Source organism: Chionomys nivalis, chromosome 4, assembly GCF_950005125.1.
Source record: "Chionomys nivalis chromosome 4, mChiNiv1.1, whole genome shotgun sequence".
Lineage (NCBI taxonomy): Eukaryota > Metazoa > Chordata > Mammalia > Rodentia > Cricetidae > Chionomys > Chionomys nivalis.
Window position 1 is genome coordinate 38,449,987 of NC_080089.1, and position 60,948 is coordinate 38,510,934.

The following is a 60,948-nucleotide window of genomic DNA, read 5'->3' on the forward strand; positions in this document are numbered from 1 at the left end:
AGGGAACCTGAAATGAACCTATCCTATAATCATACTGATGAATATCTTGCATATCGCCATAGAACCTTCATCTAGCGATGGATGGAGATAGAGCCAGAGACCCACACTGGAGCACCGGACTGAGCTCCCAAGGTTATAATGAGGAGCAGAAGGAGAGAGAACATGAACAAGGAAGTCAGGACCATGAGGGGTGCACCCAACCACTGAGACAGTGGGGCCGATCTATTGGGAGCTCACCAAGGTCAGCTGGACTGCTACTGAAAAAACATAGGATAAAACCGGACTCTCGGAATGTGGCGGACAATGGGAGCTGACGAGAGGCCAAAGAGAATGGCACAGGAACTTTCAACTGGCGATAGATCGAGAGAGAGACAGAGACCCAAATTTGAGCAATGGTCTGAGCTCTTAAGGTCCAAATGAGGAGCAGAAGGAGGGAGAACATGACCAAGGAAATCAGGACCACGAGGCGTGCACCCACCCACTGTGACATTGGAACTGATCTATTGGGAGCTCTTCAAGGCCAGCTGGACTGGGACTGAATAAGCATGGGTTGAAACTGGACTCCCTGAACATGGCGGACAATGAAGGCTGATGAGAAGCCAAGGACAATGGCACTAGGTTTCGATCCTAATACATGAACTGGCTTTGTGGGAGCTTAGCCTGTTTTGATGCTCACCTTCCTGGGCCTTGATGGAAGTGGGAGGACCTTGGTCTTCCTGTAGGGCAGGGAATTTGGACTGCTCTTCAGTATCGAGAGGGAGGGGGAATGGACTGGGGGGAGGAGAAGAGGAGTGGGGATTGGGGAGGGGAGTTGGGGGAGGGGGCAATGTGTGGGAGGAGGGGAGGGAAATGGGAAACAGGGAGCAGTTGGAAATTTTAATTAAAAAAGAATAAAAAAAAATTCAAAGAAAACACAATAAAAAAAATTACTAACCCCTAATCATATAAGCCATTGCTATGCATGCTTATTTTAAATTAATTAAAATAAAAGATATTTTTCAAGAGAATAAAATTCATGCCTCAGTGTGGAGCCAAGTGAGACCCTATTGACCAGGATTAGAATGTTGTAAGGGAAAACAGTTCTGGGCAATGACTTAACAGGAACAATTTGAGCTGTTTAAAACCAAGCAGTCCAGTGGTTAGGGGAGGGGAGAGGGAGATTGGGTTACAAAGAGTTTCCCAGGAAGCAGAATCAGGTGCAGATGTGGTTTAGTATATATGCTCACTGGCATATACGCATGCAGTAACTAGTCAGCTCAGGTCATATCAAGTTACTGTCCAGTGAGTCCTAATGGCATATAGCCCGCATTATATGAGGGTGTACAAGGGGAAGCATGTCTACGTAGTGTGTCTGAGTTCAAAAGACAACAAGCAGGCATCATCCTTGGCTTTGGCACCAAATTAAAGGATCTCTAGTTAGTTGTGACTCCATTATGAGTCATCTAGTGTTCCAGAGATTCAGTTAGGTCTGCTCAACAGCTTCATGAGATGTTGATGTTTCTGAGCTTTCCTGTCTTTTCATGATACCATCTGAACAGAGCCTGCCCCCATAGGTGAGTGCCTGCTATTCTCATTTCTATTGCCGATCTCTGTTGACTCTAATGTTTTGAGAGTTCTCAGAGGAAACTTGTGGGGGCAACTCCAACTTAAAGCAAGGAGTTTTCATTCCACAATGAAAACCATAAAATATTCAAATTATAAGCTTATATTATCATTGAAATAAATAATTAGGTATAGTATACTATAAACTAACATGAGTGTATGTGTATTTGTATAACTAAGAAAGCTTGACCATATATGAAGAAAAAGAGATGATAGTTTTACCCCTTTTCAACCAGGGTTGTTTTGACTGCTTGGAACAGAAAAAAATCAAATTTACAACATGTAGTATAATTCCTATATTATTGATTTGTCTTCTTGCTATAGATGGAAAAGGTCTGAGAAATATTTTCCAGAGATAAGCAGTATGTTTTTCATCATTTTGATTGGGCTAAAGTGGGTGGAAGGTAATTACTCAGGCTATTATATTTTTATTCTTTCTTACTGAGGAGGTATTGTCTTTTCAGGGATTTATACCTAATGACCATGCTGTAGTGTGGAGGCCCAAAAATGTGTGCCTATTTCTACCTTGTCTGATGGTCAGAGAGTTTGGAGGTTGTTCAAAATTTTTGACAAGTATAGCTATCCTGACTCAGGATGTGATTACTGGGTTCTTCTGACATTAATATGGCTCATACAAGTAGGTCCATTCCATCCTGATAGACCGCCAGGATATGCATTTGTACTTCTACTTTTTCTTTTGTAATATGAGGTTATCTGGGGAATGGTTGCCTAAACAACAGAGTGGCTTCACTGCCTAAACAACAGAATACTAATGATTTGATGCCTTAAAGTGTTAAAGCAATTAAATCTTCAAGTTGTCCTATGTATCTTGTTAAAGAAGTTTTTTGTTGCCTCCCCCTTTTATATTGGAGAATAAAAGCATATGGAAAATTAAACACAGGCCATTAAGTATTCACTGCAATACCCTCCTGGTACTTTCCTATGTTTTCTGTTTTATTATTTTTACACATCTTAATATTCTTTACTTATATTTCTAAATCCCCATACCCCTACCCTGGCAAGAGGTGTTTTTGTCAAGGTTGGTCCCTGACACTATTGGTTGCAAGTTTGTTCACATGCCAGTTTTGCTTTCTGTAGAGTCTAACTTAAACAAAGCACATGTATCAATTCCAAACAAGCATAGTTTTCTATCAAATTTAGGGAGGGGCATAGAAGTGTGAATGGAGAGTGCTGAGGCATCCCTGTAGCCCATCCTGATCAAAAATGACCTCTTATCCTCTGCTTGAACATTCAATGCTGTGGTGTTATCTTGCCTTTGGATGTAAGTTCTTTTTTATTAGCGCCTGGAAGAAGCACTCTCCTGAATGTGTTGCCTTCTTAGACTAAAGAATCTTTAAATTCAATGCTTACTTTGCTTTCCCAAAAGTCATAAAAACCATAAGAAGCATCTCACTACCATACTAAACTTAGGCTTCCATATCTCTCCGGTCAACCTGGACTTCTGGGTTCCTGCTTTAATAAAGTTAAAGCTCAGAGTCAGTCTAAAGAGACAAAAGCTTTCAGCTTCCCTCAGAGCTGCCAAGATGAGCTGAGAGGTTCATTTGCTTAAGTAGATAGACATGACTCACTTGCTGCAAGCCATCTTCCAGTTTATCCAAGAACAGTGAACAGTAATGAAGATGAACCCTGCAAAGCAAAGGTGTAATGAATTTTATCTTCATGCAAAGATATTCCTCCCTAAATGATAAACACTTAAATGACACAGCCCAGTGTATTGCCTGTTATGATTCATACCTGTCAAAGATGTATGTGTTGCATCTCACTGAAACATACTCCTCAACCATTTTTTACCTACAGCACACCAACAAATAAAAACAACACCTTTATTATTCAAATTCTTTTGTGTGAGAGATCCACTCATGGGCTCAGAAAAATCTACTGTATGTTTTATGCTTTGTTTCATTCTGGGCCACAGCATTAATGCAGGCCTATTCTAATGATTGCTTAGCTGCTTGATTTTCCCAATTGACCTCACAGTTATCAATCACTAGGACTTCTTCAACCTTTCTCTTTCTAGTTAAGCATGAAGTTACTCATCAAATGGCATCTCTCTGAGTTTATTCTTTTAAAGAAGCAAGACCCCATCTTTTATTCCTTTTTATTTTATTTTATTTAATTTAATATTTCTCATTCATTTCACATCCTGATGGCAGTTTCCCTTCCCTTCTCTCCTTCCATCCCCTACCCCTACTTTTTAGTTCCCCCTCCCCATCTACTCCCTCTTCATCTCCAGAAAAAGGCAGGCCTCCCATGTGCTTGAACAAAGCATGACACATCAAATTGTGGCAGGACCAGGCTCCTTCCCTTGCATCATAGATTGTTATGACTGTCTGAGCAGCTAAGACTAGACACTGGAGGAATGGAGGAGCAGATCCTGAGAACATTGAGGATGGCTTGCCATGGAGTAAACAAATAATATGAAATCTCTTTAGTCTCTTGTTTATTTGAAAGCAGCATTAAAAGAGAGTGTTAAGGAGCTTAAGATTAGTGACCCTGCAAAAGCTGCTCTGCTTTCCAGGAACTCTTATCAAAGTAGCTTCAAGGTCTTCAAACAAAGATAGAGTTGCTGGATTAGTCTGGTAGGTTCTGTGACTATTCTCTCACCCTGACAGAAGCAAGCAGAAGATAACTGTCTCTCTATGCTCCTTTGTCTTCTGTCACCTTCTTATCTGTCTTTTTCTCTTTTCTTTGCCATTGTTAGAATGAGGAACACAGCTGCTTTATTCCCACTGCATATAATCAAGTTGCCAATGAATTCAGTCATAAAACTAGTAGCTTCTTAGACTGAATAGCATATGTCTCATTAGCAGTTCATTTTATCTGAAAGCAAAATAAAAAATGCTAGAAGGTAAACCAAAGTCAACCCCTAAGTCCAAGTAGGTACAAGCTGAAAAGTATATGTGATACTTTTCTTGAATTTAACCATAAGATCTGCTTAACCATTCCTTTAAGCCCTGTTTTAATGCAATATGATTTGGTTCAATGTAACATGATTACTGACAAATAAAATCACTTCTCACAACCTTTAGTAGCCCTTTTAGTGAATAAATTGATTAAATATATAATGCTATTCAAAAGTAGGATGGAAAGAAAAGTGGACAAGTGGCAGCCTCACATTGTTCTGTCTACAGAAGGAGTGCTCCACTATCACCTGCAATGTTCACTTGAGAATACAGGTAGGTCTGAGTCAGGTACCTGGTCCTGGAGGGTTAATTCACCACTTCTCTCTAGATGCCAATTCTTTGCATCTTAGTCTCTAATAGTGTAAATTTAAGATAGTAATATCCATGTTCTTAAACACAAAATAATTTGAAGTAGTCTCTAAAACTATTCCATTAAAGCTGAAGAATACCTAAGTACTCACTACTGATGTTTCTTTACAATTGTTCAGGTATAAAGCACCATGGGTGTAGGACAGTCCACAGCGATGATTTTACCTCCTTATTCCGGAGGCTGTAGATCAATGGATTTAGCATAGGGGTGACCAGGTTGTTTAGGATCTGAACGGTTGCATCCAGCCAAGGGCTTGGTGTTGGCCTTAGATATATAAAAATCACTGGCATGTAAAAGAGCAAGATGGCAGTGAGGTGAGCACTGCAGGTAGAGAAGGCTCTGTGTCGGCCCTCAGTGGAGCGGATCTGTAGGATGGAGTAGACTATACAGCTGTAGGAGGTGAGGATGAAGAAGAAGCAAGTAAGGGGCATGAGACCCACACTAATGAATCCCACCATCTCCAGGGCTGATGTGTCTGCACAAGCCAATTTCATCACCACAGGGATATCACAGAAATAATAGTCCACCTCTTTGGGGCCACAATAGGGTAGCTGGAAGGTGAGAGTAGTTAGAAATGTTGAATGAATACAGCCAAAAATTGATGTTCCCATAGCCAGAAAGGCACATACTCTATTGCTCATAATGATTGAGTAGCGTAGAGGGTAGCATATGGCAACAAAGCGGTCATAGGCCATCACAGTGTATAAGAAACACTCAGTGCCACCCAGGAAATGGTAGAAGAAGAGCTGGGACACACAGCCTGCATAGGAGATGGCTCGGTTGTTTCCTGAAAGGTAAAATAGCATCTTAGGAGAACTCACAGAAGGGAAAAATATGTCACACACAGAGAGCTGGCAGAGGAAGAAGTACATGGGAGTGTGAAGCCGAGTGGAGGAGGCAATTGCAAGGAGTATGAGCAGATTCCCCACCAGGGTGAAGATGTAGAAAGACAAAAACAGGACAAAGAGTATGGTCTCCAGACCCTCTGTGTGCGGGATGCCAAGAAGGATAAACTGACTCACTACTGAAAGGTTCTTCATAGCTTTGAAAATGTTTGACCTTGCAAAGATTAAAAGTCAGCAGTCTGGTCATTGATATCCATTAAGAAACTGTTTCTTATGAGAGCTTTGAGTATGCTTCAAGAGCAGCAAATAGTTTTCTATTGATGTGCAAAAACAAGATTTCTATAAAAGTACCAGTTACTATAGATTCATATTTGAAAGTTGATCTACCGAGCCTTTAGAAGAGATGCTTCATGAATATCAATGATTGTCTTCTATTCCAAGAGCTGAAGTTACAAGACCTGGTCAAATATTCTCAAATTAGACACTGCTTTATGTAAGTCTATATTCTGAGAACATGTCTGTTGAATCTTGATGGTGTGTGTAAGTAACCTGCTGTCACTATTCATTATCCTCTGCAAAGCAATAAGAAAAAGATGTTTGAGAAATCATGACATTTAATAGGAATCCTGACTTTGATTCTTCTTAGCTGTAGTAATTGAGACCATTTATACATTGTGTTTTGTAGTCATTTACAAAGTATAAGACATACATAGTCTAATAGCAATATGTCAACATCAATGTGTTCTTATATGATGATAAAATTTCTAAATTGTCTGAAAGTTCCCAGCAAAACTATTACTAAACTCTTAGGTAAGGTCATCCTTAACTTTATGAAGCTATACCTTCTGGGAATGTTAAGAAAGAAGGGAGGGGATGAAAAAAAACCCTCTTTACAAATGTTGATTGTAGATGTCTCCCATGTACACAGCAGAGGGACTGTCTCTAAGGAAAGCTCTCTCTTGTGTTAAAGGTCAGCATGAGCCCCAGTAATAACAAGAAATGTGACATACCTGAGGATGAGATGTGGACTGTAGATACCCCCAAATCCCACCACTAGGGTACTTGTTTTCAAATATTCATTGTCAATCTCCTCCAAAGAGATGAGAGGTACAAAATTCAAAAGGAAGGGGATTTTAAACACACCATTGAAAAATCCCCAAGCTTCTTGTAATTCATTTTCATGCATTGGTCATTAAATAAGAATTAAATATCCAAACGTGGCTTACAACTAAGAACTAAGATGAGCCTATGACAGCGTCTCTACACTGGTCGTAGATGTAAAGTATAAAACTGATAACAGAACATGTAAATAGCTATTCCTTCCTGACCCAAAGATAAGAGAGATAAAGGGAAAACTAACAGCAATAAATATAGTTATTCTTTCCAATCACATATACTTCCTGAGTTCTGGACCACACAAAATAACTCAAAGCTGACTACAAACTCAAACAAGAGAATATTAATGTTAAATATTTCTCTCAGGAAACATGAAAGGACGAGTACTGCTTTCCTGACCAAAGCCCATACCACTGTGGGAAGAAGGCAATTTTGTATCTCCTACAATAAAAACCGTAAATAAAAAAGGTCCTGAGCACCCAGTTCTTACTCTCCTGATCTGCTTGCCATGTCTTTTTGTTATGTTTCTTCTTACTTTAATTCTCCTTTAATGGAAGTGAAGCTTTTTATTAACCCTTCTTTGATTCTCTCTCTCTCTCTCTCTCCTCTCTCTCTTCTTCCCTCCCTCCCTCCCTCCCTCCCTCATTCTTTCCCTCCCTCCCTCCCTCCTTCCCTCTCTCCCTCCCTTTCTCCCTCCCTCACTTTCTCTATCCATTCCTTTTTCTCCCTTACTCTCTCTTCCACAAGAAATGGTCTTAAAGTTCTCCTCAGTATCCCTTCCTGTTTTCTTTTGTCAATGAGAGGAAAAACTTGTCAGGGTGACTGTTCTGGATGGGATACAATTTAGTTTTTAAGTGTCTTCCATTAGTACTGGTTTTCTATAATTATTTTCAAACTTTGTTTTTTACTAACTTAGGTCTTTTTTTTTTTCAAGAAAAACAAAGGAATGCCAAACAAGATCCTATATAAATAATAATTAAATGATATTGACAAATTCAAATATAAAAACCTAGTAGCTCTATTTAGTATGCATAAATTATAAATAAAAAGAGAATCCCAAGGCACCCATATTACTAACTTATTAAATCACTTGCTTTGTACAGCTATTACGAATAAGACACAATACCTATCAACTCACTGGCAATTCATGTGGTTTAAAAACTCAAATAATCTTGTAAAATTTTTTTTCAATTCTATTGTTGCACTGTAATGCACTGGATTCTTGATGCAGATGTACACACAATGCTTTGACTACCTTTAGAGAAAGAAGGTAAATATGTAGGACAGAATATCCACTGGCTTTTCTAATTGTTTCATGTTAGATATGAAAAGGAATTCAGTTTTTATCTGTATTTCCAAGGCAGGATCTCACTACATAGCCCTGGTTGGCTTGACTCATGTAGTTAAGTTTCGTCTCAGACTCACAGAGATCCTTTTGTCTCTTGAATGCTGACATTAAAGGCAAACATTGTCATGCCCAAACCCTTATCCATTTTAAAATGACAATTATTGAACTGCTATCCAAAAAAGGATAATTTAATACAGTGCACGGGATATTTTTCTCTCTTATTTATATTTCTTCCACCCACAGGTCAAACTTGGTAGCCAGTGTCGTCACTGTTGGCAATACACTTTTTTATTACCTCTCTTATTTTTAAATCATAATATAATAGCATCATTTCCCCTTCCCCCTTCCCCCTCCAAAACCATCTTATTACCCCCTCTTCGCTCCAATTCAAATTTATAGAATTTTTTACATGGTTTTTTGATGCCTATATGTATACACATACAAAATACAAACTATGCATTCTATATCATGTTACATGTATGTGTTTTCAGAGCTGTTTAGTATTAGATAGCCTTTCCTAAGGAAGGTGTATTCTTTCCTAAGGAAGACTATTCCTGCCTCTCTCTACTCATTCCTTAATTTTGCTATATAAAATGAGTATGTGTACTTACAGCACCTACTCCTTAAATTACATCACTGCAGATTTGAAAACTAGAATGCTGAGAGAAGGTCCACAGACCTAAGAGAACTTCTGTCCTTTATCTGTTCTGAATGGAATTGAGGCAACTCAAGTATTAACCAAAGAAAGGGTTAAAACAAGATACATGTAAAAGGTAAGGTATTATGTTGAAATGGAAAAGACAATGCTCTGTGTTAAGTAAAGACAAGGGAAAGACTGAGAGGAGAGTCAAAAGCACAGTAAACAACTTAGGAGACTGAGAGCCTTTCCACTCACTACTCCATTAGTAATGAAAGTAACAATGGTCATTGCATACACAGGCACATACCACGTAGTAGATACTTACTGTTTTCCAAGGACTGGTGAGTCATTCATAAAACCTGATTATTTTAAAAACTATTTATCCATAAATATTTCTATTGTAAACCAGATCTGCAGATGAAAAGCTGACCTTCAAATACATCAAAAATAGCCCTCTTATTGTTTTATTCCACATCTGTGCTTGTAATCTTTAGTAATATCTGTTTCTTTTTGCCTCTGTTTCCTGAGGAAGCCTTTTCAATCACTTGGAAGTGAAGCACTTCCTATAAGGCTCTTATGATCACCTTATACAAAAGTGAAGGAAGACTTTATGTCTCATTCTTCCCCAGTCATTTTCAGCTTTTTTTGTGCCTCTGTGTGTGTATATGTGCATGCGTGTGCACATGTGTTGTGTGTTTGCATGTACATGCACATACTATGTTGCTGTGTTCTAGTCAAAGGACAATTTATTGGAGTTATCTTTCTCTCTCTCCACTTTATTGTTTTCAGGGATTGAATTCAGGTGATCAGGTAGGCACCTTTACTGGCCTCATTTTCTATCTTAATTTTATATTTTAATTGAAATATCATTTCATCTTAGAAATCACATAATATACATTTTCTTCCTTTCAAACACTATATCTTGATATAAGCTCCAACACAGGAACTTTTCATCTATTTCTCATAAAAATTCTAGACAGGCTAAGAGCAGAGCCACTAAAGAGTATCACTAAAGATAGGAGCCAGGCTAACAAGGGTCAACACATTCCACTGAGTAAAATTTAGACCGTAAGGAGAGACACAGTAACATTCTGAGAAGAGGCTTGGGGCACTTATTTTTCACAAATGCTATTCATATCTAAAAAGCTCCAATTTCACTGACCCCTCCAAATACTTTCTTGGCTAAGGAAAGACCTTCAAAGTTTCTGGTCTTTGTTTATGCTCAAATACCATGATGTTCTGTGACCCTATCGGCTCAATGGATTTTCCTGTTGATTTAAGGGAAATGCATTCCCTAAGGATCAGGAAGTCCTGTGTATTACCTGTTAGTGTGAAAAGCAAAGACTGATATTGAGACCTTGGCAAAAGTTCAAGTACTTGTTCTGTATACCTGGAAACATGATGCTATTTTACTAAGTGCAATGACTAGAACTTACATTTCCTATTTATGATCAGAACAGTGAACTCCAGCCAAGGAGCTTCCATGCCCACTTATGAATCAGGTCTCCTGAGGCTTATGCAATCAATATTAGAATACTCTCTCCCTAGATTGCTGGCTTAAAGTGTTCTTGTTTTCTTAAAAAAAAAAAAAAAAAAAAAAAAAAAAACTCTTAAGTCTTATGTTGTGTTCAGGGATAGCTCTGAGGGAGCAATTAGTTTGTCAACTCTATTCATCATCCATACATGAAATTATGGTGATGATATCTTTGTAAACAGATGTTCCAAAATGGGAAACATGGTCTTCCAATATTATTTGCACTGTAGAAAACATGTCAATTCCCATATTATTAGTTCATCTGAAATGCTGTCCCTCTACTTGGCTGCCTTTTGTTAATACTCAACTACATCATTTATATTAGCATCTTAAAAAGTTATCCATAACATTCCAAAAGTTTAAGAGTAAAGGTAATGACTTTAGATTTTAGAAAGGATTTTACATTGAAATTGTCTTCTATGGCAAAAGTTTGTTCCAAAATGGAAATAGAGATTAGGATACAATCAAAATGTTAATGTATGTCACAAAAAAAATGTTTGTAGAAGCTAAAACTTTACAAAAGTATATTTATAAAAATCTTCTTAAACAGAAAATTTTTTTTCCTTTTATCAGAACAATTGCTTATAGTCTCTCCTGAGTTTCTAGTTGGGAAACTTAGTCTTGACAGAGTCAAGGATAATTTACCAATTTGTCCTTGTTGGGCTTCAGCTAAGTGTTATACATCAGCTAAATTTTAAACCACACTTTATTATTTAGTTCTGGTGTAACTGACCTTCTGGGTGTTTGACAATCACATTTGATTATTGAAAAGCCAAAATCAATGAGAATCTACTGTGACAAGTCAATGTTTTAGGAGTTGCCCCTATACCAGCTAGATTTCGGGAAAAGATGAGACATCTTTGAAAGTAGCCTGAAACTGTGAGAAGTCACCATCTCAAAAACATCTCTTGATCAGAGAGGCCATATAGACCCCAGAAATAGGACTTTACTCTGCGCAAATTTCTCAAAGGTCTAGGGGGTGAATATAGAGGCAAGTATCTTTAGTGCTTCCAAGGGAAGCAGCGTTGTTCACAAGACCCTGACTCATCCCAATTGATGGCCTAATTTGTAGAAGTAGTGTGAGTAAAAATAGGCAGCCACAACTGACCTTAGGAACAAAGCGGATGCAGTTAAGATAGGGACAACAACCTGGCCTCAATGAATGAATGGAGAGCCAACAGTACAATGATGTCCAGTAATACTTACCAATAACAACCTGAAAACCCGAAAACTAGACTAGACTTGAGAAAGGGAGTATAAATGACACAATGAATCAGAGCTTACAGACCTTCTTACAAAACTCTTTGTATAGGCTACTGATAAGCACACAAGACAATCACAGTCACACCAAATGTAACATAAAGATAAATTCCATTATTTAAGCTGTCAGAGGTTATAAACTTAGTTTATATTTTATGTTCTTTTGTCCTTTGGGGGATACTCTTACTACTTAAATGGTTATAACCTCATACTATCTCACTTTAATATATTCCTGTTGACAGAGGTTTCTGTCATGCCCAATCCCGCAGCTGTTTAGTCCCAAAGAAAACACAAAGGCCTACATTAATTAAAAAACTGGTTGGCCTATTACCCATGCTTTCTTATGAACTAAATCTTTCATCTTAAATTAACCCATAATTCTTGCCTGTGTTATCCATGTGGTTTGGTACCTTATATCAGTGAAGCATTCTCATCTTGCTTCCTCCACATCTGAGTGATGACTGTAAACTGAGCCTTTCCTCTTCCTAGAATTCCTGTTCTGGTTGCTCTGCCTATATATCCTACCTGGCTACTGGCCAACAGCATTTTATTAAACCAATATAAGTGACAAATCTTTACAGAGTACAAGACCATTGTTTCTCAGCATATTCCATCATTGAATTTTACCTCAAAATCATTCACTTTTATGTTACTATACTATTTTTCTTCTATAACAGTTTAATACAGCACATAATGAATTTGATCATTTTCATTTTTCTCCCAGCAGTCCCGTTCTCTCTTGCTGAAACTCTTCTTCTCACCAGTCCTCTTCTTCCTACTTTTATATTACTTTTTTGTGTGACCCACTAAATTTAACTACGGCTGCTTGCATCAGTATATGTGGAAGGTGATTCTTTGTGTTCATGCAACAATAGACAATAATGACTGTAGAACTGAAGAAAACCATGCCGTCTTTCCTATTACCCATTAACTACACATAGTCCCTTAGGTAAGTGTGAGATCTCATGAAATTCCCCATATTCATGATTTAATGTTGAAAAATACAATCTTATACAAATATTCAGTTCTAATGAGCTCATGAGTGTCAGGTTATATCAAGAAGATATATTTTACAGCATTCCTTCTCATCTTCTGAGTGTTATATATTTTCTGTTTCTTCTTCTGAAGTGTTCACTGAGCTTTATTGAGGATGATCTAGAGGGCCTGTATATGGCCCAACTCCCATTTTTATCCTGAGACATTTAGCTACATGAAATCTTTGCATTACCTACCATTCATAGCCAAAAGAACACCTGATTTTTGACAAAGAATCTAAAATTATACAATGGAAGAATGAAATCATCAACAACTAGTGTTGGAATAACAGGATGTCAACATGTAGAAGAATGAAAATAGATCCATATCTATCCTCATGCACAAAACTCAAGTTCAAATGGATTAAAGACCTCAATATAAATCCAACCACACTGAACCTGATAGAAGAGAAAGTAGGAAGTAGCCTTCAATGCATAGACACAGGAGACCACTTCCTAAATATAACCCCAGTAGCACAGACACTGAGAGCAACAATAAATAAATGGGACCTCTTGAAACTGAGAACCTTCTGTAAAGCAAAGAACAGAGTCAGTAAGAAAAAAGGCAATCTACTGAATGAGAAAAGATTTTCACCAACCTCACATCAGACAGAGGACTGAACTCCAAAAAATATTTGAAAACTCAAGAAATTACTCATTAAAATATCAAATAATCCAATTTAAAAAATGGGGTACAGATCTAAACATAGAATTTTCAACAGAAGAATCTCAAATGGCTGAAAGACACTTAAGGAAAGGTTCAATATCTTTAGCCATCAAGGAAATGCAAATTAAAATGACTCTGAGATTCCATCTTACATCTGTCAGAATGTTTAAAATCAAAATCACCAATGATAGCTTATGCTGGAGAAGATAAAGAATAAGGGGAATACCCCTTATGGCAAATCAGTACAACAGTTTCTCAGAAAATTGGGAATTAAAGGACCTCAAGACCCAGCATATACCGAAAGGATGCTCAATCATACTACAAGGACATTTGTTCAACTATGTTCATAGGAGTATTTTTTATAATATCCAAAACATGGAAACAATCTACATGCCCCTCATCTGAAGAATGGATAAAGAAAATGTGATACATTTACACAATGGAGGACTACTTAGTGGTAAAAATACACTGACATCTTGCCGGGTGGTGGTGGTGCACGCCTTTAATCCCAGCACTCGGGAGGCAGAGGCAGGCAGATCTCTGTGAGTTCGAGGCCAGCCTGGTCTAGAAGAGCGTTCCAGAAGAGTGTTCCAGGACAGGAACCAAAAGCTACAGAAAAACCCTGTCTCAAAAAAAAAAAAAAAACTGACATCTTGATATTTGCATGCAAATGGATGGAACTAGGAAAAAAAATTCTGAGTGAGGCAACCCAGACCCAGAAAGATGAGCACAGTATGTACTTACTCACATGTGGATACCAGCTGTAAAGCAAAAGATAATGAGCCTAGAGACCACAACCCCAGAGAAGCTAAGTAACAAGGAGAACCCTTAGAGAAACATATATAGAGCCCCCCTGGGAAGGGGAAATAAACAAGTCCTCTTGAGAAAATTGGGAGCGTGTGAGTGGAGGGAGAAGGGAGTACAGAAGGGACAGAAGACAGGAGAAGGGGACGGGGAGAAGATCTTGAAGAAATGGGATAGTGGTGATGAGGGAAGAGCAAAGACAGAGAGCAAAGAAAGAGATATCTTTGTGAGGGAGCCATATGAGGTTAGCAAGAAACTTAGCACTACAGAAATTCACAGGAATCCACAAGAATGACCCCAGATAAGACCCTAAGCAATGGTGGAGAGGGTACCCACACTGGCCTTGCCCTGCAGTCAGACAAATATATTAAATGTCATCATAGAACCTTTATTCAGCAACTGATGGAAGCAGAGGCAAAGATCCACAGAAGAGCACTGGGCTAAGCTCCCAAACTCCAGTCAGAGTGGGAGAAGTGTGATTATAAGCAAAGAGTCAAGACCATTATAAGGATACTCACTGAAACAGCTTACCTGAGCTAATGGGAGCCCACAAACTCCAGCCTGACAGTGAAGGAACCAGCGTAGGACCAAACTAGGCCCTGTGAATATGGGTGATAGTTGCATGGCTGGGGCAGACTGCGGGGCCACTGGCAATGGGAGCAGAATTTATCCCTACTGCTTTTACTGACGTTTTGGAACCCATTCTCTTTAGAGATATAGTAGGCAGGGCCTTGGTCCTTCCTCAGAGCAATGTGCTAGACTTTGTTGACTTCCCATGGAAAGCCTTACCCTCTCTGGGGAGTAGATGGGAGTTGTCAGGGGGAAGGTATAAGAGGAGGGGAGGGAGTGGGAATTGGCATTGGTATGTAAAAGGAGAAAAGATAGGTTTTTTTAAAAAAAAATAATAATATAAAGATTTTTTTAAAAAAAGAACAAGATGAACAGTCCTTGGAGTCTCCTGTCCTCCAAGACTCCTTGTCCAAGAGCAGTCTAGGCCCCCGAGCCTGAGACACACACAGAAAAAGGAAGAAAAGAAAACAGCTAAGGGTACTAAGAACAATGGACATGAGAGCATAGTTATATTATAAATCATTTTATATCAGGGTTACTATTCTTTATCCCTTGATATAAAAATGCTAGGAGTAGGAAGGAGACACTGGAAGCTCTTTGACATAATGGTTTTCTGGGGACATCTGGATCAGGAACTACACCCTAACATTCATCACAGCCTCTCCAGTCCTTTCTATCAGATATTGTAAACACCTAAGTTGATGATGTTTTTCTGTCTATCTGATACTTTGGATTTGATTTTTTTTACTTATCAGTCTCACTTAAGGGGAGGCTGTGTTGTACCTAGGAATGTAGGTCCAGAACTCTAGTAGGCCTCATCAACTAGGCTCACCTAGTCACTTCTGAGGGACATTGTAAGTTCCAGATTTGATGATATTTTTGCTGTCTACCCACTGTCTGCTGACTGTTCCTTTACTTTCACCTCTTGAAGACCTACTAAATTCATTCACTTGCAATCTACAGCACAGCTATCATAAATAACTGCTAAGGAAAGAATGGGAATCTCCTTCTATCACTTCCACCTTACTTGGGAGACAGTTTCTGTAACACAAAAAATAAAAACCCAGAGAAAAATATTGAGGTTCAAACTGGAGATCAGAAAAGCAAAGCAGTCAAGCCAATAGAGAGGTCTCACCTCCACAAATACTCAGACCAAAGGAGCAATCCACCAAACCTCTGACTGCACTGCTCTCCCAACGTAACTGAGACTGAACCCCTGAGATTCTGCCCTCCCATCTTCTATTCCTTTCTAATGCTGGGATTAAAAGTGTGCCCCACCACCTTCTGGTCTATATGGCTGACTAGTGTGGCTTGCTTTGCACTCTGATCTTTATGCAAACTTTATTTTAATAAACACAAATACATCTATAGAACACTCCACCCAAATAGGAAAGAATACACCTTCTTCTCTGCAGCTCATGGAACCTTCTCGAAAATTGACCACATACTTGGAAACAAAGGAAACCTCCACAGATACAAAAAAATATCAGTGTCCACCTGTGTCTTATCAGATCACCACGGATTAAAGTTAGAAGCCACCAACAATGCTACCCCCAGAAAGCTGACAAACTCATGGAAACTGAACAGTCAACTACTGAACCACACCTGGGTCAAGGAAGAAATTAAGAAAGAAATTAAAGTCTTCCTTGAATTTAATGAAAACAAAGAGACAACATACTCAAACCTATGGGACACGATGAAAGCAGTGCTAAGAGGAAAGTTCATAGCACTAAGTGCCCACTTAAAGAAAACGGAGAAAGCATACATTGGGGACTTAACAGCACACCTGAAAGCCCTAGAAAAAAAAAGAAGCAGACGCGCCCAGGAGGAGTAGAAGACTGGAAATAATCAAACTGAGGGCAGAAATCAACAAAATAGAAACACAGAAAACAGTCCAAAGAATCAATGAAACAAAAAGTTGGTTCTTGGAAAAAATCAACAAGATTGACAAACCCCTATCCAAACTAATTAAACGACAGAGAGAGAACACGCAAATAAATAAGATCAGAAATGAAAAGGGGGACATAACCACAGACACAGAAGAAATTCAGAGAATCGTTAGATCTTACTACAAAAGCCTGTATGCCACAAAACTGGAAAATGCAAAAGAAATGGACACTTTTTTAGATAAGTACCATATACCAAAGCTAAACCAAGACCAGGTGAACGATCTAAATAGACCTGTTAGTCGCGAAGAATTAGAAACAGTTATCAAAAATCTCCCTTCCAAAAAAAGCCCAGGACCAGATGGTTTCAATGCAGAATTCTACCAGAACTTCCAAGAAGAGCTAATACCTATACTTCTTAATGTATTTCACAATATAGAAACAGAAGAGTCATTGCCAAATTCCTTTTATGAAGCTACAGTTACCCTGATACCAAAACCACACAAAGACCCAACCAAGAAAGAGAATTACAGGCCTATCTCACTCATGAACATCGACGCAAAAATTCTCAATAAAATACTGGCAAACCGAATCCAAGAACACATTAGAAAAGTTATCCATTATGGTCAAGTAGGCTTCATTCCAGAGATGCAGGGCTGGTTCAACATACGCAAATCTATCAATGTAATCAACCATATAAATAAACTGAAAGAAAAAAACCATATGATCATTTCATTAGATGCTGAAAAAGCATTCGACAAAATTCAACACTCCTTTATGAAAAAGGTCTTGGAGAGATTAGGGATACAAGGGTCATACCTAAATATAATAAAAGCTATTTACAGCAAGCCGACAGCTAACATTAAATTAAATGGAGAAAAACTCAAAGCCATCCCACTAAAATCAGGAACACGACAAGGATGTCCACTCTCTCCATACCTCTTCAATATAGTACTTGAAGTTCTAGCAATAGCAATAAGACAACATAAGGGGATCAAGGGGATCCATATTGGAAAGGAAGAAGGTAAGCTTTCATTATTTGCAGATGATATGATAGTATACATAAGCGACCCCAAAAACTCTACCAAAGAACTCCTACAGCTGATAAACACCTTTGGTAATGTGGCAGGATACAAAATCAACTCCAAAAAATCAGTTGCCTTCCTATACACTAAGGATAAGGAAGCAGAGAGGGAAATCAGAGAAGCATCACCTTTCACGATAGCCACAAATAGCATAAAATACCTTGGGGTAACTCTGACCAAGGAAGTGAAAGATCTATTTGGCAAGAACTTTAAGTCTTTGAAGAAAGAAATTGAAGAGGACACCAGAAAATGGAAGGACCTCCCTTGCTCTTGGATTGGGAGGATCAACATAGTAAAAATGGCAATTCTACCAAAAGCAATCTATAGATTCAACGCAATCCCCATCAAAATCCCATCAAAATTCTTCACATATCTGGAGAAGACAATAATCAACTTTATATGGAAAAACAAAAAACCCAGGATAGCCAAAACAATCTTATACAATAAAGGATCGTCTGGAGGCATTACCATCCCTGACTTCAAACTCTATTACAGAGCTACAGTACTGAAAACGGCTTGGTACTGGCATAAAAACAGAGAAGTCGACCAATGGAATAGAATAGAAGACCCTGACTTTAGCCCACAAACCTATGAACACCTGATTTTCGATAAAGGAGCTAAAAGTATACAATGGAAAAAAGAGAGCATCTTCAACAAATTGTGCTGGCAAAACTGGAAGTCAATCTGTAGAAGAATGAAAATAGATCCATATCTATCACCATGCACAAAACTCAAGTCCAAATGGATTAAAGACCTCAATATCAGTCCAAACACACTGAACCTGATAGAAGAGAAAGTGGGAAGTACTCTACAACACATGGGCACAGGAGAACACTTCCTACGTATAACCCCAGCAGGACAAACACTAAGGACATCATTGAATAAATGGGACCTCCTGAGACTGAGAAGCTTCTGTAAAGCAAAGGACACTGTCACTAAGACAGAAAGGCACCCCACTGACTGGGAGAAGATCTTCACCAACCCCGCAACTGACAAAGGTCTGATATCCAAAATATACAAAGAACTCAAGAAATTAGACCGTAAAAGGTTAATCAATCCAATTATAAAATGGGGCACTGAGCTGAACAGAGACTTTTCAACAGAAGAAGTTCAAATGGCCAAAAGACACTTAAGATCGTGCTCAACTTCCTTAGCAATCAGGGAAATGCAAATCAAGACAACATTAAGATACCATCTTACACCGGTCAGAATGGCTAAAATCAAAAACACCAATGATAGCCTCTGCTGGAGAGGTTGTGGAGAAAGGGGCACTCTCATCCATTGCTGGTGGGAATGCAAACTTGTGCAACCACTTTGGAAAGCAGTGTGGCGGTTTCTCAGGAAAGTCGGGTTCAACCTACCTCTCGACCCAGCAATACCACTATTGGGAATATACCCAAGAGATGCCCAAACATACAACAAAAGTATATGCTCAACTGTGTTCATAGCAGCATTGTTTGTAATAGCCAGAACCTGGAAACAACCTAGATGTCCTTCAATGGAAGAATGGATGAAGAAAGTATGGAATATATACATATTAGAGTACTACTCAGCAGTAAAAAACAATGACTTCTTGAATTTTGCATACAAATGGACGGAAATTGAAAACACTATCCTGAGTGAGGTAAGCCAGACCCAAAAAGAGGAACATGGGATGTACTCACTCATATTTGGTTTCTAGCCATAAATAAAGGACACTGAGACTATAATTCGTGATTCTAGAGAAGCTAAATAAGAAGGTGAACCCAAAGAAAAACATATAAGCATCCCCCTGAATATTAACCTTCATCAGGCGATGAAAGAAGACAGAGACAGAGACCAACATTGGAGCACTGGACTGAAGTCTCACGATCCAAAGGAGGAGCAAAAGGAGAGTGAGCACGAGCAAGGAACTCAGGACTGCGAGGGGTGCACCCACACTCTGAGGCAATGGGGATGTTCTATCGGGAACTCACCAAGGCCAGCTGGCCGGGGACTGAAAAAGCATGGGACAAAACCGGTCTCGCTGAACATAATGGACAATGAGGACTACTGAGAACTGAAGAACAATGGCAATGGGTTCTTGATCCTATTGCACGTAATGGCTTTGTGGGAGCCCAGGTAGTTTGGATGCTCACCTTAATAGACCTGGATGGAGGTGGGTGGTCCTTGGACCTCCCACAGGGCAGAGAAACCTGCTTGCTCTTTGGGCTGAGGAGGGAGGAAGACTTGATTGGGGGAGGGGGAGGGAATGGGAGGTGGTGGCGGGGAAGAGGCAGAATTTTTAATAATTAAATAAATTAATTAATAAAATAAAAAAAATCAGTACATATAAAGGATAAATAAAAATTTTCAATTTTCAATAAATGAAAATTTTGTAAAGAAAAAAAAAATAAAATAAACACAAATAATATACCACAATAAGGTTCTCACTGAGCTTGGAGATCACCCATTATCTAGACGGGCTGGCCAGTCAGCTTCAGGAATCTTCTCTCTGCGTCTGTAAATGCAGAGATTAGAGGCATACTACCATATCCATTTTATTATATAGACTCCATGAATCCAAATTCGGGTCCTCAGGTTTTCATGTTTGTAATTTACCCAGCAGGTCATCCCCCATCCAAAATCTTTTCTATCTTGAATTAATTTTCTCAAATATTTTGTCACAGTGACAGAAAAGAAGAAAGAACACTTATAGGCATGATAATTTTAAATCCTAGCTACTCTTTATTTTCAACCACAGCAAATGTTCTTTTGTAACACTTGCCTTGAGCCTGGCTAGAAATCTCATAGCACAGTCTAACTCTGAGGACTCACAGCCAACTTACAAGGTGTTTAGAGCTTATGTAGAAACACTAATCTCATAGTATTAGTTAAACAAAAATACTTGGGAAACAAAAATAAAGACATGTAATATAGTCGAAAACATAAACAGAATCAATTCACGATGTTCATAGCAGTTCTGAAATGGGTAGTGTATGACTTTGGCCTATCTCTTTGTTATATTGCTGTATTTGTTGTATTGATATTGATTTTCAACTTTCATCCAATTCCTGCTCTTGTGAACATAAACATTACTACTATGATTCTCAATAATACAAGAACAAAACTGAGTGGATAACAATAATGCAGATTATTAATTTAAGCATTGCCCAGGATTAATGCTACAGGGCTACTCAAGACTATGCCACCTATTTAATTGTAATTTCTCTGGAAAACTTCAAATGCCATTCTGCATATGAATAAAATAAAAGATGTATTGAAGAAAACATGTTAGGGGACCATAATAACTTCTCGCAGAGGAAGGGATGACGGCAGAAGATCAGATCCAAAGGTGCTTGAAATAGATAAGCAAGGTTGTGGGGAAGTCCTTTAATGTTAAGACAATAAAAAATAAGGTAAAGATAGAACCCAAGAGCTATCTCAGCCAAAGAGAAAGTGAGGGAATTGATAGTAGCCAGGAAACACTCTTGATCATGGGTGTCATCCTCAGAAGCCAAAGACAGCTGGGGTCACAGGTAACTTCAGGAGATTATTGCCAGCTTGCACGAGCATCGGGATAGAGGAACCTGTGAGGAGGGGAAACAGAAGTCAGATCTATGGGACAGGAAAGAAAGAGAGGGTTTTCTACAGGTTTCCTTAACTATTCCTTTCATCCCCTTCAGCCCTGATTTAGCTTCCTGCACTACCCCTTGTCTTTCCCCTTTCTTGTTCTGATTCTCTTTTAATCTATCCTGTCCACAGGAACAGGGCAATAAGGATACAACAAACATCCAGGAATACTGGTTACATGGGTAGGGTTAATTTTGCTTGACTAAGTATCCACATGCATGTTCCTTCCCTCTGCTCAGCTTGTTCCATCCACTAAATACATATTTCATCTTAATCTTGAAAAGGAAGAATTATCACAGGGAACAGACAATGCTCTAAGATAGGATGTTAGGGGCAACAATGTGGTCTCTCTAGTACTCACCCTTTGCCACACATACAGGCATAGTTCTTAAGACACATCTGGGAAAGAGGGGAAAGGAAGGAGGGGGATGTGCTTCTACCTGCATGTTCATGAAGCCAGGCCACAGCCTTCCTTTCCAGAAGCTCCCACTCACACTCCAAGTCTTTGCCATTGCCATGCAGCCAGAGGACAGCCAGTACTGTGGCCCACACAGATGGGTCTCCATCCTTCAAAAGAGACAGAAACTTCTGTAATGCTCCAGGCATTATAGCAATCCACTCAAGAGGAAGTAGATTTACTATCAACTTCCTCATCAATTTAATCTGATATATATAATTCCCTACCCCCTCCTTTACCACACAGACTAATAAAGCCTCAGGATTACATTCCATACTACTTAGAAAAGTACTAGGTGTGTGGTGTTTCTGTATCTGTCTTAGTCACCCCACCTCTCTCTCTCTTCGTGTGTGTGTGTGTGTGTGTGTGTGTGCGTGCTTGTGTGTGTTGATAGGACGATATCAAAACCATGGTAACGCATTCTAGACTACTGCTGCAACCTGCTCTTTGAGACATTTTAAACACGTATCATGTTACTCTGCACAGTCTCATTACATGCCAATTTTCCCACTTGCTTTAATCTGTTTCATAAGAGGAACACTTAAGCCAGGGGCATAAAACTTCAAAAATGTTGCTCAGGACTAGATGCAAAAATCACACTGTTTTTTAAAATGCATTTTCTTTTTTCTACCAACATAATATTTTTATTTATTATTTGGTGGTTCTTACACATACACCTCTGATGTGGGATTCCCCTCTGTATGCTGTGAATATCATTGGTTAATAGAGGACTGCCTTGGGCCTGGGCAGGGCAAAATAGAGGTAGGCATGGAAAACTAAACTGAATACTGGAAAAAAGAAGGCAGAGTCAAAGGGACGTCATGTAGCTGTCGCCGGGAACAGACTAGCCCAAAACTTGCTGGTAAGCCTCAGCCATGTGGTGATACACAGATTAATAGAAATGGGTTAAATTAAGAAGTAACAGCCAACTAATAAGAAGCTAGAGCTAGTAGGCCAAGCAGTTATTTAATTAATACAGTTCCTGTATGGATATATCAGGGCTGAGCAGCCGGGAACAAACAAGCAGCCTCCTATCACACTAACTTCAAAATCCTACCATGTCTGCTCTCCCACCCTTGTGATATCACCACCAAAAGAAAATAAACAAGTCCAATCAGTGTTGCCTGTATACTCACTGAAACATGGTTCCACTTCCAGAGGCTAGTCCTTTAAAGAAAACTGAGTCCTTTCCCACTGCCACTGCCAGAAGCCATCAGTTATGGAGAGCTACACATCAGCCTCCTTATTGCAATTTTTTTTATTCTTTTTTTTTTATTTTTACTTTTACAACAATCTCATTTTACAAGCCAATCCTAGTTCCCTCTCTCTCCACTATCCCTACTCCTCTCACCTTCTCCCCACGGCCCTCCCTTCTACTCCTCAGAGACGGTAATTCCTCATTTGGAGAGTCAACAAAGTTTGTCACATCACTAGAGGAAGAACCAAGGGATCTAAGCTGGGCAAGGTATCCCTTCTTAGGGAATTGGCTCCAAGGAACCAGTTGATGCACTAGGGATAAGTACTGGTTCCACGGCTAGTGGTTCCGCAAACAGTTCTTCTCAATGGCCTCCTGTCAAAGCTGTTTCTTTTTGTCTGGGTTGGGGAAAGAAGAGACTTTGTCACAGAAATTTTCTGTGTTTCTCATTCTCAACTGTGAGTCTGCAGTCATCAATACCACTGTAAAAGGAGCTCCTTTGCCCTTTACAGTCAGCTGGAGCATAAGCCATGGATTTCCACATGATTTCTGGTGACAGCATCAACCACTGACATTCACGTGGTCTCAGACTTTAGAAGGTGCCACAGACTTCAGTGTGGATATCAATAAGACCTCAGGGCAAGATTGACCACAGACACTAATATGATCCCTGGAGGCAACCATACCCATGGACATCAGCATTGATTTAGGTGGCAGCACAAACCATGGATATCCACATGGCCTTCAGTGGTAACATGGGCCACAGATTTCAACAGGGCCCCCTGCAGGACCATGGAACCCAACCTGACCTTAAACACACTGGCACCAGAAAAACCTCCCTGAAAGGAACACCAACTATGTGGGCACAAAAACTGGAAATTAAGAAATGGGATCTCATGAAACTGAAAAGCTTCTGTAAGGCAAAGGACACTGTAAATAAGACAAAACAGCAGCCTATGGAATAGGAAAAGATCTTTCCCAGCCCCATATCTGACAAAAGGTAGATTTCCAAAATATGTAAAGAATTCAAGAAACGAGAAATCAACAAACAAAATAATCCATTTAAAAAATAGGTACCGATCGGAATAGAGAATTCTCAACACAATAATTTCAAATGGCTGAGAAGAACTTTAAAAATGTTCAACACCCTTAGCCACCATGGTAAAACAAATCAAAACTGCTCGGAGATTCCACTTATACATGTTAGAATGGCTAAGAACAAAAACACAAATGATAGCTTATGCTAAAGAGGATGTGGACCAAGGGAAATACTCTACCATTACTGATGAGAATGCAAAACTGTACAGCCACGTTGGAAGTCAATATGGCATTTTCTCAGAAAAAGAATGGGAATCGATCTACCTCAAGATCCAGCTATACCACTCTTTGGCATATATGGAGAGGATGCTGCATACCACAATGATACCTGCTCAGCTATGATCATAGCAGCATTATTCACAATAACCAGAAACTGGAAATGACCTAGATGACCCTCAAGCAAAGAATGGATAAAGAAAATGTACATTTACACTATGGAGTATTATTTAGCTGTTAAAAACAATCACATCAAGAAACTTGCTGGCAAATGGATTGAACTAGGAAAAAAATCATCTGGAATGAGGCAACCCAGACCCAGAAAGACAAATACGATTTGTCCTCACTTATAAGTGGATATTATGAAATAATGAAAAGGAAAACCATTCTATAACTCACAGACTCAGAGATGCTAAGTATCTGGGGACACTTTGGTCTCCCTGGGAAGGAGAAACAGAATAGATTATTTCATAGGTGTACTGGGGGCAGGTGGGAGTGAGAACAAGAACGGACAGGAGGGATATGGTTTGGGTAGAGGGGAAAAGTACTAAAAGGGATTACTGGAAAGGGGGAGCATTTTGGAATCAGGTCAAAACTTGGTACAAGAGAAATTCCCAGGAATCTACAAGGGTAACCCTAGCTAAGACTCCTAGCAATAAGGGATATGTAGCCTGAACCACCAGTCAAAACTTCCGGTGGATGGATTGTGACACCACACAACCTTCAACCTACTATTTGTCCTGCCTACAAGATATGCTGGAGCAAAGGTGGCACTGGAATTGTGGGAGTGGCCAATGAATGACTGATACAGCCTGAGACCAATGCCATGAGTGTGATCTCACCCATGACACGGCCTGGAATGCCAGGACCCAGAGTCAAACTAGCCCGAAGACCTAGGATAGAACCAAACAGGACTGGAAAGAAAGACAATGTAATGATGCCTAATGATATTCTGCTATGCTCACAGATTGGTGCCTTCCCCAATTGTCATCAGAGAGGCTTCATTCAGCAACTGATGAAAATAGGTGCAGAGATAAACAGCCAAACATTAGACAGAGCTTGGAGAATCCTTCCAAAGAGTGGAAAGAAGGATTTTTTTTTTGAGTCAAAGGAGACAAACCCACAAAATCAACTAACCTGGAATCATAGAAGCTTACAGAGACTGAACTGACATCTAGGGAGCCAGCATGGGATTGATTGACATAGGACTACAAGCTAATATATATGACAGTTATGTAGCTTGATCTTCAGTGGAAGTAGGGGCTGTCTCTGGTTCTTTTGCCAGCTCTTAGGGCCCTATTTCTCATACTGATTTGCCATGTGAAGCCTTAATAGGATGGGAGGTGCCTAAGTCTTATTACAACTTGATATGCCATTATTTTCTCTGAATAGAAACTGAGGAGGAGTGAATGGGGAGGGTCAGAGGGGAGGAAAGGGAAGAACTAAGATCAAGGAGGGAGGAGATTCAACGTCCAGAGTGTAAAATAATAAAAATAATAAAAAATAAAAATCATTTTCAAATTTTCAATTGAACTTTAGATAACATGTGATATTTTCCTACTTTACTATATGATTTTATTGAATTGAATTCATGGCCTCCTGTATGCTTGAATTGAGTTTTTCTTGGTGATCTACTTATCTAAGTATTAGAAGATTTTTTATTGTTAAAACAGACATCATTTTGACAAGAAGTTAGCATGAAATAATTTTGAAGAAATATTCCTATATTTTTACACTAAATATTTAAGTCAGTTTGTATTTTCCAGCATAGATGCCTCTATTGAACAACAAATTCATATCTCATTTGTATTATCTATATTTCATAGGCTCGATAGCCATCTATGACTAAAAGATAGTGTACAAGTAGTATGTCCATAGAATGTGTGAAGTTTAATTAATTGGGTTTCATACTTTAATAATTCAGAAGTATATTTATTTTTTTTATTGCTTGGCATCTGCCTTTTATAGAGGAGATTTTTTTCAAATAGTATTAGAAGATCCAGAGGGTAATCTTAAAATTCTAAAGAAGGAGTACTCTATCCAGCTTATTTGAGAACACAAGTACAACAATATTAGGGCTGTTATTGAAATCTCTGAAGAGAGGGCATTTTAACATTGACTCTAGTTCTGCAGAGAGAGTTCAGCTTCTTAATGTCCGATTTCTTCATCTACACATAGCTTCAAAATTAGAACCTGCCTTAATTACCTGAAATAAGGAAAAATAGGTATAATAATAATAAGTGTTTTAAAAGTATCTGGTATAGTGTGAAGATAAAAATGTTTATTTTTCAACTATGTCTTGGGGAATATGATTCACACAGAAGAGCATTTACTTTCCCTTTGACATCCATGAGTCTGACCATGCCTTCCTGCAGCTAGGCCATTAATTCCATGTTTCTTATGCTCTGGCTTAAGTAGAAACAATTGCATATTCTATATATCACACATTCATTTCAATTTGCATTATCTGTATTGTTTATTTCTTATTTCTCAGCCTGACCCTCGTTCATTCCGATTCCTATTATGATCCTACCATCACAAAGCTCAAACCGTTTCCTTTGTTCCACTTTGCATCTCACCTTGGCAGGGTTTGCAGCCTTGATGTCTTCCAAATTAGTGCCCAGGATCTTGGTCAGATTCTCGCCCAGCTCCCAGGAGCCATTTGCCTTTTGAAGTGAAATCAGCTGCAGAACAACACTTTCTTCAAAACCTTTATAAAAGAAATGAAAGAGAGATGGAATGGGGACTTATGGATCACAGCCCACTGGAGGAAGTCTCCTGAAATAAGAGGCTGTAGAGAGATTTCTGCAAGAAGTCCACCAAGTATTTCTAATCTGTGATGGGTGGCCAGTTGATCTGGGTTCTAAACACAATGGTAGCAGAATCTGCTGGGGTCTGGCCCTGATGACTGGTGGACTGTGTAGGCAGAGATTGCCAAGGGGACACAAAGAGGTTGCTTGACTACAGAACATTTAAAGATATGAAATGTTATTGTAAATTAATGAAGCTAGGTCCATTCTGGAAAAAATACGGCAATATCATATCTCATGTCCCGCATGCTGCCTCTAATAAGTCACCCCCTAGGTAAGGAAAGTTCCAGAATGAAAAGCACCTTCAGGGACACAATCTGAGGAGATTTGAATGGTAGTTTTCTTGGTAGAAGAATATGAATTTTTCATCATTCTGGAAGAACCTCCACTCCTCGCCAATGGTGCACAAGATGTATAACCTGTGACAAAAAAAAAAAATTACAGAGAAATTTTTTTCAAGAAAGAAACTTCATCAAACTGTAGAAGTATCTAATAAATCATTCCCTAGGTAAAGAAAGTTTCAGAATGAAGGGCACCTTGACGGAAACAATCTGAGTACATTTGAAAGGTAATTTTCCTGGTAGGAGAACATGACTTGCTCCTCATTTCAGCAGAATCTTTAAGACCCAAGAATCGTCGACAAAATGCAGGAGCTGTGACAAACAAATATTACAGAGAATTTTTTTTCAAAAAAGAAATTCCATCAAACTGTAGAAGTATATCTTCATAGAACTCTAAGGATGCTAACCATTCAGTCCAAGTCGTCGATGTGAGGCTTTTGATGTACTCAGGTCAGGTAGACCAAAACCTAAAATACACAAAGCACAATGGAGACTGAAACATCCGCTGTGTTTTCCACCAAGCAAATTTTGTAAAAAGGAAAATGTATTTCAGACATGTACCTTTCTCTCCATATCAGTCTCACTCACTAACCTCAATGAGCCATTCTCCTGTGTGGTCTCCTCCAATACAGACAGACACTCACCCTCTGAGCCGTCTTTGTACTTCCTATTGAGTTTCTGAAACCCCTTACTTGTGTGTCGTACCCTCAATGCTGAAGGATTCCTACAGATATTCCTCAATTTGAAAATATCTTTTTCTGTCTCACAAAGCTATTTTTCATCTGTCCCTTTCAAAATAAACACAACTGTAACCTAAGCGTCCAGGTTCAAGATTAGTTTGCAAATCTCTCAGCCCAAGAATATTGTCTTCTCTCTCACCTTGGTTATCTTCTACTTGTCCTCACTACTATCATCTCTCAACTACTAAGTCACCTCCTACCAGTACCCAAAGTACCCAAAGACACACTATGTGCTGACAGTGCATGCCAAGCTCTTCCATAAATGTGAAAACTTTAATCTTACGTAGTAGCCTATGCAACATCTTAATGCATAGGTCTTGCCTTCCTCATATTCAGTGATTATGGCTCTAATAGACCGCCGCCTCTCTCTTGCCCTCGAGTCATTGGTAGCATTCAGAATTGTTTTCTATCAGAAATATTTTAATCTTACTTTTAAAATATAACACCCATGTTTATAGTGCTTTAACTTAGGGTTTCTTGTTTTAAAACTATTCTTTTTGGCATGACCTGCACTTTCTAGTCCCCAAATCTTCATTTTGTTCAAATACATCAGCATCCTTCAAATTTTATATTTCATTTAATTTAATCTTCAATCAAGCAAATTCTTCCATCATAAATATCTGCAATCACACCCATAATTTCTAATCATGAGAAATATATCAAAATCCTACATTAGAAATCATTTCAACCCTCTACCCAATTCATTCTTAAGCCAATGTTGATGAACCTGCTGCAAATTATTCAGAAAACCCAATATTCTAATTCAGAGCTTCTGCTTGCTGAAAAAAGGCACCAAATGCAACTGGACCCTCTGCAATCCCAGAAAAATGATGCTATAATTTTGTGTATTTTGTTTTGTTGTTTTTCATTTACTAAAAATCCCCTTTATCTCCTTCAGATCTCTTCCTTTCTTAAATCCCCTCTTCTACCACTAACATCATCAGATGCAATATAGTCACTATCTGTGTGGGTACTCACTAACCATCAAAACAGAAATCAGATTCAAATTAAAAGATTTGATTATTCAATATTTATGATGCTTCTGCATTATAACATGTTCTGATATTCTTCTGTATGTCTATAGTAAATCTCTGTTCTAGTTGGACACAATCTACTTCTCTAGAAAATTTAAGGCAGTGTATATCCTAGGTGAAGAAGGAAGAAGAAAACAACAAATTTAAGAAATGTTATTAAATTTAAATGTATGAGTTTCTAAAACTTATCATTGTTTATATAGTGTACTTATGTATCTGATAATCATTATAAATGAGTTTAAATTCGGGTAAAACTTACGAGACCTAACTGCACATTCCACTGTAGGCAAAGAATCATACAAATCTGGTGTTGGAATCACTCTGGGAGCCAGAGGCCCCTGCACTGGCTGATTGAGCTCCTTGTTTATGGCAATGAAAGCTGTGAAGGAGCTGAGGACCCCAGACTGGATGCTAATATTCACCACATCCTTCTCTTCTCCTTTTGAAGTCTCATGGGAGCCCAAGTCCTTGGTCTGAATCAATGATTTTGCAGCCAACCGATGAATGGTGAAACTGAAAGAAGACACTGGAGAAAATTAAAGAAAAGCAACTGCAAATCAAGTACTAAGGACTCATACTAGCTAGTGATTGCATACAGCAGGGATGGCTAGAAGAAGATTTCAGATGAAGGAATGAGGAAGACAAGAGCTTAGAGGAAATAGCAGACTTCAGTGATAGGAATGACAGAAACATCATGAATGGCAGAGAAAAAATAAAGCGAGTGTGGTGGTTTGAATAGAAATGACCCCATAGACTCAGGTGTTTGAATGCTTGGCCAATAGGGAGGTATGGTCTTCTTGTTGGTGTGGCCTTGCTGGTGGAATTGTGTCACTACGTTTGTGGTCTTTGAGCTCTCAGATTCTCAAGACCATGTAAGCAACCTATGCAACATCATATTTAATCCAGTGTGGCATTCATTCCCTGCTGCCTCAGATCAAGATGTAAAATTCTTGGCTCCTCCAACTCCATGTCTGCCTTCATGCCACCATGTTTCCTGTTATGACAATGACAGGCTAAACCTCTGAACTGTAAGACAGAACTATTAAATGTTTTCCTTTATAAGAAAAGCTAGGACACCATGCCATGATCAAAGTCCCTTCACCAACATAGAAAACCTAATCAAGTCAGTACATGAAAGGAGAAGAAGAGAAGAGAAGGGAGAGGTGGGGATGTATTGAGATTGAGAAGCAAAGCTTAATTCTTACCTAGTATTTGCCTTGGGCTGTAGGGAAAATGTCACCCTGTTTTTAAGACCCTTGCCTTGAAGGGTATACTTGAGGCATACTTCCCCTGAGCTCTCCACTTTCTACAAATAAGAGACAAGCAGGAGTGACAAAACAGACATACAATCAGGAAAATGGGGAGCACTAGGAAAGCTCCTCAGCTCAAGGCAATGCCACACTAAGAATCAAGCAGTACAGGGGATAATATAGACTTGGCATGAAGGAGACGGTGAGACACTGGCTGCCTGCAAACTGACATTTCTTGCTAAAACCTCAAGCAATTGTTGGTGTTAATTAAACTGCTGACATGGTGTTTCACTTAGTAAAGGAATGAACAAGAATAGTTACTCACAGGCATAGTCCCAGTCAATTGGGCATAGATGATTAACCTCTGACCCCTAAAGATGATAGTCTGCTTTGGGGAAAGCATGATAGCTGACAGGCCAGCTGGCAAATCCCATTTCAGAGAGATGTCATTCACTGAAGAGTTTAGAGCAAACTTCAGAGACCCAAGAGCCTGTTGGAAGACAGAGGAGCCAGAATTATACACAAGAAAGATAATAATGGTGGTCATCCATTGAGTATTTAGCAGGACCAAGGATGCAATGTATGTCTTATCAAGTCACAAGTGGTGAAAGAAAAATGCAATTCTTTCTCTAATTATATGTATGGTAAAGTAACATTTGAGAGATGTAAAAGTGTAAGTGGAAATGAGGGCAACTCTTAGGAAAGAAGACTTCTGCAAAAGTCAGTCAGAGCTTAAAAAAAAAAAAGTCAGTCAGAGGAGGGATAGAAACAACATAGAAAGAGAAGCTTAGAAATATCAGAAATAGAGTGCTTTTCATACTAATCTAGGAATGTGAACTTATACCTTTGAGTCTATCACTCTCACACATGCCTATCTTTTCCTTTCTGTTTTTTTCATGGAGAATAAATTTCTACTTGATCTGTTTACAGTATAGACTACAGACTCAGACAGAGCAGCCAAAGCTTTCACCTTCTCTTTCTAGTCTTGGAAAGAAAAAACCACAAACTCTTTATTTATCTTCTCCCTGGCTTCCCAGCTACCACAGTTAGATGCCAGTCTTTAGATATTGTAATGAACCCTTTCTAACAAAGTACCAAGTAGATTCACTAGTGGATAGCCCCGAACTTATGGAGTTTGTCCTCCGGAAGAGTGGATCATCTGCCTTTGCAGCAGGGTTCCTGTTGTGCCTCATACTCACTCTGGACTTGCAACTCTGGGCACTTGGCCAACTCTCACCTTGGTCTGCATCCTGTCCTTGCCTGTGATAAACTGTGCAGTGCCCCCTGAGACCTGGGCGATGCTTTTGATTAAACTGGTTGAGGCTCCTTCTCCAATACCAAAAGAGAAACATCTGCAACATTGAAATGATGGTTAGAGACAGGTTTTCCATGGTAGAATTACCAAGTAACATGGACAAAAACCCAAGAAGGCTAAATATACTTACCTCAAAGTCAGTACAAGGGAATATTTAGAAATCAGATCCTATTTCTATGGGTTTTAATAAATGCTTAAATAAGTTATATAATTTAATGTCATAAGTCTACTATGAAGAAAGGTTCCATTTCATTTGTTAATGAAGATCTGGAACTCAAAAACTTTGCAAAATCTGTCCTAAGTCCTATTTATTTATCTTTATTTTATGAATTTTCTCTAGTAAAATATAAAGTAGTCAAATAAATAAATGAAAATGTAAACATTTTAGAAAATATAAATAGTCAAGTAATGCACGGACACATTGGCTGATACATTCAGTATCTGTGTGATTTTCTTTAATGTCAGCCATCAGCCCCAAATTTCATGACATGGGGCCTTAATATGTAAATGTTTTCAATATGTAAGCATGAAGGTCAAAGTTTATATTGTACTTTTATTTCTTCTCAATAACTTATAAAGCTGTCACTATTGGTTTTAGCATTTTTAATTTGATTGATGAAACAGACAGATTAGTGGAATTTCCAAACATTTGTCATGTGGAAGACCTAGAGGTGAAATACATGGCTTCTTAAGAGATTCTGACATTAAAGAACTCAGATACAAGGATCAAGACAAAACACTGTGAATTATACTCACAGAAATACTAGACTAGCGAACTAGAGACCTATAAACAGTAATTTTAAAAATTCGTGTAGAAGCAGACCACTACCAAGACAATAGCTCCAATTGCTGCTAAGAGAATATGAACTTACGAACCACGACTTTGAAATGGAGAAAAGAAAAGGGAAATGAGCCTGTATATGTTGTCCACTTACTAATCGAAGCATGTGGCAAGTGTGGATGGCTGAACACCTAAGCAGTTTCAGAGAAGGTACAAAATTGTAGAGTTTTGAACTTTGCCAGTGGAAGGTATTCTTGAAAACACCTGAGAACCTTCATAGAACAATGCAGAAATACTAAAACGTAAGAGGTAGAGATATGTAAGAAATGGCCCAGGTATGAAATTCATCATACTCTATGAAGATTAAGTTTGCTGGTTCTTTGTCTAAGCACCCATTGAAATCAAAGAGGAAGACCTATCAGAGGAAAATACCATTTAAATACCAAGAGTCCTAAAACATCTACTAAGTCCACTCTGTCTGAATAGCACATTGTCCGTTTCTAATAAAAACTTAAGACAGAAAATTTTCATAAAATAGGAAAAGTAGAGGGTTTCTATCTCATTTTTTGATGCTAGAAGTACATGGGTAGAAAAATCTCACAATATAATTTGAAATTCATGGGATTTCTTCTCATTGATAAATATTCGATGTCCTAAGCTACGCAGGTCAAATGAATTCCAGAAGATGTGGCAAATATTGTTCATTAATAATGAGATGGGTTTGCCCAAAATTGCAAGGTGGTACTAAGATGTAACCATATTCACCGTTTCCACATAAAATAATAAAGAGTAAAACCCTAACCTATCTCAACATGTGGATAAAGTTCATTTGTTGAATTCAATCATCATTTATTACTCAAATATACACATTCCATTAGTACATACATGTGCATAGTGAAATCGTGACTAAGAAGAAAAGAATGGAAGGAAGGAAGGGAGAAAGGGAGGGAGGGTGAATGGATAGAAGGAAGGAAGGAAATCTTGATAATGAGCAGAATAGATGGTCTAGTGCACTGGAAATTAAGAATTACCAGAGAGATGATTAATTCACATGGTGTAGTCTTCAAATACATTCAGTGTCAAAAACAACCAATATAAGATTACCAAATATCTGTGGCAAAATGAACTGGAAGTATATTTTAGACATTCTAAAAGGAAGAAATTATAGATGCCGGTAGGTAATCCTAGATTATTGGGACTTAAACCAGGAAAAGTGAAAGTTCAAATTATGTTTGGCAATAAAGAGTTCAAGGTAAGACTCTATCTCAACCTACATGCCCTTCAATGGAAGAATGGATGAAGAAAGTGTGGAATATATACATATTAGAGTACTATTCAGCAGTAAAAAACAATGACATCTTGAATTTTGCATGCAAATGGATGGAAATAGAAAACACTACCCTGAGTGAAGTAACCCAGACCCAAAAAGATGAACATGGGATGTCCTCACTCATAATTGGTTTCTAGCCATAAATAAAGGACATTGAGCCTATAATTTGAGATCCTAGAGAAGCTAAATAAGAAGGTGAACCCAAAGAAAAACATATAGTCATCCTCCTGGATATTGGAAGTAGACAAGATTGCCAGGCAAAAATAGGGACTTGGGGGTGGAGTGGGATGGGGGTAAGGGGAAATGGGGAGAGAAAAGTGAGAAGGGGAGGATGGGGGGAGCTTGAGGGAATGGGATGATTAGGATAAAGAAAGGGTGGATATGGGAGCAGGGAAGTATATATTCTAATTAAGGGAGCCATCTTAGGGTTGGCAAGAGGCTTGACTCTAGAGGGGCTCCCAGGTGTCCAGGGAAATGTCCCCAGTTAGTTCCTTGGGCAGCTGAGGAGACGGAACCAGAAATGGCCCTATCCTATAGCCATACGGATGAATATCTTGCATAGCACCATAGAACATTAATCTGGCAATGGATGGAGATAGAGACAGAGACCAATATTGGAGCACTGGACTGAGCTCCCAAGGTCCAAATGAGGAGCAGAAGGAGGGAGAACATGAGCAAGGAAATCAGGACCATGAGGGGTACACCCACCCACTGAGACAGTGGGGCTGATCTATTGGGAGCTCACCAAGGCCAGCTGGACTGGGACTGAAAAAGCATGGGATAAAACCTGACTATCTGAACATGGCGGACAATGAGAGCTGATGAGATGCAAAAGACCATGGCCCTGGGTTTCAATCCTACTGTATGTACTGGCTTTGTGGGAGCCTAGTCTGTTTGGATGCTTACCTTCCTAGACCTGGATGGAGGAGAGAGGACCTTAGACTTCCCACAGGGCAGGGAACCCTGACTGCTCTTTGGACTGGAGAAGGAGGGAGAAAGGAGTGGGGGGAGGGGGAGAGAAATAGGGGGAGGGGGGTAGGAGTGGAGGGAGGGGGAGGGAAATGGGAGGCGGGGAGGAGGCAGAATTTTTTCATAAATAAATATAAAATGCAAACAGAGTTGAGTGCTGGGACAGAGCTTGGTACTGCAGGTGAATCTGGTGCTAAGTTTCTTAATTTAAAACTGGAAGGGAGATAGTCTATGTGTCAGTAAAAACTTCTCTTTGAAACTATGGGTTACTAATCAAAACCCCAAAGCTGATAAATGTATAACTACTTATGAGTTGTTGTTCAAGGAGGCCCAGAAAACAAGAAAGAGTCTTGCCATTGCTCATGGTTGTCTACCTAAGAGAGATGCTAAGACCCTAATGTTGAAGACACCATATACCTTGGTTTTATGATATAGAGAAATCAAGAGATACTATAAAAGTTGCTGAGAGGAAAAGGCATCTATGATCTTAAGCATCTGTGAGCCCTATGAACTATAATATTATCTGTCAGGACAATATACTCACTAATGCAATAGTTGTATGACCATTATGGGAATAACATTCTAAGTATCAGTAATAGGAGTATTCATGGCCTTCAGTTGTATATCCAAGGGTAAACCTGCCAGGATTCAATGGACAGCCCCAATCCAGTCGTCATAGAGATGGCAATGATTAAACAAAATTGGTCACACTATAAAACAAAAAGACATGAACTAAAAAAAGGACAGGTAGAAAAGGGAAGATTGATGGAGATGTGGGGGAGATGGGAAAGGGTGAGAAGAGAGAGTAACTAGAATATGTGTTACATGTGTGGAACTAACAAAGAACCAAAATATAGAGTAAAATCATTTGAAAGGAAAGGTAAACTATCTACATAACTTGAATAAAAAAAAAAACTTTACAGAGCACATACAAAATTCATAACTCCAAAGAGAAACTTAAGAGAATACAAACTAAAATGGCAACTACTTGAATAAGGTGTGGTACCAGAAAATTACTTGAGTAAGGCTGCAACCCGAGAATTCTAGAAGAAAAGACAGATAAAAACACACCCACTGAGGCCAGATTGATCTTACTAAAGATCAGTCAGAACTGCATACGGAAGCCTCTTAGAAAACAAAGTAGAGGAATAATCTTGATAGTGAAAATGTAAGCTACAGAGTAAGAAAATAGTCATTAACATATTCAACTATAAAATCAAATACATCTCAATAAAAAGAAAATTTACTAGAGAAAATAATAACAGTAGTATGGAGATTTAAAAGAATACCAAAAATGACACTCTAAATATGAAATATTAAAAGTCGTATGAAGTAGAACTATCAGAAAAATAAAACTTTAAACCCTGAGCAACTTTGGTTCCCATGCACAAAACTGGGTAAATTTTAAGAAAATAAACACTCAAATTGTGAGGTAATGAAGCAACTGGAATCCATTTGTAAAGCTGATTTGACTTAAATTACTACAGCGAGTGAAATTGCCTTTCCACAGAAATTGGACAATTCTGTCTAAATAAGAACAGGACAGTTCATGTGACTCTGCTTTGCTTTCTGTAGAGTTGGGGTCCAAGATCCCTTCTCAATACACAGTATCACGTGTCTTTAGCTAACTCATATTTTCCCATATAAATTAAATCTCCAGTAGATGGCTCATGATAGGTAATACAATCACTACAGAGACCAAAGAAAGTCCGTCATTATGAGAATTAATGTAAAATATTCTGAGCTACTTCATGGAAAAACACACTTATGTAACTTGAATATGATTACATGCAAATTGTGTGTCCATATAAACAAGCTGGTGAGATAAAGAAAGAATAAGGTGAGGTATATGGAAAGACACACAAACCACAAAACTCAGTAGGATAGCAAATCAAGGAAATTTCACATAATCCACAAAAATTTTATTCGAACTAGGTTTAAACAAGTGAGTTGTGGAAAGAGCAAGAGAAGCTCCAGACCTGTGATGGATGCACAGGGAGCACACTGTGATAACTAATCTGCCCAGATAACAATGATTTGAGTAACTTTGTATGTTAAATACCAGCATCTTTATAATGAAAATGCAATCTATATATCCTTTAGAGATTTGCAAATATAAGGAACACTGACATTGTGGTATCAGTGTTAAGTGGAAAACTACTTTTTAAAATTTTATAGAAATTAAAGGGTCAGCTAGTTAACTGGAAAGCCCTTGAGTCACTTCATCCCTTTAGAAGCATGAGATCCCATGATATCATGTGGAACATGTTATATATGGTGCTGCTTACGGTCCAGTCAGAAACTTAGAAACCGCACTCTCCCCATACCTGTGCTTCTTACTGTTTAACTGAACTTTTTTAATGACACTAAATGTGTCATCAACTTCTCCATCTGTGAAGACAAAGAGCTGAAAAACAAAGAAAATGATGCATTCAAGTTTCTGTTGAGTTCATCAGAGGGCAGCAGCATTGGTCCTCCATGGTCCACAACTATTTCCAGTCCTTGTAACTCCTTCACACGGGGCTCGGGACCATAGTGCTCCACTGTCATTTACATGTGGCCACAGACACTCTTTACTGGGAAGCGTTTCATACCCTGGAAAGTTTCACATCCTCCCCAAGGACCTAGCATCTTAAACTTTCGAGGTACCACAAAAGACTGTAGACTCCATGCCCTCAAGGAATAGAGGAAGAACACTGCTTCTGATATGTTTTCTCTTCATTCTATGGCAGACGGTTTAAATTTACACACTATTTACACAATTATACTAGGAGAACTGGTCAGTGGAAAATTTCACAGTTTTTTTTCTCTCAGCTTGGCTCTAAAGCTCACCTGTAAGGGATGTCCAGGAATGGAGGGAGCTTTGTAAATAGCGCAGAGTGATGTCAAGATTTCAGTGCCCCCTAGGTCTGCTTTTAAATGCTTCACCCTTTGCACTGCCTCCTCCATTGTTTCCTGAGTGTACTTCACACTCTCCCTTAGAGAAACAAGCATATCTAGTCACATGGCAATACTGCACATTGCTATTCCTATTGCAAAATTACTATCACAAAAAAATTGTTCCTAAAACCCCCAGTGTAGAGGACTACTCTGTACTAGTCAGATTAAAATTACAGCCCCTCATTTAAAGTACATTCTTTCACAATCCAATGTCTTCCCACAAACTTACGGAAAAAATTTTTCATAGGAAGATCCAAATCCATAGATGTTGAAATAACAACCCATAGGCAAACTCTTCAGCAACAGCAGCAGAGTTTCCTGACGATGAGAGAAGATGAGGAGATGGAGTGAGAGAAAGCTCTACCAAACATCCAAACCCTGGTCTGATTCCTAATGGTATAAAAAGACATCATCTTTTGTCACCTTTCATTTCAAGGCAGAGATTAGAGTGGCCATGCTCGTTACTGCTCAGATGAAGAATGGACCTACAGCTATGACTTGACCATACACATGCCCTTCCCAGCCATCCTCACATGGCACTGCTGAACAATGAACAATGAAGATTCTGGCTTTACCTTGGCAGCCTCTATGCGTGGCTGAGAATTCTGATTGCTCATGGGAAATCCCATACTTCCAGAGCGGTCCATGAGGAACACAAATTCTCCACAGGCCTTTGAGAGTTCCATTTCTGGGATGTCTGGATAGAAGCTCACCATTGCAGAAGGAGCTCCCATCAAACTATCTGTATAGAAAGGAGAAAACCCTATAAGGTACAAGGAAATTCAGGTGCTCTAAAGTCTCCAAGAACCAATCATCAATTCAATACAGAACTGAGAAAACTCAAATACAAAGTTTGTTCTTTTTGTGCTGTGTGCAGGAGTAGCATTATTTGGAATGTGTAAAGTGCTTTTCTCCACACACTGACAGACAGTGGTTTTCACGACTCTAGCATTCTTCTGAGAAGCCAGATGCTCATGAGAATGATGGGAATGGATGTCCACACACTTTAGAACAGGGACATGTAGGCAGTAGACAGTTCTCCATGTGTAGTGTAGGCTACTTCTTTCAAACCAATTCAAATGTTTTCACTTCATAAGTCAGAGCTTCCTTGTTTATAATTGAGCACCTCTTCTTCTTATCCCCAGTTTCATCTTCTGAAACAACAGGGTAGTAATTCATACTATAGGGTTGTTGTAAGTTTAGGTGATACAATATGCTTATAGAATTCAAGGTAGGGCTTAACTGACACTGAGCTGTTAATTAAAATTTTCTACATTTTTCTTCTTTTAAATTTGTGCAAATTAACACTTTAAGTTTATCATATTATTTAGTTTAGAGTGTTATGTCTCATGTTGATTATCATATTAACGGTTTTATGAGCCAAGCTGCCTCTTAAGCTTCTCTTGTATTTCCAAAGGGTATGAGAACAAGAATAAACCTGGCAAAATACATGCCCTGGGAAACAAGGATTAGAAATCACAAATGGAAGAGATTATCAAAACTGAAATATGACCAGTTATGTCCCCTGAGAGGCTTTCTGGACACCTTATCACAGAAAAGAGATGAAAAATCTTTGAGACCAAAGGGGATGGCAGCTATTACATAGTAAGTCACAACATCATGAGTTTCTATATCATGGATTAAAACATTCCTGACTGAAAACCAAGTCTGAGTTTAAATACTTCATGAGAATCCAAAACAGAGACCAAGAAAATCAACAGTAACAGATAGAGAAGAGCTACAGGGAGATGAGGAAGTTACAAGAAACCCAGAGAAGCTGGAATTCCCCTCAGTGACCTCAGAGAGATTTGGCCAAATAATGAGGGAAGTAGAAAAAGCCCCTATGTGTGGTTCAGTGTGAAGTCACCTTTACAGATATTGATAATGTTATATGTGCAGTGGTTGGCTATGGAAACTCAGCTTCTTGGTAAAGAACTCACAGGGCGTTGACAATTACAGCAGCATAAGCCCAAGCCCAGCTGTCACACTGTGAACACAACTGGCCCCCAAGGAACTTCTATATATCCAACCTGCAAATAAAGATTTGCAGCAACTTTGTTGGGTTGTATGATGATCTCTGCACCCCAGTGCAGAATGGGTCAGAAAAAAATTCAAAGAGAGCAAAACACCTACGTGGGCTGTGCCAGCTTGAATAAAAGTTAAGTGCGCTTATAAGGAAATGTTCTAAGTGACAAACACTAGATGGACATAAGAAACAAAACTCACTGACAAGCTAAATTAGGTCTATCAAAAATTCAAGTATGCCAAAAGAAATAGTTTGAGCTGGATTCTTGTAATTTTTGTTTTTCAAAGTTGAATTTCTACTGGACACAGAGGACCTAAATAAACTCTGAGTTTAATTTGCTCATTCCTCTTACTACTAAGACCAAAATGAAAGAACCGGCAGCAAAATTACATCCAGGTATGGTGAACTAAAGAATAAAACATAATTACTTAAAGTGAAATTATTATATTTCTAAGAACTACTATTTACATATTTTCTGCATTATAATACTGCTATTTTCCTAATCCAACTATTATTTTATAGTAATATTAGTAATGAAAGCTACTTTCCTATCCCATTATTTTGAGACCTTCTATGTAAAATTTTCAATCTAAAGTTTTCGTTGTACATTATCATAGTAATGACATTATAACTCATTATATAATGGGTGGGATGACAAAAGTAGTTACTGAATTACATTTTTCATCACTTAGTAATGTTGGATTTAATATAATTATAATATCAGTCAATATCACCTGCATATCAGGTAGACATCTACATTTATTTGAGAAGAAATATTGTAAATATTAGAATTATTGAAATGAATATTTGCTCTATTGTTTGCACACTTATTGTTTCAAACCAGTTGGAACAAACTGATTTGTTTCAACATAATTTGACACTGTAAACTCACCACACAATGTAAACCATGAGACTTCATCAGATTTGGACATCACTGATTCTCCCATATGAGAAGTAGTCACAAGATTATATTTATTTGTCATTTTTGTAAGATCAGTCATTGCCACATGTTAATAATGGGTTTGTGTATTTTCTTGTTAATTATTTAGTCATATTTCCCTCTAATTATGTAGTGATCTATGCAAATTAGCCTATGGTCCATAATCACCTGATTACCTGTGAAGCCCAATCATTATGCCATGTGAGAGTGAAAAGTCAGTTATCTTAATGACTGTATTCTGATCCTGCGTAGAGGTAGAAAACCCAGGTTAACTTGGAGTTACATCTTAGAAAGCGACCAAAGTGGGAGACAGAAAATACCTGGCTTCATGTCCTGCATCCCCATCTCCACAGCTACACTGGGGCTGTGCACTTCATTGTAGTATATCAGGAGTTCCACATCCCGGTCAAACTTGTGTCCTTCAGCCAAGGAAACCTGAGTAGGAGACCAGCAGAGAAGCCATGTTAGAACTGCCACTGGTCACTTCCTGAGATAAGGTTAGAATTTGGGCTTCTTCCATTGGGAGCACAATCAGAAGTAACAGGAAAGACTATGGAAAAGGGTTGACACTTTCCCCAGATCAGGGAAGGTAGATATTGTGTCTCTCCAAGCATGGCCAGAAGATGCAAGGGAGATGTGGGATGAATGAATGATGACCAAGTCAACAATGAAGACAGAGGGCACTGACAATAGTGTTCTCTTTCTCTTCACCTGAGCAGATGTCTTGTCATCAGCCAGGTACTGCATAGGACTCAAGGAGCAGTTAGACTGGACCCTCTCAATGCCATGCTGGGAAGTGATGGTAGCAACCATACTGAGTGTGTAGGGAAGGTCCTCCAAAGGGACCATAGGAGTCTTTATATTCAAGCAACTCTTCACTGACTGTTCTATAAAAAAATACATTAATTATGTTTCCCATGACAACAATTTCCAAGACAAACATAACTTTGTATTTTTCCTCAGCCTTTCTATGTCTAGTTTTCAAAGGCAGAAATGACTTACCAGAGAGCTGGTATCTTGGATTCAAGATGGCTGGGAGCACATAGCGCAGGGCCCCATCTGTCTCCAGAGGCAGCTCCTGCACATACCTCAGGGTCACTGCCACTTTGGCCCCAGGCTGGAGGTTCCCAACATTGCAAGAAAAGACATCCCTGGAGTAGTCATCCTCTTCCAATAAGTAAGCTTCATAGCCCTGGGAGAGGGCATCCTCATAGATGCTATGGGCCTAGAGCAAGGGCAAGGTAAGTTGAAAGGAAATCACAAGGGTTCAAGAAAATACTAATTGTTCAGACGGAGTGTCATGGATTCTATGCACTATGCACAATTATTTTAGTAGCTTCTACCCGATTGTCTCTGTCTTATTGATTTAGACAAATCATAATTAGACATGATAGAAAGACAGAACAGGCAACATCAGTACTTATGAATTGTTGATAAAGATAATAGTAGAATGCAATTTGAAAGACAGAAGAAAAGAGATAACAAACTCATCCCTCCAACCTGCATCTTTTCCTGCAATTCGGCCACAATTTTCTTCCCATCCACCAAGGCTTCAAAGCTGTAGACAGCAGAGTCTTCATCCATGGGGAACACAAAGATTGCCTCCAAGGGGACTTTCTCCTCATTCTCATAATTTAAGGTTGCAGAGACACTAGCCACAAAGTCATTGATGGATAAAGTTACTGAGATGCTCTTCAGTGGCACTGGGGAAGGTACAAATGTATAGGAGATCAGCAAACTTTACTATACTGGCAACATAGATGAGGAGTTTTGCTGGGTCCAGTGACCTCATCACTATGAGTTATAAGTCAGGCTTACCTGGTTGCTTGTTGCCAGTGATTAGACCACAGTGCTGCTCCATGGTGACTGCCTGTGTCTGTGCAAATGACACATATTTAAGAGAATTTTGATAGAGTTACAGCATCGGTAATACAGCTTCTGTTTTCTCTTGCAGGAGCAGCTTCAAATTCTTAGTGTGGGAATAAGGATCCATGGAGGGGAATGCTTGTGGTGACTCTCCTGATTAATGCTTCTCAGGTGGGGAGGCTCTAAGTGTCCACTAACAGGAAATCACCAAAATCACCTTAAATCTCCTTAAAGTGCTCCAAATACCATTCTATATTTACAAACAGTGTTAAGTGAACTGTCCACAGGAACCTGAACAGGTCCCATAATTTAACCTCATCATTCTTAATCCAGTATAAGAGGCATTTCTAATATTTTATTTACTCTTATGTTGTATATAAGAGTGTGCCTGCACTTCTGTGCATCATGTCCAGGAAGATACTCTTACACATAACATACTACACAAAGCAGAGGTCAGAAGAGGATATTGAATCCATGGGGACTGGATTTACAGATGGTAATGAACTGGCATGTAGAACCTAGGAGCTTCACTTTGGTTCTACTGAAGAGAAAACAGAGCTCTTAAAGACAGAGTAATCTCTTCAGTGCCCATTCCCTGTTCTTCCCATGAATAATTGTGTGATCCAAACAGCACTCTATATTATGCTTCTCTTACTTATTCACTTTTCTTTAATTCTTAGCAGTGAAACTAACCACTGTTTTGTTTTTTAGTCCAACACAGAGAGTAAATAAGTGACATGGTGTCATCTGTATCATCTTGTCTGCCCCCCAACACCTTTCACATAGCAACCAGTGCTCAGAAAACAGGGAGAAGTTTCAGTAAGTTTCTAAGAGCCTGAGGTCATGAGGACTACTGCAAGTCGGTGTCTTCTGTCCATGACAGGGCCACTGTAATCATGAACTCAAAGCAGGTTTTCTTACATGCACAAGACATGTACCATCGATCCAGTCAATATTTCTGCATAGATCTGGGAGCGGTGCATGCAATCCTGTCCTTACCTCTAAATGTTTGTCTTTGATACTACTTGGAATGGGGCAGTCATTTTTCTCCAAGGACTTGGTCCATGGTAGGTAGCCCACACTCCAGTTGATGACCCTGCACTCATGTACATATTGGGAACATTATGGGATTCAATAGGTTGAGAAAAATAAAAGAATAGGCTTTTGGGAGAGGGACTTTTTACTGGTCAGGAGAAGCTGGAAGGTGAAACTCAAGGGGATATAATAAATATATGGTATACACCTATAAAATTTTCAAAAGATAAATTGAAAATATTCATTTTAAAAGATATTCTAAGATATAAAAAGAACATATGTACAATATTTTTCTCTATTTTAAAACAGACTTTCCTAAATATATTTCATGAATTATGGTTTTGTACAAATCTTGAATGCAATTGAAGAAAAAGAGATGGTTTAATTTTACAGGTTATGATTTACATGATTATTTTATCCACAGAGTCTAGAGATTGGGGTAATCTGAATTATGGTCCAAAATAAACCTTGAAGCTGTTATGGACCTTTCAAAACCTGACCCCTTGCTAGCTTGATTCTCCCTGTTGTCACTGTATGTGATCACAGTGGCCAACAGTAAGAAGGGTGGTTTCCCCCTGGAAATTTGTCCTAAGGTCCCTAAATGCACAACAAGGTACACATCATTCTTGTTCAGATGCCAAGGACGAGTCCCCTAGAACTCCAGGCTTCACTTTCAGATCTACAGGCTTGAAAATATTCTGGAAAGATTAGCTTTCCATCCCTGATAATCCCAATCAGCAATTCTGAAAGCTATACAGGGCTGTTGCTAGGTCCTTCAGGTTGAGCCTAATGACTATTTAAATCTCTCAATCTGTGGTGATGGCCCAGTGCAAAAAAAATTGTCAGCTTGTCCTGAGTTCCATAGCTAAGCCTTAGGCCAGGCTGAAGCCTGGGGACACCTCCTGAGTCTCTCTATAAACCAAACCTCTGATATCAGTGGTGTTTCCTAGAGATTTCCTATATATTTCAGTCAAAGAATGGGCTGTTTTCTACATCTGTTATTTTGAGCTATTGGAAGAGTCTGACCGCATTAGAAAGGCTCAGAAATGGCCATTATTACAGAGGCAGCAGCTAAGCAAGAAAGAGGAGGACAGTAAGCCCTGGGAAGTACTTTCCCTGGGAACCAGTAGGTGGACCTGGAGCAGGGGGAGAAGAATTTCTACTGACAGCAGCAGGAAGCTTACAACAGGACACTCACTGAGAAGCAGCTCAGCTTCAGGATGGACTGAATCTGAGAGCAGAGATCTCAGGCTGGCAGTGAACTCTGCAGGAGACCAAGGGGGGAAAAAGGAGGACTAGGGTCCCCTACAATGAAACACTGATTTCCTAATCCAACCTTCGAACAATTTCCCTCTCTGAGTCTTTCACCCTCTCCCAACCATTTCCTTAGTCTGTAAATTGTGTCAAGTGTTCAAAGGCCTTGAGAAAAAGAAAGACAGGCTCCAGAGGTGGCTAAAGTTACAATCCTAAACTAGGTGCCTCTATAGAGCTAACAACTTTCAGTCAGTACCAGCTCAAGTACAGGCAGGGGTGAGTCACCCGGCCACATCTGCATATCCTGGCTGTTTCCTGCTTTTGGGAGTGAGGAAATCTGTGCTTTAAATCCAGAAAACTGATTATAGTGTGGACTGAAGGACCTTGAATAAATGTAATACATAACCTCTCTAACCAGGCCGTCCTGACAGATATTCACAAAAGGCACAAGTTCCATCTCTCCGACATGAATAGAGAACGTTCATGGCCTGCAATGGATCTGGTGGGTGGAGAAGGAAAGCTCCATATCCTTAGGACAAACATACCTAAAACTGAGAAGGAAAACAAAAACAAACAAACAGACAGACAACAAAGACCTATTTTGTGAGGTAGAGGAAGAGTGAGAAGAAGAGGGATTAAGAGAGAAGAGAAAGAAAGAGATGCAGTGGAGGGGGTGAACCTGAAATTAAGATCATTTATGTGTTATCAACTTAGAAAAATCTCCAGGTAACACAAAGCAGGATGAGTTTCTAAAAGGCACTTACAGTTCTTTGTGGGGTTGCCTAGAATAAGAGGCTCTTACCCTGTAGATGCAGCAGGTAGGGTTCTCTCCAGAGAGCAGAAGAGAGTCTTTACCCACTTTCTCAAATCTCCTCTGCTTATAGCAGCTTGTAAAAGAAAGTGAAAGCAGCTACAGTCAAACTTCCAGGAAGACCTGCCCCCTTCTAGGGACCAGCTATAAAGTTTCAATTGCACGATAAAGGGATGGACTGAAAATTCTCAGCCTGGTATTAGATTTCTGCTTCTGTGTTGAGGAAAGTGTTTTGCTGGAAATTTAGGGAAATTGCTTCAAACTAAAATCAATCAGAAGAGATGGAGAGGGACATTGGAGCACTAGACTGAAGTCTCATGATCCAAAGGAGGAGCAGAAGGAGAGTGAGCACGAGCAAGGAACTCAGGACCGCGAGGGGTGCACCCACACACTGAGGCAAAGGGGATGTTCTATCGGGAACTCACCAAGGCCAGCTGGCCGGGGTTTAACTGAACTTTTTTTTTTTCTAGCCATTTTTTTTTATTCTTTTTTACTTAAAATTTCCAACTGCTCCCCGTTTCCCATTTCCCTCCCCCTCCTCCCACATATTGCCCCCTCCCCCTGTTCCCCTCCCCCTATCCCCACTCCACTTCTCCTCCCCCTAGTCCACTCCCCCTCCCTCTCGATACTGAAGAGCAGTCCAAATTCCCTGCTCTACATGAAGACCAAGGTCCTCCCACTTCTATCTAGGTCCAGGAAGGTGAGCATCCAAACAGGCTACGCTCCCACAAAGCCAGTTCATGTATTAGGATCGAAACCTAGTGCCATTGTCCTTGGCTTCTCATCAGCCTTCATTGTCTGCCTTGTTCAGAGAGTCCAGTTTCAACCCATGCTTATTCAGTCCCAGTCCAGCTGGCCTTGGAGAGCTCCCAATAGATCAGTTCCACTGTCACAGTGGGTGGGTGCATCCCTCGTGGTCCTGATTTCCTTGCTCATGTTCTCCCTCCTTCTGCTCCTCATTTGGACCTTAAGAGCTCAGACGGTTGATCCAAATTGGGTCTCTGTCTCTCTCTCGATCCATCGCCAGATGAAAGTTCCTGTGCCATTCTCCTTGGCCTCTCGTCAGCTCTCATTGTCCACCACATTCAGAGAGTCCGGTTTTATCCCATGTTTTTTTCAGTAGCAGTCCAGCTGGCCTTGGTGAGCTCCCAATAGATCGGCCCCCCTGTCTCAGTGGTTGGGTGCACCCCTCATGGTCCTGACTTCCTTGTTCATGTTCTCTCTCCTTCTGCTCCTCATTATAACCTTGGGAGCTCAGTCCGGTGCTCCAGTGTGGGTCTCTGTCTCTATCTCCATCCATCGCTAGATGAAGGTTCTATGGCGATATGCAAGATATTCATCAGTATGATTATAGGATAGGTTCATTTCAGGTTCCCTATCCTCAGGTGCCCCAATGAGCTAACTGGGGACATTGCCCTGGGCTTCTGGTAGCCATTCCAGGTTCAAGTCTCTTGCCAACCCTTAGGTGGCTCCCTTAACTAAGGTATGAGTTTCCCTGCTCCCCCATCCAACCTTCCTTTACCCCCAATCACCCCGATTCCCCCAGTTCCCCTCATCCTCTCCTTCACACTTTTCTCTCCCCATCTCCCCTCATCCCCATCCCACCCCACCCCCCAAGATTCCCATTTTTTACCCATCAATCTTGTCTATTTCCCATAGCTGGGAGGATATCTATATGTTTTTCCTTGGGTTTACCCTCTTGTTTAGCTTCTTTAGGATCACAAATTATAGACTCAGTGGCCCATATCCATGGCTAGAAACCAATTATGAGTGAGTACATCCCATGATCGTCTTTTTGGGTCTGGGTTACCTCACTCAGGATCGTATTTTCTATTTCCATCCATTTGCATGCAAAATTCGAGAAGTCATTGTTTTTTACCGCAGAGTAGTACTCTAATGTATATATATTCCACACTTTCTTCATCCATTCTTCTATTGAAGGGCATCTAGGTTGCTTCCAGGTTCTGGCTATTACAAATAATGCTGCTATGAACATAGTTGGACATATGCTTTTGTCATATGCTAGGGCATCTCTTGGGTATATTCCCAAGAGTGCTATTGCTGGGTCCAGGGGTAGGTTGATCCCAATTTTTCTGAGAAACCGCCACACTGATTTCCAAAGTGGTTGCACAAGTTTGCAGTCCCACCAGCAATGGATGAGGGTACCCCTTTCTCCACAACCTCTCCAGCAAAGGCTATCCTTGGTGTTTTTGATTTTAGCCATTCTGACAGGTGTAAAATGATATCTCAAAGTTGTTTTGATTTGCATTTCTCTGATCGCTAAGGAGGTTGAGCATGACCTTAAGTATCTTTTGGCCATTTTAACTTCTTCTGATGAGAATTCTCTGTTCAGTTCAGTGCCCCATTTTTTAATTGGCTTAATTATCCTTTTAAAGTCTAGTTTCTTGAGTTCTTTATATATTTTCAAGATCAGACCTTTGTCTGTAGCGGGGTTGGTGAAGATCTTCTCCCAGTCAGTAGGCTGCCTTTTTGTCTTAACGACAGTGTCCTTTGCTTTACAGAAGCTTCTCAGTTTCAGGAGGTCCCATTTATTCAATGTTGCCCTTAATGTCTGTGCTGCTGGGGTTATACATAGGAAGCGATCTCCTGTGCCCATATGTTGTAGGGTACTTCCCATTTTCTCTTCTATCAGGTTCAGTGTGTTCAGATTGATATTGAGGTCTTTGATCCATTTGGACTTGAGTTTTGTGCATGGTGATAGATATGGGTCTATTTTCATTCTTCTACAGGTTGACATCCAATTGTGCCAGCACCATTTGTTGAAGATGCTTTCTTTCTTCCATTGTATACTTTTAGCTCCTTTATCGAAAATTAGTTGTTCATAGGTTTGTGGGTTAAAATCCGGGTCTTCTATATGATTCCATTGGTCGACTGCTCTGTTTTTATGCCAGTACCACGCTGTTTTCATTACTGTAGCTCTGTAATAGAGTTTGAAGTCAGGGATGGTAATGCCTCCAGAAGTTCCTTTATTATATAAGATTGTTTTGGCTATCCTGGGTTTTTTGTTTCTCCATATAAAGTTGATTATTGTCCTTTCAAGATCTGTGAAGAATTTTGATGGGATTTTAATGGGGATTGCATTGAATCTGTTTTCATTACTGTAGCTCTGTAATAGAGTTTGAAGTCAGGGATGGTAATGCCTCCAGAAGTTCCTTTATTATATAAGATTGTTTTGGCTATCCTGGGTTTTTTGTTTCTCCATATAAAGTTGATTATTGTCCTTTCAAGATCTGTGAAGAATTTTGATGGGATTTTAATGGGGATTGCATTGAATCTATAGATTGCCCTTGGTAGAATTGCCATTTTTACTATGTTGATCCTCCCAATCCAGGAGCAAGGGAGATCCTTCCCTTTTCTGGTATCCTCTTCAATTTCTTTCTTCAATGCCTTAAAGTTCTTGTCAAATAGATCTTTCACTTCCTTGGTTAGAGTTACCCCAAGATAGTTTATGCTTTTTGTGGCTATCGTGAAAGGTGATGATTCTCTTATTTCCCTCTCTGCTTCCATATCCTTTGTGTATAAGAGGGCGACTGATTTTTTGGAGTTGATCTTGTATCCTGCCACATTACTAAAGGCGTTTATCAGCTGTAGGAGTTCTTTGGTGGAGTTTTTGGGGTCGCTCATGTACACTATCATATCATCTGCAAATAATGCAAGTTTAACTTCTTCCTTTCCAATTTGAATCCCCTTTATCCCCTTATGTTGTCTTATTGCTATTGCTAAAACTTCGAGAACTATATTGAAGAGGTATGGAGAGAGTGGACAGCCTTGGCGTGTTCCTGATTTTAGTGGGATGGCTTTAAGTTTCTCTCCATTTAATTTGATATTAGCTGTCGGCTTGCTGTATATAGCTTTAATTAAATTTAGGTATGACCCTTGTATCCCTAATCTCTCCAAGACTTTTATCATAAAGGGATGTTGAATTTTGTCAAATGCTTTTTCAGCGTCTAATGAAACGATCATATGGTTTTTTTCTTTCAGTTTATTTATATGATGGATTACATTGATAGACTTGCGTATGTTAAACCAGCCCTGCATCTCTGGTATGAAGCCTACTTGATCATAATGGATAATTTTTCTAATGTGTTCTTGGATTCGGTTTGCCAGAATTTTGTTGAGGATTTTTGCATCGATGTTCATGAGTGAGATTGGCCTGTAATTTTCTTTCTTGGTTGGGTCTTTGTGTGGTTTTGGTATCAGAGTTACTGTAGCTTCATAAAAGGAATTTGGCAATGACTCTTCTGTTTCTATATTGTGAAATACCTTAAGGAGTATAGGTATTAGGTCTTCTTGGAAGTTCTGGTAGAATTCCGCATTGAAACCATCTGGTCCTGGACTTTTTTTGGAAGGGAGGTTTTTGATAACTGCTTCTAATTCTTCACGACTAACAGGTCTATTTAGGTTGTTCACCTGGTCCTGGTTTAACTTTGGTATATGGTATTTATCTAAAAAAGTGTCCATTTCTCTTACATTTTCCAGTTTTGTGGCATACAGGCTTTTGTAGTAAGATCTAATGATTCTCTGAATTTCCTCTGTGTCTGTGGTTATGTCTCCCTTTTCATTTCTGATCTTATTAATTTGCAAATTCTCTCTCTGCCGTTTGATTAGTTTGGATAGGGGTTTATCAATCTTGTTGATTTTCTCCAGGAACCAGCTTTTTGATTTATTGATTCGTTCAATTGTTTTCTGTGTCTCTATTTTGTTGATTTCAGCCCTCAGTTTGATTATTTCCAGTCTTCTACCCCTTCTAGGTGAGTCTGCTTCTTTTTTTTCTAGAGCTTTCAGGTGGGCTGTTAAGTCTACAATGTGTGCTTTCTCTGTTTTCTTTAAGTGGGCAGTTAGTGCTATGAACTTTCCTCTCAGGACTGCTTTCATAGTGTCCCATAGGTTTGAGTATGTTGTTTCTTTATTTTCATTGTCTTCAAGGAAGACTTTAATTTCTTTCTTTATTTCTTCCTTAATCCAGGTATGGTTCAGTAGTTGACTATTCAGTTTCCATGAGTTTGTAGGCTTTCTGGGGGTAGCATTGTTGCTGAATTCTAGCTTTAATCCATGGTGATCTGATGAGATACAGGTGGTTATTAATATTTTTTTGTAACTGTGAATGTTTGCTTTGTTACCGAGTATGTGGTCGATTTTTGAGAAGGTTCCATGAGCTGCCGAGAAGAAGGTATATTCTTTCCTATTTGGGTGGAATATTCTATAGATGTCTGTTAAGTCCATTTGATTCATTACCTCCATTAATTCTCTTATTTCTCTGTTAGGTTTCTGTCTGATTGACCTGTCCATTGGTGAGAGAGGAGTACAAAGTCTCCTACTATTAATGTGTGCGGTTTGATGGCTGCCTTGAGTTTTAACAATGTTTCTTTTACGTACGTGGGTGCTTTTATATTAGGGGCATAGATATTCAGGATTGAGATTTCATCCTGATGAATTGTTCCTGTTATGAGTAGAAAATGTCCCTCTCCATCTCTTCTGATTGATTTAAGTTTGAAGTCAACTTTGTTAGAAATTAGTATGGCCACACCTGCTTGTTTCCTAGGTCCATTTACTTGATAAGCCTTATCCCAGCCCTTTACTCTGAGTAGGTGCCTGTCTTTGTGGTTGAGGTGTGTTTCTTGTAAACAGCAGAATGTTGGATCCTGTTTTCGTATCCAATCTCTTAGTCTGTGCCTTTTTATAGGTGAGTTGAGTCCATTGACATTAAGTGATATTAATGACCAGTGGTTGTTAACTCCGGTCATTTTTTTTTAGTAGTAGATTTTGTGTGTTTCCCTTCTTTGAGATGTGCTGGTAAAGGGTTTCTAGATGTCTGAGTTACTGTGGTCATTGTTGGACTCCTTGATTAGTGATTTTCCTTCTATTACTTTCTGTAAGGCTGGATTTGTGGCTACGTATTGTTTAAATTTGTTTTTATCCTGGAAAATTTTGTTTTCTCCATTTATAGTGAACGAAAACTTGGCTGGGTATAGTAGTCTGGGCTTGCATCCATGGTCTCTTAGTTTCTGCAGTACATCTATCCAGGACCTTCTGGCTTTCATGGTTTCCATAGAGAAGTCAGGTGTAAGTCTGATAGGTTTACCTTTATAAGTAACTTGGCCTTTTTCCTTTGCTGCTCTTAGTATTCTTTCTTTATTCTGTATGCTTTGTGTTTTGATTATTATATGGCGAGAGGATGTTTTTTTTTTGATCCAGCCTATTTGGTGTTCTGTATGCTTCTTGAACCTTCATAGGTATATCTTTCTTTAGGTTGGGAAAGTTTTCTTCTATAATTTTATTAAATATATTTTCTGGACCGTTGAGCTGCGCTTCTTCTCCTTCTTCTATTCCTATTATTCTTAGGTTTGGTCTTTTTATTTGTGTCCCATATTTCCTGAATGTTTTGTGATGAGAATTTGTTGGCCTTGCTGTTTTCTTTGATCATCGTGTTTATTTTCTCTATGGTATCTTCAGAATCTGAGATTCTTTCTTCTATCTCTTGTATTCTGTTGGTTATGCTTGTTTCTGTAGTCTCTATTCGTTTACCTAGATTTTCCCTGTCCAGCTGGCCTTCTGTTTGTGTTTTCTTCTTTGCCTCCATTTCAGTTTTTAAGTCTTGAACTGTTTCCATTATTTGTTTGATTGTTTTTCCTTGGTTTCCGAGGGTATCATTCACTGATTTACTCAATTCTTCAAACTTTCTGTTATACTTCTCATCCATTTCTATAAGGGCATTTTTTACATGCTGTTTAAGGGCGTCAATCACTTTCATAAAGTCAATTTTATCTACTTCTTCATGATTAAGGTGTTCATGTCCTCCTGTTGTGAGGTCGCTGGGTTCTGGTGGTTTCATATAGTTTTTCAGATTGTTGGGTGAATTCTTGCATTGGCGCCTGCCCATCTCTTTCTCCGAATGCTCCCCTATGGATCTTCTTTTACCGGATCAGGTCTCCTTGCCTACTGATGTACTTTCCCAGTGATGGCACCCTGCAATGATAGCTCTCCTGGTGCTCCAGTGATGTCTCTCCTGGTACCAATACAAGATCTCCGTGCCCAAAGACGGCAATCCTGGTACCCAGATTAGCTCTACCACTGATGGCTCTCCTGGTGCCAAGATCAGATCTCCGTGCAGGTTGGGTAGTTCGTAAACAAAGGCCTTACCTTGTTTGGTGCAGGCAGGCCAGTGAACCAAAGGAAGTCTCGCCTGCCTACTTGCCCTGAGGATTTGCCCCCAGCGCCAGACAGACTGAGCTGGATGGTGTTATGTGCCCAAAGAGGAAAGGGGGCAGAAGGAAGAAGGGTTCTGGATGCAAGCTGGGTGGGACAAGAAGAGAGAGGCAGTATGCAGGGTGTAGAGCCCCTGCAGGGAGCCCAGGGAGTATAGGGTGGGGGATGAGGAACTTCAGAGTTCCCTGTCCAGGGCTGCTTCCGCTGCCGCCAGTCAGGTCACAAACTCTCCCTGCTGCTGTCTCTCCTGGTACCTAGATCAGATCTCCGTGCAGGTTGGGTAGTTTGTAAACAAAGGCCTTACCTTGTTTGATGCAGGCAGGCTGGAGAGACAAAAAGCTAACTGAACTTTTTTAATGACACTAAATGTGTCATCAACTTCTCCATCTGTGAAGACAAAGAGCTGAAAAACAAAGAAAAAGATGCATTCATCAAGTTTCTGTTGAGTTCATCAGAGGGCAACAGCATTGTTCCTCCCTGGTCCATAACTATTTCCAGTCCTTGTAACTTCTTCAAATGGGGCTTGGGACCCTAGTGCTCCACTGTCATTTACATGTGGCCACAGACACTCTTTACTGGGAAGCGTTTCATACCCTGGAAAGTTTCACACCCTCCCCAAGGACCTTGTATCTTAAACTTTCCAGGTACCACAAAAGACTGTAGACTCCATGCCCTCAAGGAATAGAGGAAGAACACTGCTTCTGATCTGTTTTCTCTTCATTCTATGGCAGACAGTTTAAATTTACACACTATTTACACAATTATACTAGGAGAACTGGTCAGTGGAAAATTTCACAGTTTTTTTTCTCTCAGCTTGGCTCTAAAGCTCACCTGTAAGGGATGTCCAGCAATGGAGGGAGCTTTGTAAATAGCGCAGAGTGATGTCAAGATTTCAGTGCCCCCTAGGTCTGCTTTTAAATGCTTCACCCTTTGCACTGCCTCCTCCATTGTTTCCTGAGTGTACTTCACACTCTCCCTTAGAGAAACAAGCATATCTAGTCACACGGAAATAGTGCACATTGCTATTCCTATTGCAAAATTACTATCACAAAAAATTGTTCCTGAAACCCCCAGTGTTGAGGACTACTCTGCACTAGTCAGATTAAAATTACAGCCCCTCATTTAAAGTACATTCTTTCACAATCCATAGTCTTCCTACAAACTTACGGAAAGAATTTTTCATAGGAAGATCCAAATCCATAGATGTTGAAATAACAACCCATAGGCAAACTCTTCAGCAACAGCAGCAGAGTTTCCTGACGATGAGAGAAGATGAGGAGATGGAGTGAGAGAAAGCTCTACCAAACATCCAAACCCTGGTCTGATTCCTAATGGTATAAAAAGACATCATCTTTTGTCACCTTTCATTTCAAGGCAGAGATTAGAGTGGCCATGCTCGTTACTGCTCAGATGAAGAATGGACCTACAGCTATGACTTGACCATACACATGCCCTTCCCAACCATCTTCACATGGCACTGCTGAACAATGAACAATGAAGATTCTGGCTTTACCTTGGCAGCCTCTATGCGTGGCTGAGAATTCTGGTTATTCATGGGAAATTCCATACTTCCTGAGCGGTCCATGAGGAACACAAATTCTCCACAGGCCTTTGAGAGCTCCATTTCTGGGATGTCTGGATAGAAGCTCACCATTGAAGAAGGAGCTCCCATCAAACTATCTGTATAGAAAGGAGAAAACCCTATAAGGTACAAGGAAATTCAGGTGCTCTAAAGTCTCCAAGAACCAATCATCAATTCAATACAGAACTGAGAAAACTCAAATACAAAGTTTGTTCTTTTTGTGCTGTGTGCAGGAGTAGCATTATTTTGAATGTGTAAAGTGCTTTTCTCCACACACTGACAGACAGTGGTTTTCATGACTCTAGCATTCTTCTGAGAAGCCAGATGCTCATGAGAATGATGGGAATGGATGTCCACACGCTTTAGAACAGGGCCATGTAGGCAGTAGACAGTTCTCCATGTGTAGTGTAGGCTAGTTTTTTCAAATAATTCAAATGGTTTCACTTCATAAGTCAGAGCTTCCTTGTTTATAATTGAGCACCTCTTCTTCTTATCCCCAGTTTCATCTTCTGAAACAACAGGGTAGTAATTCATGCTATAAGGTTATTGTAAGTTTAGGTGATACAATATGCTTATAGAATTCAAGGTAGGGCTTAACTGACACTGAGCTGTTAATTAAAATTTTCTACATTTTTCTTCTTTTAAATTTGTGCAATTTAACACTTTAAGTTTATCATATTATTTAGTTTAAAGTGCTATGTCTCATATTGGTATCATATTAATGGTTTTACTGAGCTAAGCTGCCTCTTAAGCTTCTCTTGTATTTCCAAAGGGTATATATACCTGGCAACATACATGCCTTAGGAAACAAGGATTAGAAAATACAGATGGAAGAGATTATCAAAACTAAAATTTGACCAGTTATGTCCCCTGATAGGCTGTCTGGACACCTTATCACAGAAAAGAGATGAAAAATCTTCATGAGACCAAGGGGATGGCAGCTATTACATAGTAAGTCACAGCATCATGAGTTTCTATATCATGGATTAAAACATTCCTGACTGAAGACCAAGTCTGAGTTTAAATACTTCATGAGAATCCAAAACAGAGACCAAGAAAATCAACAGTAACAGATAGAGAAGAGCTACAGGGAGATGAGGAAGTTACAAGAAACCCAGGGAAGCTGGAATTCCCCTCAGTGACCTCAGAGTGATTTGGCCAAATAATGAGGGAAGTAGAAAAAGCCCCTATGTGTGGTTCAGTGTGAAGTCACCTTTACAGATATTGATAATGTTATATGTGCAGTGGTTGGCTATGGAAACTCAGCTTCTTGGTAAAGAACTCACAGGGCGTTGACAATTACAGCAGCATAAGCCCAAGCCCAGCTGTCACACTGTGAACACAACTGGCCCCCAAGGAACTTCTATATATCCAACCTGCAAATAAAGATTTGCAGCAACTTTGTTGGGTTGTATGATGATCCTTGCACCCCAGTGCAGAATGGGTCAGAAAAAATCAAAGAAAGCAAAACACCTACGTGGGCTGTGCCAGCTTGAATAAAAGTTAAGTGCGCTTATAAGGAAATGTTCTAAGTGACAAACACTAGATGGACATAAGAAACAAAACTCACTGACAAGCTAAATTAGGTCTATCAAAAATTCAAGTATGCCAAAAGAAATAGTTTGAGCTGGATTCTTGTAATTTTTGTTTTTCAAAGTTGAATTTCTACTGGACACAGAGGACCTAAAAGACTCTGTGTTTAATTTGGTCATTCCTCTTATTACTAAGACCAAAATGAAAGAACCGGCAGCAAAATTACATCCAGGTATGGTGAACTAAAGAATAAAACATAATTACTTAAAGTGAAATTATTATTTGTCTAAAAGAACTACTATTTGCATATTTTCTGCATTATAATACTGCTATTTTCCTAATCCAACTATTATTTTATAGTAATATTAGTAATGAAAGCTACTTTCCTATCCCATTATTTTGAGACCGTCTATATAAATTTTTCAATCTAAAGTTTTCGTTGTACATTATCATAGTAATGACATTATAACTCATTATGTAATGGGTGGGATGACAAAAGTAGTGACTGAATTCCATTTTTCATCACTTAGTAATGTTGGATTTAATATAATTATAATATCAGTCAATATCACCTGCATATCAGGTAGACATCTACATTTATTTGAAAAGAAATATTGTAAATATTAGAATTATCGAAATGAATATTTGCTCTATTATTTGCACACTAATTGTTTCAAACCAGTAGGAACAAACGGATTTGTTTCAATACCACTTGACACTGTAAACTCACCATACAATGTAAACCATGAGACTTCATCAGATTTGGACATCACTGATTCTCCCATATGAGAAGTAGTCACAAGATTATATTTATTTGTCATTTTTGTAAGATCAGTCATTGCCACATGTTAATAATGGGTTTGTGTATTTTCTTGTTAATTATTTAGTCATATTTCCCTCTAATTATGTAGTGATCTATGCAAATTAGCCTATGATCCATAATCACCTGATTACCTGTGAAGTCTAATCATTATTCCATGTGAGAGTGAAAAGTCAGTTATCTTAGACACTGTATTCTGATCCTGCGTAGAGGTAGAAAACGCAGGTTAACTTGGAGTTACATCATAGAAAGGGACCAAAGTAGGAGACAGAAAATACCTGGCTTCATGTCCTGCATCCCCATCTCCACAGCTACACTGGGGCTGTGCACTTCATTGTAGTAAATCAGGAGTTCCACATCCCGGTCAAACTTGTGTCCTTCAGCCAAGGAAACCTGAGAAGGAGACCAGCAGAGAAGCCATGTTAGAACTGCCACTGGTCACTTCCTGAGATAACGTTAGAATTTGGGCTTCTTCCATTGGGAGCACAATCAGAAGTAACAGGAAAGACTATGGAAAAGGGTTGACACTTTCCCCAGATCAGGGAAGGTAGATATTGTGTCTCTCCAAGCATGGCCAGAAGACGCAAGGGAGATGGGGGAAGAATGAATGATGACCAAGTCAACAATGAAGACAGAGGGGACTGACAATATTGTTCTTTCTGTTCACCTGAGCATATGTCTTGTCATCAGCCAGGTACTGCATAGGACTCAAGGAGCAGTTGGACTGGACCCTCTCAATGCCATGCTGGGAAGTGATGGTAGCAAACATGCTGAGTGTGTATGGAAGTTCCTCCAAAGGGACCATAGGAGTCTTTATATTCAAGCAACTCTCCACTGACTGTTCTATAAAAAAATACATTAATTTTGTTTCCCATGACAACAATTTCCAAGACAAACATAACTTTGTATTTTTCCCCAGCCTTTTGATGTCTAGTTTTCAAAGGCAGAAATGACTTACCAGAGAGTTGGTATCTTGGATTCAAGATGGCTGGGAGCACATAGCGCAGGGCCCCATCTGTCTCCAGAGGCAGCTCCTGCACATACCTCAGGGTCACTGCCACTTTGGCCCCAGGCTGGAGGTTCCCAACATTGCAAGAAAAGACATCCCTGGAGTAGTCATCCTCTTCCAATAAGTAAGCTTCGTAGCCCTGGGAGAGGGCATCCTCATAGATGCTATGGGCCTAGAGCAAGGGCAAGGTAAGTTGAAAGGAAATCACAAGGATTCAAGAAAATACTAATTGTTCAGAGGGAGTGTCATGGATTCTATGCACTATGTACAATTATTTTAGTAGCTTCTACCCGATTGTCTCTGTCTTATTGATTTAGACAAATCATAATTAAACATGATAGAAAGACAGAACAGGCAACATCAGAACTTATGAATTGTTGATAAAGTTAATAGTAGAATGCAATTTGAAAGACAGAAGAAAAGAGATAACAAACTCATCCCTCCAACCTGCATCTTTTCCTGCATTTCGGCCACAATTTTCTTCCCATCCACCAAGGCTTCAAAGCTGTAGACAGCAGAGTCTTCATCCATGGGGAACACAAAGATTGCCTCCAAGGGGACTTTCTCCTCATTCTCATAATTTAAGGTTGCAGAGACACTAGCCACAAAGTCATTGATGGACAAGGTTACTAAGATGATCTTCAGTGGCACTGGGGAAGGTACAAATGTATAGGAGATCAGCAAACTATACTATACTGGCACCATAGATGAGTTTTGCTGGGTCCAGTGACCTCATCACTATGAGTTGTAAGTCAGGCTTACCTGGTTGCATGTTGTCAGTAATTAGACCACAGTGCTGTTCCTTGGTGACTGCCTGTGTCTGTGGAAATGACACATATTTAAGAGAATTTTGATAGAGTTACAGCATCAGTAATACAGCTTCTGTTTTCTCTTGCAGGAGCAGCTTCAAATTCTTAGTGTGGGAATAAGGATCCATGGAGGGGAATGCTTGTGGTGACTCTCCTGATTAAGGCTTCTCAGATGGGGAGGCTCTAAGTGTCCACTAACAGGAAATCACCAAAATCACCTTAAATCTCCTTAAAGTGCTCCAAATACCATTCTATATTTACAAACAGTGTTAAGTGAACTGTCCACAGGAACCTGAACAGGTCCCATAATTTAACCTCATCATTCTTAATCCAGTATAAGAGGCATTTCTAATATTTTATTTACTCTTATGTTGTATGTAAGAGTGTTTGCCTGCACTTCTGTGCATCATGCGCAGGAAGATACTCTTACACATAACATACTACACAAAGCAGAGGTCAGAAGAGGATATTGAATCCACGGGGACTGGATTTACAGATGGTTATGAGCTGGCATGTAAAACCTAGGTGCTGCAGTTTGATTCTACAGAAGAGAAAACAGAGCTCTTAAAGACGGATTAATCTCTTCAGTACCCATTCCCTGTTCTTCCCATGAATAACTGTGTGATCCAAACAGCACTCTATATTATACATCTCTTACTTAGTCACTTTTCTTTAATTCTTAGCAGTGAAACTAACCGCTGTTTTGTTTTTTAGTCCAACACAGAGAGTAAATAAGTGACATGGTGTCATCTGTATCATCCTGTCTGCCCCCCAACACCTTTCACATTGCAACCAGTGCTCAGAAAACAGGGAGAAGTTTCAGTAAGTTTCTAAGAGCCTGAGGTCAAGGAGGACTACTGCAAGTCAGTGTTTTCTGTCCATGACAGGGTCACTGTAATCATGAACTCAAAGCAGGTTTTCTTACATGCACAAGACATGTACCATCAATCCAGTCAATATTTCTGCATAGATCTGGGAGGGGTGCATGCAATCCTGTCCTTACCTGAAGAGGTTTGTCTTTGATACTACTTGGAGTGGGGCAGTCATTTTTCTCCAGGGACTTGGTCCATGGTAGGTAACCCATACTCCAGTTGATGACCCTGCACTCATGTACATATTGGGAACATTATGGGATTCAATAGGTTGAGAAAAATAAAAGAATAGGCTTTTGGGAGAGGGACTTTTTACTGGTCAAGAGAAGCTGGAAAATGAGACTCAAGGGGATATAATAAAATATATTGTATACACCTATAAAATTTTCAAAAGATAAATTGAAAATATTCATTTTAAAAGATATTCTAAGATATAAAAAGAACATATGAGCCGGGCGGTGGTGGAGCACGCCTTTAATCCCAGCACTCGGGAGGCAGAGGCAGGCAGATCTCTGGGAGTTCTAGACCAGCCTGGTCTACAAGAGCTAGTTCTGGGACAGGCACCAAAGCTACAGAGAAACCCTATCTTGAAAAAAAAAAAAAAGAACATATGTACAATATTTTTCTCTATTTTAAAACAGACTTTATGGTTTTGTACAAATCTTGAATGCAATATGAAGAAAAAGAGATGGATTAATTTTACCAGGTTATGATTTACATGATTATTTTATCCACAGAGTCTAGAGATTGGGCTAATCTGAATTATGGTCCAAAATAAACCTGGAAGCTGTTATGGACCTTTCAAAACCTGACCCCTTGCTAGCTTAATTCTCCCTGTTGTCACTGTATGTGATCACAGTGGCCAAAAGTAAGAAGGGTGGTTTCCCCTGGAAATTTGTCCTAAGGACCCTAATTGCACAACAAGGAGCACACATCATGCTTGTTCAGATGTCAAGGATGAGTCCCCTAGAACTCCAGGCTTCTTTTTTCAGATCTACAGGCTGGAAAACTTTCTGGAAGGATTAGTTTTCCATCCCTGGTAATCCCAATCAGAAATTCTGAAAGCTGTACCTGGCTGTTGCTAGGTCCTTCAGGTTGAGCCTAATGACTATTCAAATCTCTCAGTCTGTGGTTATGGCTCAGTTCAAAAAAAAAATCAGCTTGTACAACATCCTGAGTTCCATAGCTAAGCCTAAGGCCAGGATGAAGGCTGGGGGCACCTCCTTAGTCTCTCTATAAGCCAACCCTCCCTCTGATATCAGTGGTGTTTGCTAGAGATTTCCTATATATTTCAGTCAAAGAAATGGACTGTTTTCTACATCTGCTATTTTGAGCTATTGGAAGAGTTTGACCGCATTAGAAAGGCTTACATCTGGTCACTAGTACAGAGGCATCAGCTAAGCAAGAAAGAG

At 39.4% G+C, this 60,948-nt stretch overlaps 3 protein-coding genes across 3 annotated transcripts; all 3 read right to left on the minus strand.

Annotated features, from left to right (window-relative positions):
• Positions 1-5,000: 5,000 nt before the first annotated feature.
• LOC130873447 (olfactory receptor 149) lies at positions 5,001-5,936 on the minus strand. The gene has a single exon (XM_057768290.1). The coding sequence runs from the start codon at positions 5,934-5,936 to the stop codon at positions 5,001-5,003; it is 936 nt and encodes a 311-aa protein (XP_057624273.1).
• A 14,302-nt stretch (positions 5,937-20,238) lies between these two features.
• LOC130873445 (von Willebrand factor A domain-containing protein 5A-like) lies at positions 20,239-45,745 on the minus strand. Its single transcript, XM_057768285.1, has 20 exons — positions 45,676-45,745; positions 42,537-42,594; positions 42,219-42,421; positions 41,721-41,943; positions 41,430-41,605; positions 41,039-41,153; positions 38,328-38,494; positions 37,982-38,070; positions 37,645-37,789; positions 37,140-37,219; positions 31,655-31,769; positions 30,743-30,907; positions 30,373-30,473; positions 29,427-29,680; positions 27,801-27,860; positions 27,589-27,705; positions 27,355-27,471; positions 26,822-26,952; positions 21,717-21,843; positions 20,239-21,233 (listed from the first exon to the last, which is right to left on the minus strand). Exons 2-20 carry the CDS (start codon positions 42,577-42,579, stop codon positions 21,154-21,156), a joined length of 2,508 nt encoding a protein of 835 aa, XP_057624268.1. The 5' UTR covers positions 42,580-42,594; positions 45,676-45,745; the 3' UTR covers positions 20,239-21,153.
• LOC130873474 (von Willebrand factor A domain-containing protein 5A-like) lies at positions 45,155-59,748 on the minus strand. The gene is made up of 11 exons (XM_057768342.1): positions 59,668-59,748; positions 58,618-58,675; positions 58,303-58,505; positions 57,805-58,027; positions 57,514-57,689; positions 57,125-57,239; positions 54,425-54,591; positions 54,079-54,167; positions 53,743-53,887; positions 53,256-53,314; positions 45,155-45,215 (listed from the first exon to the last, which is right to left on the minus strand). The coding sequence occupies exons 1-11, from the start codon at positions 59,746-59,748 to the stop codon at positions 45,155-45,157; spliced, it is 1,377 nt and encodes a 458-aa protein (XP_057624325.1).
• Between the last annotated feature and the right edge of the window lie 1,200 nt (positions 59,749-60,948).

Bases quoted from the DNA above. Each gene is read 5' to 3' on its own strand.
- LOC130873447 (XM_057768290.1), bottom strand. From the start codon at position 5,936: ATGAAGAACCTTTCAGTAGTGAGTCAGTTTATCCTTCTTGGCATCCCG.
- LOC130873445 (XM_057768285.1), bottom strand. From the start codon at position 42,579: ATGGAGCAGCACTGTGGTCTAATCACTGGCAACAAGCAACCAG. The intron at 38,495-41,038 runs GTATTTTCTGTC...CTTTCTATACAG, and splicing joins GATGCAGGACATGAAGCCAG to ATAGTTTGATGGGAGCTCCT. The intron at 30,908-31,654 runs GTGAGAGTTGGC...GTCTTCCAACAG, and splicing joins AGGACAGGATGCAGACCAAG to GCTCTTGGGTCTCTGAAGTT.
- LOC130873474 (XM_057768342.1), bottom strand. From the start codon at position 59,748: ATGGGTTACCTACCATGGACCAAGTCCCTGGAGAAAAATGACTGCCCC. The intron at 57,690-57,804 runs GTAAGTCATTTC...ATTTTTTTATAG, and splicing joins TCCAAGATACCAACTCTCTG to AACAGTCAGTGGAGAGTTGC. The intron at 45,216-53,255 runs GTTAGCTTTTTG...CTGGATTTAAAG, and splicing joins AGTGTCATTAAAAAAGTTCA to CACAGATTTCCTCACTCCCA.